We start from the raw sequence: 72,089 nt of genomic DNA on the forward strand, positions 1-72,089 counted from the left end.
CCGGCCCTGGATAAGTCAACAACTGAACTTCTCACACCTGACTACCACATGTGTTTGTTGGGTGGTGGTGCACACAGTGTCTGTCCTGGCACGTGCAATAATAAACAGCGCAACCTGGGATCACCAGTCCAACTAGCCATACCCCTGTTAGAACAGCCCTTCACAACGCGGCTCATCTGCTCTTCAGAGGATGGAGTCGAGACTCACAACAGACTGAGTCCATGAGAGTCCAGTTTGGAGCCTGTCCAACACAGCATGTGGCACAACAAGGCAGCACTCTAAAGCTCAGAAAGAAGCTACGTGAGTTAATTAATCAATAAGCGCACCAGGCAGAGGTGGCAGTGCTTAGCTGTGCTGCAACACTTGAAAGGCTGCTGAGAGTGGTTGTAAGTAGTGGCCACACCAATGGTTTCTCAAGTTAGGTAATTTTTAAATTAGAATTACCGAATCGGTATTTCCTATTGATTCCTATGGGCTGTGAAGCCCATAGGAATCAATGGGAAATACCGAATCGGTATTTACCGATTCGGTAAATACTGAATGTTGCAAGGGTGCAGGGGGTGTCACTTTGACACCCTCTAGCACCCGAAGTAAAGGCATGTGTGACATGTGGCACACATACATGCCCTAAGGGTATGTCTGTGTGTCACATTGCACAGTGTGCATGCACAGATGTGCATGCACACCTGGATTCGGTATTTTACCACACAATAGGATTGTGTGGTAAAATACCGACTCTTAAGGGCCTGTGACCCTCTCAGGAGTGTCACCTCCATTTGGATATACCGAATCGGTAAAATTACCGATTCGGTATTTTACAGAATCGGTAACCGATTCGGTAAATTTATCGATTCGGTAAAATAATGGCCAATACATCTGAAAACCCAAATACCGGTCGGTAACGGCCGAATTCGGCTGTTACCGACCGGTATTAGGGCTCCTACATCTGGCCCTTAGTCAGTTAGTCAGTTGGTAAGTGGCCAGTGGGATGAGGCTTTACTAATCCCTAGGTGATCTGTGGCAGAGGGCGGCTGGGCTGATGGTGTCAGACATCAGGACTGTGTAATGGCTTAGGGTGATTTTCCTAATTTTTATACTTACAGGGGGACTAGACTTCATTGCTTGATTTTGCTCACAAGAAGGTGTCACTCATAGTCGTTGAAATGTCACTCATAATTACACTGAAGTTATAAAAATGTCACACATAGCAATCTGAAACCTTGGCAGCTATGGGTACAGTGTGCTGGAACCTGTTTAAGGGAGGGCAGGAAGAATTCTTTCAGCATGCTCCAGATTTTCAGCACACCAAAGGATGCAAGAGCTGGATATTTTGCTAATGAAAAGCACACCACAAGATAGTCTGAATGGCAAAACCATGGGATATGTGTAGGCAGATAAAATAATAATAATAATAATACTAGTATTTATAAAGCGCGAACAGCTGCCTCAACTAGGAGGCGTCCCGGCGCTGTGAGGGCTTAACAAGAAAGTTAGCTGGGAGTCTGCAGCCTAGAGAGGCACCGAGAACAGCCACGACTTAAGCTGTCTCCTAAAACTTGTTTCTGATTGGGCCTTTCGCAGCTCAGGAGGTAGGGAATTCCAGAGACGGGTCACATTGGCTGAAAAGGTCCGGCCGCCCAGTCTAGCTCTTTTGACTCGTGGCACACTCAGTAGCACCTGATCATTTGAGCGAAGACAGCGGGACTGTGTATATCTAGGCAGACGGGCTCTCAAATAATTAGGACAGGTGCCGTAGAGGGACCTATAGGCCAGAGTAAGAGTTTTAAATTTTATTCTACTGGCAATCGGGAGCCAGTGTAAGGCCCGAAGATGGGGGGAGATGTGCTCCTTAAAAGGAATATGCTTAAGTAGCCTGGCTGCCGCGTTTTGCACCGTTTGCAGCCTTTGAACCAAGTATTTCGGGAGACCGCTATACAGGCCATTAGCATAATCCAATCTCGAAGTGATGGTGGCATGGATCACGGTTTTCCGGCAAGACTCAGGCAAAAGTTTCAGGACTGGGCGGAGATTCCTCATTTTGCTCAGGCAGCAACCTGTAACCTGATGGATCTGGGGCACAAAGGAGAGATTTTCATCCCACTTGACCCCCAGATTTTTTGCCCCCTGGGAGGGGGAAGGTGGAGTACCCATCTCAGTCGGCCACCAGAGCTCAGCTGGAGGGTGACTGCCTTTACCAAAGAAGATCACTTCCGTTTTTCCCGGATTCAGTTTCAGCTTATTAGTATTCATCCAGGAAGCCACATCCTGAAGGCACCCCTTAAAGTTTGCAAATGCCGCCTCTGTAACCTCAGAGTAGGGAAAAACCAACTGGGTGTCATCAGCATAAGATATTGCGGTGACTCCCCAGTTGGCAATGAGGGAAAAAAGAGGGGCAAGATAAACGTTAAACAAAAGGGGGCTAAGGGCAGATCCTTGCGGGACCCCACATCGCAGCAGCTTACGCTTTGAGGCACAAGTGCCTAAGGTGACCCTCTGCGTTCGGTTTGACAAGTAGGACTGCATCCAACCGAATGCCTGATCTTGTAGGCCAATGTCTGCCAGACGTTGGATCATCCTAGCATGATCCACCGTATCAAACGCGGCCGAGAGATCCAGGAGCATCAGCATAGCTGAGTCTCCTGAATCTAACGACCACCTCAGAGAATCAGCCACCTCAATCAGCGCCGTCTCCGTGCTGAAGCCGGGTCTAAACCCAGACTGAGTCTCATGAAGGGTGTTATTAGACTCGACATGAGCATTCAGCTGGTGATGGATTAGTTTTTCCATCATTTTCCCGGGAGCTGCCAGCAGAGAGATAGGACGGAGGTTAGTTAAATCCTCCGCATCCCCGTTTGGCTTCTTCTTCAGTGGAAGGAGCGTCGCATGCTTCCAACTCTCTGGAAATTCCCCAGTGTCTATGGAAGTATTCCAGATATGTTGGAGCATAGGTGCGATAGCGTCCGCTAAAGGTGCCCACAGTTTAGGTGGACAAGGGTCCTCTGGGGAGCCTGACTTACACCGGATTATCTCTTGCCTTGCCTCATCTAGCGAGATAAGTTGAAATTTCCTCAAGGGGACTGGGGACCGGCCCCCATTCTCTCTATCCTCCCTGGCCGTATGTTTATGCGGGCCAAAGGAGTCATAGACCATCTGTATTTTATTGTCAAAGTAGATAGAGATCTTATCACAGAGTGCTATGGATGGGGGGATATCCCTTTCAATGCAGTGAGGCTTCAAAAAGGATTTAACCAATTTAAACACTTCTTTGCTGGGATTCTCTGCCTGTTGAACAATGGAGGCATAGTAGCTCTTTTTTTCTTTCCTGATATGCTTATGAAACAGCTTGGTGGCCTCTCTAAATTGTATTTTTGCTAGGGGGCAGTAATTTAATCTCCATAGTCTTTCGAGTTTCTTACAGGCTCTTTTTTCCACTCTTAAATCATCAGAGAACCATGGGGCCGTGGGAGAAGTTCTCTGCGCTGTCACCCTTTTTGCTGGTGCTGTGAGTTCTGCTTGAAATTGCTCCCTACAACTCTTTTCTCTGCACAGGAGGAAGAGTATCCTGATGGGGTTTTTTTTATTGCAAATGCACCACGACTGAATTTTCCACAGGCCTCTCTTCACAGTGTCTGTGGAACAACGTTGTTTATGCTGGTGGGCTGATATGGTTCATTTTCAATCTTACCCAAGCACATTTCAAAAGACCCTGAAAGCAGACTAATCACTTATATTTGCTTATTATGCAACTATGTGAGCTTTCATCTTCCAGCTACACAGATTCACAACCGCAACATGTACAAAAAGCTCACACACTTTCTGTAATCCGAGAATTACTGAAAGTATACGTTTGAAGCACATTACTGCTATTATTTCTAGACCTATAGGTTGATGGCAGGAACAGACTGGAAAACAGAGACAAGGGGAGAAAGCAGGGATGAAACAGAACCTGCAAACTTAAAATTGAGGGACAGGGAACTTTTGCTGGTAGCTGACAAAAATGTCAGTCCCACGATCGGCAGTGCTGGTAACGAGATTTTGAGATTTTTTTTTAGCCCCGGCACTTATTATTTTACAAATTAAGCACTGCCTATTTGAGTACACTGTGATGCTGTTTGGACTGTGTAACGCTCCCGCAGCGTTACAGTTTTTTATGAACAAAGTCCTACAAGAATTCCTAGACATCTGTGTCATCTGTTACATAGATGATATTCTGATTTATTCCACCTCCACTGATGAGCATATTGGTCATGTGAGAGCTGTGTTACAACGTTTAAGAGAACATCAGCTGTTTGTCAAGTTAGACAAATGTGTGTTTCATGCCACTACTGTTGAGTTGTTGGGTTATGTTCTTTCCCCACATGGCATAGCTATGGACCAGTCTAAAGTGCAGGCCATATTATGTTGGGATACCCCAGGGTCAATCAAATACATTCAAAGATTTTTGGGGTTTGCCAATTTTTATCGGCGCTTCATCCCAAATTTCTCTACTATAGTGGCTCCTATTACACACCTACTAAAGAAAGGAGCCCGATTTCATTGGTCTACTGAAGCAGAAAAAGCTTTTCAACATCTCAAATGTGCTTTCACTGAAGCACCAATCTTGCACCACCGTGATCCGACACAACCATTTTATGTTGAGGCAGACGCTTCCTTGGTGGCTGTAGGAGCTATTCTGTCCCAAAGAGATCCTGGCTGTGGTCACCTACATCCTGTGGCATATTTTTCTAAAAGTCTGTTACCTGCAGAGCAGAACTACACGGTGGCAGAACGTGAGTTGCTCGCCATCAAGTTGGCTTTTCAAGAATGGCATCACCACTTGTTGGGGGCTCGTCACACTGTAACCATTTATTCAGACTATCGCAACTTGCAGTTCTACCAAAGTGTGAAAGCCCTGACACCACGCCAACTTTGTTGGCTTCTGTTTTTCAATGAGTATGATTTTATTACCACCTATAGACCAGGCAAGGAACAACAGAAAGCAGACACATTGTCCCGTCTGAGTTATCATAGTCCAGAAGTGGATATCGAACAGCTAAAACCCGTAATCCCAGGGAATAACGTTGTACACAAGAGTTTTTGACACACATACAAGAAGCACTAGACAAGGCCTTAGTATTACCTGAGTTAGTTGAGAAGGGGAATTTATTGTATCATAATGATCGTTTATATGTGCCAACCCAAGAATTACAACAGACGGTTTTATCTTGGACTCATGACTCGGTTTTTGCGGGTCATCCTGATATAAAAAAGAATTTTGAATTATGTCAAAGACAGTTTTGGTGGCCTACACTCCTTGATGATGTTAAAAAATACGCGCAAACCTGCCCCATTTGTGCACAATCAAAAACCCCTCATCTTGCTCCAGCTGGTTATCTTCAACCAATGCCTATACCACCTGCACCATGGCATACTTTAAGCATGATTTTGTCACTGATCTCCCTGTTTCCAACAGTTACCATATCATTTGGGTGATTATTGATTATTTGACTAAGATGGCTTATTTTGTTCCACATAAACACTTGCCTTCTGCAAAGCAACTCACGGAACTTTTCGTCCAACATATTGTCAGGTTACATGGACTACCGACTACTATCATTTCCAATCGTGATCCTCAATTTGTTTCTAGTTTGTGGTGTAGCTTTTGTTCATCAATGAGTGTAGATGTATGTCTGTCCTCCGCTTATCACCCACAAACAGATGGGCAGACGGAATGCCTTAATCAGACTATGGAACAACTCCTGCGTTGCTTCTCTTCTATGGAGTCCACGAAATGGGATAAATCCCTGCCCCTAGTCAAATTTGTTTATAATAACTCCGTTCACTCGGCTACTTGTGGTTCCCCTTTTTACTGTTTGTTGGGTTATAATCCACGCATGTTACCGATACCACAGACTGCACTTCTTGAAGCAATTCCAGCTGTTTCTTCCCATCATTCACAACTCTATAGAATACAAGACCAAGTACGTTCCCATCTACAACACTACCAACAGCAGGTCAAAAAACAAGCAGATAAGCAACGAAGACCCACTCCTCAATATGCTATAGGAGACAGGGTCTGGTTGTCATCTAAAAATGTACGGTTAGATGGGTCAAGAAAACTTCATCCCAGGTTTTTACATCCATTTCCCATTAAGAAAGTCATCAATCCAGTCACAATGGAATTATCCTTGCCCAGTGATTATCAGATTCACCCAGTATTCCATGTTTCTCTGTTACAACCCTATGTGCTACATACTCGAGCAGGCCCACCTCCTCCTCCAGTAAAGATAAATGGTCATTGGGAATATGAGGTAGCTAAGGTATTGGATTCAAAAAGAGACCATGGTGTATTGTATTACTTGTTAGGATGGAAAGGTTATGGAGTGGAAGAAAACTCTTGGGAACCGGCAACCTCAGTCCATGCTCCTCGTTTGATAAGACAATTCCACCAGCAACATCCCCTAAAGCCACGTCCAGTATCAGGGGTTTTGCGAGGGAGGACTGGCAGGAATCAGCGCACAGCAGCTAGTATTACTTCCTGTTTGGTTTGTTTGTATGCTCAAAACAAATACATTAATCATGTCCACATCCCTAACATGTCTATTTAAAAATGCATTGTAAAGTGTCTATTGAAAGCTGTATTGTAATCCTTTTTATTTGGAAATTCCATGTTTAACTTGCCCTTTAAATTCCAAGTGTTAGTGTCATGTTGGTTTTCACGCACTGACAGGAGCGCGTCATGTTTGTTTTTCACGCGCTGGCAGAAGCGCGATCAAAGGCTTCCCCTGGTTGCCAGCAAACCTACCAGCTGGCAGCTAAACACGTGTTGTTGACACGCGCTTGGTTATGCGGTCGACAACGCCCTAATTCAGGCTATAAATCGCCACGAGCTAAGAATTTCTCGCTTGACTTCGTTTCTTCTTTCTGAGAATCAGATCGGGTCATCTTCTGGCATCGGACAGTGTAGAGGCTTCCTGATCTCCCTGAGCCGGCTCCAACGCGGGACAAGAGACATTTGCAGAGATAAGTCCTGAACTTTAATGACAATGCTTGATGCTATTTAAAGGTGGAAGACTTGTATTTTCTGGCCACTTGGGTATTTCTTTATTTTGGAATATGTTGAACTTGGATACTGGTGCGGAAAGAGTTCTTGTTGGTTCATCAGAATATTAGTCAAGTTGAGCTTGACATCTGTTGCGCTTTTTTTTTAGTCTCATCTCTGATATTCATTTTTAAACTGCTTATAATTATTTCACTTTTGGAAAAAGAAAGTGTTTGTTTCATTAAGATTAAGAAATCGGGAACACTAAATGTTATAAAGACTGTGAATATTGTGTATTCTCAATTTCTACTTTCATGCGCTCACTATGCATATCCAAGAGTTCAACCTTGAAGGAAAAACAAAGTTGGCACGGCACAAGTAACATTTAGGGGAGAGACAAATCACTCATAATGTAATAAGAATTCAGGTGGACATGATCATTGGTGTTTCACAACATATATTTTCTACCTTTGTCTTTCCTAGTTTGATTCTAGAATGATGTTATATTACATCTAAAGGAACAAGAAGTTCAACATAGCGCACGTACGACTCTCGTACTTAACACAGGTGATAACCATAATTAATATAGTTGATTCCTTCTTAATCCCAGATATATATTTCCAAGTACATTGATGTGTTGTTTTATGTTGAACAGATAGAAGTAGATGACTCCGCGTTTAAGAATCCGGCTGGTCCAGGAAGCAGAGTTTGCTGCATCTTTTCTCTCTGTGTTTGTTTCTCTTCCCAAAGCCCTTCCCTCTTGGAATATTGATCAGAATCACTGTTTCTTAAATCAGTGAGGCTGGGCCATATTCTGGGCGGGGTAGGGACTGATCATCACCCCCCGTTGACAGCCTGGTTTACAGGTGAGTGGTAAGACCACCATAACACATGTTGCTACTGCATGGAGGAAAAGTATTGGAACGCTGCAGCTGTGATTTCACATTTTTCAAGAGTATTCTCCCTTCAAATAGAAATAGTTTATCTACTAAGAGGCCAAGACAGCCGGTCTGATAAATAACAGTTAGGGTCGTTGAAAACTCAGTTGAGAAGTGGTGAGTAAAGAACCGCAGCAAATCATATTTTAGATGTGCAGCTGTCACATGCACACGCTACATGCCAAGTTTGTCAGAGATTGACCCATTAGTGTAAAACAGCATGAATATGCATAAAGCGTGATGCAAAAATAAACACGCGGCGCCTTGTCTCCTTTTGGGACGGCTCATCTGGACTGGATCTCACGGCTCACTTATATAACATGCCTCCTTGAGATAAGAAACTGCTTCACGACAGCCGTGAAGCAGGCGATCCAGTCCGGATGGGCCGGACCAAAAGGCGAAAGAGAGGCAACGCAAACAGCTCATTTCAAAGGCAGGCCACGTTTAGAAAACGGTGACGCCAGCCAATGGAAATGGGGGCGGGGCTTAAATCCCTTTTCTGAAATCCCTCTCTCACAAAATTTCTCGCCAACGAGCATCTTATGCGCTGCAACGCAGGCAAGACCTAAAAACTGAATGACTCAAAAGATCGAAAAAAAATAAAATAAAAGAGAGGGGTAAAGAAGAAGCCTGTAGATGTAGGATTACACCATTATTTTTCCTGATTTTTTTTTATGTTCATAGGTTTAGATAGATTTTTATTTGTTATAGAAAACAAATTGGCTAAAGCAGAAGTGACTGAACATCCAACACCTAGTCTAAAACGTAGATGTATTAAAGCTTGCTTATGTAGCGTCTTGTTGTTAACATTTATGTGGATATTACTAACTGTCCTTGTACCTATTCTGATGGTAACTAATCATGGAAACAATACTAATGATGTAACAAGAGAAAGAATGAGTGATGTCACTAATGAAACACTTAATACTAAACTAGAAACATTGGATGGAAGTACTCTCCATCATGATAAATCAATTAGTGATTTTTTGTTAAATGTGTTTACTAAATTGTTGTTTTAATATATAGAAACCATGAATGTGAGTGATTGTTATGTGTGCATGCAATTATCTTCGTCTGTCTCAGAGGGGGTGACCTATCACCACCTACCTTTAACCAATGGTGTGTCTTGCAGTATACTAACCATTCTGTTTTATGTGACTGAGAAACTCGAATATCACTACTCCAATATACCTGTTATTAAGGAACTAAATAAGGATTTAAGTAGTAAAAATGTACGTTATATGGGAGAGTTCGTCCATATCACTGAAACTTTAGATGTAGAATATGCCTATAGAAATAACCTGACTTGTAGTTTGTGGGTAGAGGAAAAGATTTTCATAGAAATGGTAGAAGGTAGAAGAGAAAGTTTCCAAAGAAAGGCTGCTGAACAGAAGTTACGGATACCTCTTTAGAGAAGGAGATTATGAGAAAGGCAAGACATACGCTGCAATGTCCCTGGACTGGGCTCAGAAAGGGAAAATTTGTTTGCTTAGAACAAAAACTAACTATAACAATGACTTTATTGGTAGTAGTCAATGTAAATCCATTCCTGCTGCATGACGGGGAGCATGACGGCCGGAAGCTAACGGCCGTGACGGAGCTCCTCCCATTCTGTGTGGGGCGTTTCACTCCGCCAGCTCGTTTGCTTGCTTGTGGGTCAGCGGGGCCTGGCGTTTTATTTGTCTTGCAGCAGAGATCTTTCATCGGCTTTCATCGGCTCCATCGGCTGCATAATCACCGGGAATCTGGAACTGAATATATGGAGATATTAGCTAGGAACGGGTAATTTCTCCTCTTTGATGTCGACCGGCGCCTCGAGGTCGGAAGCACATTTACGGCATCAGAGGTGGTTCATCAACCCTCCACTCGAGGGGCTCGGCTTTGGGGCGTGCATCTGCCCGAGACACTTGGACAATTTTTTAAAAGGTATGCTTGGCACCCGAGGAGGGAGGGGCGTAAGCGGGGGCTTGTTTTTTCTCCTTTTTTTTTTTTCTGGACCCTGATTGCCTTATAGTTCGCTAACAGCCTCTAGCTGGGCGGTTCATATCGACTGGTAGTGTTTAGTGTTTAGCTCCACAGTCAGGGGCCCGGGGAAGTGTTGTGTCTCCAGCATATCCTAGGCATCTTATTTACGGGCAGAGGGGCCGTGGAAGGTTGAGCACATTGACATTCGCCATTGAAAATAGTAGAGGCGGATGGTGATGAGAGGGGGCAGTACGCCCTCAGAACCTGCCTGGTTCCGGGAGCTGGGTGCTGCTAATTCCTGGAGGAGCAATCCTGGGAGGCCGATTAAAAAAATAGGCCGAAAGATAACGTATTCATTAGGCACAGTAAGCCCGATTCCTGGTAATACACATGTAACTGGGTGCCTCCTAAGAAGCGGGGGCTGCTGAAATGACTCTGTTACCTTCATTTTAGAGATCTCGGCGCTGCTTAGTGGGGTGACTCTTGGCCAGAAGGGTGGAGTAGGAGTCGTTTGTGGTGGATATCGCATCCTACACCCCTACGGTGTTAACCTATCACTCAGCAACCTCCAACAGCGGTCAGGTGTGGGAGCATTGTATGGAGACAAATAACCAGGATACCGCTTGTCCTTACCCTGGCTTCCCCCCAGATAATCCAGATAAGCCAGGGCCCTTGGTATCTGAGTCTTTATCCCCGGTTAGTAGGTACACTCTCCGTAACCGGGCTTCCAATATAGTGCCAGGTCTCTCAAAACCCTCAATTTCCCCACCGGTGACCCTTATTAGAGCTATAACACAGAAAAAGAAAGCGAAGGGGAGGGGAGACCATAGTGGATCAGACACCCCGTCGGGAAAAGGAAAGGGCAAGAAAAAGACAAAAGGTGGGCCACCAGCCGTATTAAGAGTCACTCCATCACTGAAATCTTACTACAAAGTTCTCTCTGCCAGTGGCTTAAGTAAGAGAAAAGAGATGGCTGTGGCGAGGGCCACAACGAGTCCAATAATCGAAGCTGCAGAAGCTGTCTGGGATGGGGCTCCTACAGAGGAGTCAGTGAATGTTAATTCTTCATCTACACCAACTCAGTCTTGCCCATCTCCGCAGTCGTCTCCACCCCTTACAATCAATATGCCCGAAATGGTGCATCCGACAGTGGAACTTTTTAATTGTGTCTCGGCTTTGGATATACAAGATACTGAGCAGGTGGAGGAACTTGCCAGACATAAAGAGGCAGCCCCTATTAGTGCCTCCCTGGACACTACAATATTCACATCTACATCGTCTACCCCTGCAACCCTGGCAGATATTCTGTTGGGACTAAGGGATGACATAGGGAGACGGTTCACCACATCAGAGGCTAATCAGACGGCCATTCAGGCCTCCTGTGAGGCACTGGCCCGAAAAGTAGAAGAAGTCTCATTAAGGACGGATGCCCTAGAAGTGGAAATGCCTAAGATCAAAGAAGCCCTTACTACATCCGCAGTTAACATCGATAAGCTGGTCCAGAAGAACCGGGAGATGAGAGACGACCTTGAAAGACTCGAAAATCATTAGAGGAAAAACAACTTAAAATTCTTCGATGTCCCTGAGGACCTTGAAGGGAATGACATTAAGGCATTTATTGTCGCAGTGCTTAAAACGACAATTTTAAAGGACTCGCCGGATACAGACCAAGATCTACTAGCCGATCTTCAGAGAGTCCATCGTGATCCTTATAGGCGGAACTTGGCGAAAGAACGTCCAAGGAAAATCTTGGTCAACTTTCTCACCTATGCCATTAAGGAAAGGATCCTGTCGCTGGCACTAAAAGCAGGCTCTATAAAATCAGTGTCCTTTTCCACGTCATTTTCCTTTACAATCCGTTCTGATGTCTCACATATCACAGCATCAAAGCAATGGGAAATGGGCAAGAGACTGGCAATCTTTAATACCCTGGGGGCACGTGCTCAGCTGAAATTTCCTGCTTCACTCTGGGTAATGTGGAACAACCACATGTATAACATTCGGCAGGTGGAGGAAGCAGATAGTTTGATTGAAAAAATAAGAGCAGGCAATAAAGGGGCTAGTGGAGAAGGGATGCAAGCAGCTGGGGCCGCAGGGAAGGCCTGAGCGACATAGCTATATAATCATTTGGAGAATTCAGTAGGGTAACTAACAGTTAGATACAGAGCGTGCTATACACTGGCTCTAGGCAACAACCGCTGCAGACAGTTGACATAAATGTTTTGCTTTTTTTTTCGTTCACATATTATTTTATAATCACACAAGGTATGGGGGGATCCGTCTAAGAGCGTAATGCTCAGGAAAGAAGGAGGGTTCCCCGGGAGGCGGAGAGGGTTTGGGGTAGCAAAGGGGGGGGGGGAAGGGTGCAGGGGGAAAAAAAGAAAAAAAATATGTTCTCATCTTACAGGCACTCACAAGAACCCCAAATTAAACAATGTTGTGTAGAAGGTCGTATGGACACCGGGGCAAGAAGGAGGGGCTGGAAAATTCTGTATGACCCACAATAGTTTGGATTTTATATCCTGGAATGTCAATGGCCTCCGATGTATTAGGAGACGTAGGTTGATCTTTAAATATTTAGAGCAATCTGCCGCTAAAGTAATTTTACTCCAGGAAACCCACTTGAGCTTCTGCGAGAGCAAGGAGGTTTTCGGGAAGCTTAGTTGGATCGGAGCCTTCTGCTGCTCTGAGCAGTCAGCGGCAAATAAGGGAGTTGCAGTTTTAATCAAGGCAGGTATTGGTGGTTCTATAAGGTCATCTACAACAGATCAGTCAGGAAGATGGGTTCAAGTACAGTCCGATTTCAGTGGAATCGTCATGACTGTCGCGTCTTATTATGGGCAAATATAGACGACCCAGCCTCCCTGCAGAAGCTGCAGTCTAACCTGGCCGAAGCGTGCTCACTGATGATTATCGGTGGAGATTTTAATATACTTCTTGATCCCCGGCAAGACCGTTCTAACTATCGCCAGGTAATTACCGCTCCAAGATCTTGTCGTGCCATGGTGAATATGATACATGATCTCGGTCTAATTAACTCCTTTTGAACTAGGAACGGATCAGCGCCAGGTTTTACGTATTTTAGCAAAAAACACGGACATGCCTCAAGATTGGATTACATCTTGATGGACAGAGTCTGTTTAGAGGCTCTGTTGGATAATAAAATCTTGCCTAGTATTTTGTCCGACCATGCCCCCATTTTTTTTTCAATCAACACAGGAAGGGCTAAGACCACAATAACCCGCAGAGGGACCTTAAAAAGGGCAGTCTTGAACGATCAGGCCATTGTCACAGCGGCTGGCATATCCTCCACTAATTTTTTTTCTGATAATATAGGATCAGCCCCGCTTGAATTTGTTTGGGACGCCTATAAGACCCATATCCGAGGTCAGTTCCTTAGCTTAAGATGATAGAAGATAAAATCTCATCCTTGGAAGCACTGAGAGTAAGTGCTCAAGTGGATGATATGTCACAGGTCTTGGCTGAAATAGAACGCTTACGCCTAGAATATCGAGGTCTACTCGACCAGAAAGTTAAGGCTCAGTGGGCTGCATACTCTATGGAAAACTATGAGTATGGCGAGAGGGCTGGGGCAGTATTGGCGGGTAAGATTAGAGCTGATCGGGTTAGGAACAATGTTAATAGGCTAATCATCGATGAGCAGAGAACTATATCTTGCCATCAGGAGGTTATGGAAAAATGCTTTTTTTCCCTCTTCTCGGAACTATATCAAGAAGAGCCCTCTCCAGGTTCCGTCAACACTCTGCGGTGGCTGGAAAGTAAGGCTCTCCCAGGCCTGACAGAGGATGGTCGCAATATGCTTAATAGTCGCTTCACAGAGGAAGAAATTAAACTATATATAAAAAAAATCAAAAATAATAAAGCAGCAGGCCCTGAAGCTCTCCCAGGCAAAGTCTATAAAGCGCTCCAGGATCTCATGGTACCAAGACTCTGTGAACTATTTAACTATATCTATAGTCCTCAAGGCAGAATCCCGCCATCTTGAAAAGAGTCTACTATTGTGTTAATTTTAAAACCAGGGAAGGATCCCCTCAAGGCAGACTCTTATAGACCAATCTCCCTGCTAAACGCAGACTATAAGATCTTTACCAGTGTTTTGGCAGGGAGATTGGCCAAGCTGGTCCCGCTTTTGATCAATACGGGCCAGAAGGGCTTCATCCCCGGGAGACATATTCATGAGCTAACTTTACAGCTGATCGGTAGTATCGATCTTGCGGTGGCGCGGTCGGAACCATTAGCGGTGGCAGCATATGACGCCGCAAAGGCTTTCGACCGTGTCAACTGGGGATTTCTGTGAGATGTTCTTACACTATGGGGTTTGGAGCAACTTTTATCCAAACCTTGAGGGGATGCTATGAGGGCGCTTCGGCCGCGATTCTCCTGAATGGCTTTCTGTCACCACGCTTTAATATCGGGAGGGGAACAAGGCAGGGGTGTCCTATTTCGCCCCTCTTGTTCGATCTCTATATTGAGCCTCTGGCCCAAGCATTGAGGTTGGATGATCAAATTACACCCTTCAGAATAAAGGACTATTGTTGTCAGCTGGCTTTATATGCAGACGAACTATTGGTTTATACCAGCAACCCGGTAGAGGTCTTCCCCAGAGTTGAGGAGATCATGGTAGACTACGGTCAATACTCTGGCTATCTGATAAACAGCACAAAAACAGAAATAATGTGCTGGGGAGTCAACCATTGGGAGGGAGCCCAAAGTAGCCAGTTTAGATACTTAGGCATATTAATTACATCTGACCTTAATAACATAGTGAAGGTTAATTTGAAAAAGGTGACTAAAGACATTGATCATTTATTTTCGAGATGGCAAAATCTCCCGTTGACAATATATGGCCGTGTCATCTTGGTCAAAATGGTCATCTTGCCCAAGCTGACCTACTTATTTAACACGATACCCTTAACCTTCCATAATAAAATCTTGGGAAAGATTCAGGGGAAGATAGGCAGTTTTATCTGGGCAAATAAGAACGCCCGGATATCTTAGAAAAAACTGAAAAGAAGATTATTAAAGGGGGGTCTGGCGCTTCCAGATGTTCTGTGGTATGTTTTTGCCTTTCAGCTAAAAAATATCCGAATCCTTCTAATTAGCCCGGATAACTCTCACTGGGGGCAGATTTTAAATACGATGCTAGATCAGGAGGGGGGTGGCCCTGGATTTTTGTATAAATTTGGTGCACCAAGATTTTACAAAAAGGTCCGCCTAAAGGTATTAAAATCTGCCTTGATACTTTGGAATAGAGTTAAGGGATGTTGGGGTATAAAATATTATTCGGATTTTGCCCCTATATGGGATTCCCCTGGCACACCGTTGTGCCTCTAGGACAGTATGTCTCTTTCAGTTAGGAGAGCGGGAATAGCAATCTGGTCAGACCTAGTGTCATCTGAGGGGGTACTTCCTTGGGAGATCCTGCGGACTAGGATTGGGGATTGCTTCTCAAGATTTAAATCTGTTCAACTTTGTTCATGGTATTCTGCTGAGAAAGACAACATCGGTGGGAACTGGGACATTGAGGTGGCGCTCCAGTCCCCGAGTCACAGGAAGAAGGAAGTGGGACTCTGGTATAGGGAACTGATTGAGGCGGATGAAATTCTAGCCCCCCCCCCGCTACATCTTGTTTGGAGACTCTCTGTCCTGACCTATACAATATATCTCTTCAATATCTGTATAGGTTTGTCAAGTCTGCCTCTCTTAAGAAGAACCACTACTACGTCATAAATAGGCTCTATTACACTCCCAAAAAAATCGCAAAATGTATTAGTCCACCTCCTTTGTGCCCCAGGTGTGATATGCCAGAGGCGGACGATATCCACGTTTTTTACGACTGCCCTATGATTGGCACCTTCTGGGTCAATGTGGAGAGGACATTGGAGAGTGTTTTTAAGATGAAGCTTAGTTTGAATGTTGTAAGGGTTTTTTTTGGTCTGGACACTGATCTTATTGGTGGGCTAAGGGGGACACAGGTGGCTTTATTTTTCACCTTAATTCTTATTGCACGAAGAGAAATATGTAAGGTATGGAAGGATGCTACCCCTCCCTTGCATGAAAATTGGCTTCAATCTGTTCTGAGAACCACGCGCTTTGAAACTGGTGCACCACATAATAGGAATAGTATGGTATGGCGACCTTTGATGGAGTGGGCTATTGAAATGAGGCTGGTAACAAATCCCGAATTTGTCCAATGATTACACCTGGCCCCAGAATAAAGGGGTAGCCGGGTCGGCTCCGGGTACAGCAAGAACTTCAACCCTGGGCGCCCAGGACGGAATGGGGTTGCGATTGTTCATTTGTACATGCCAAGGTGAGATGAGGACAAAAAAAAAAGGTAGTAGTCAATGTGAGCATATTTTTCAAATCACTGGTGGTTGGGGAGTGATAGGTGGAACTGGTCCTGTCTTTCCAGGAGTCTATTATGTGTGTGGTAAAAAGGCCTATTTGAGATTTCCGGCACACTGGTATGGAAGTTGTTATTTTGCAATTGTTTTCCCAAAGGTCTATCCCATGGACCGAAGTAGTAATCAACTACATGAGGTAAAGCAAGGACTAACACACAATAGAAGAGCAAGTTTCTCAGAAATAGTAGGTGATATTTTTGGTGCACTGATATCCTCAGTTGGAGTCGTCCTGAATTCGCACAAAATTCGAAGGTTGTCCACAGTGGTTGATCGCTTATCAACGGATACTGCTGGTTGGTTTTTGATGATTGACACCGAAATGGTTGCAATCAGATCAATGGTTTTGCAAAATCAACTTGCTCTTGATATCTTACTGGCAAAGGAGAGTGGAGTCTGTGGCACGTTGAAAATCCAACACTGCTGTACCTATATTCCTGATAAAAGTAAAGGAATTGAGGGATATATCAAAACATTCCGAAATTACAGGAGGTCTTGACCCAACTGGAGGTTGATGGTGTTTGGGAGAAACTTGGTAAGGGTTTCTCCTCTGTGAGTAAATGGTTATCTACCTTTGGAAGTAGCTTATTAGGGAAAATAATAATGCCAATAATTTCTATAGCCATAGTAGCATTCATGATAATAACAGCATATAAATGTTGTAAGTGTAAAAGTGGGAAAAGAGAAGTGACAGAATCAAAGAATGAACGAATATCAAGAAAAAGATAAAGAGAAGAGATAGAATTAGAAGACATGAAAGGGAAATACTATGATATGATGAAAGATTTAGATGAGGGTGCCATAAAAAGAGAGAAGAGTACGGAGTTTTAGATAAAATGAAGATGGCACTCTGCATGGTAGGTATTTTATGATGGCTCCTGTAAGCCATCAGAGGGGGGATTGATGGAGCAGGGGTTCGAGAAAAGAAACCTGCTCAAATTAATACCCCCATAATACGTACTAACAGTAAGTAGTAAAAAATTAATTAAAAAACCTAACATGCACCTTACACAAAAACGTGGGAAGTAGCTTTGCGCATGTATGCACTAATATGAAATAATATATGAAAGAACTAAAACGTATTTGCAGTATGCTCTGGAGAAAATGAAAAATATATGCATGACTAGGCTGCATGTGCATTTTGTAGTTGCATGTTGCATTTTGCTTTAAAACAAAGAATAATGCTTAAAGCTTATGCTAGGTAACTCTAATAAGGAATAGTGCAAGGAGGGGGGTACATAGAGAAAATGATTTTATCACATCATTAATAAAAGATATAGTGTGCTGAATGAAATTCCATCTTGTCTCAAATTGTCCAAAGAGGGAGGGGTAAACTGAGGAGTGGATCTGAACTGTCAGCGGCGAGGCAGACGCGCGGTGCACAGCAGAAATGATGTACGAGATGAAGGTCAAAGTGACGATTGTCTGTCAAATGGAAAAATCAACCGCGGGACCAGAGTTTTATCCCGCGGACGTTGACAATTTTATGAATAAAAGTTTTCAAATGTATCTAATGAAAGAAAATGTGAGCATGTGTTAAAACCCTAACTGTGAGAAAGGATGCTGAACAATAATGTGACTAAATTGTACGTGAAGTCACCATGGTGTGACAGAGCCACCCCCAAAGCCCACCAATCATTTGCTTAGATTTTAATAATGTTTCAATTTATGTGGGACGGACATGAAGATTTTAGGATATAATTAGGGTGCCTTTAGGGGTGTGGTTTAGACTTGCGGGGGGAAGAGAAGACAGGTGAAGGCGTCGCTGTTTGTCCATTTGCAGAGAGGCCTAGCTGTGTTCTTGTCCCTGTCCTACCTTTGGGTCCAGTAATCTCTGTTCCCTGGTCCTATTTCAGGGAACCCCCATCATCTCCTAGACCGAGGGGGTGGTTTTCTCACAGACCCTTAGGTTTGTATTTTGTGTCTGACTCACATGCAGATGTCTTTGCAAATGTATTTTGTTTCTGAAACTTTTGTCTCTTCACCTATCCACTTCGTTATAGATACATTGAACTTATTATTTTAGATGATACCATTGTCTCTTCATCTATCCCCTCCGTTCGGTGTATTATGTTTCGCATATATTTTTGCTGAAACTTTTGTCTCTTAATCTATCCACTCCTTCATGCATAATGTCATTGTTTAAGAGATGATCTTGCATTCATTTAAAAGTTGCTGATGTATATCTCCCTTTGTGAGTTTCATTATTTATATTTGTGACGGTATGCAATGAGCATTCGCGTAAAATATTTAAGATAAAGCTTCATAAACTTTACCGAGTGTTTGTGGTTATTTAGCTAACTGAAGGATTAAGTTAGATAGTATAATCATTATCATCAACTATTCAACTAATTGGTCCATCAACCAAGTGGAAGGAAAGTTGATTAATTAACTAAGTAGGCATTCTAATGACATTATACATGGTTCACAGAAAGCAAAGTATTGAACAGAAATAAATTTACCCCAGTGCATCAGGGATTTTGGGTGAATGTGTATAGGCCATTGTAATTGTATGAATTGAGTATTGATCCCTGATCAGGTATTGACCTCGCACTGGTTCACTCGTATAAATAGCATTCGTACTTTAAAGGTGAGCTAGCCTTGCAATGTTAGAAGCGAAACCACAGGTCCCAAAATGAAACTTTAGAAAGAAAGCGTGGACAGTTTTACGGGGATACGCGATATACTTCACAAGAGGTCACTTGACACGTATGCAGATGTGCCTGACGAAAGAACATATGTAAAACACTTCCCACTTGAGGAGATCTGAAGAATTCCTGTTGCAGGCGTGGGTAGCGCATCGAGTTAGGATCTTTCTTCTTTACTTTCTTTTACGTAATCAAGTTTGCCATTGCCTGGCTGAGATGTGAGAACTACATTGCAAAGGAAGAAGACGCAGTTTGGCGGTGAGTAGCGCTTCACAAGCACGCGGGTCAAATGAATTATCTGCTCAGACCTGACCTGCGGCAATTAATGATATATTTTGGAGAAAAACACCAACAATATATTTGGAATTTGAGCGGGTGATGAGCAGTAAGGTATGCTACATCTGGGGTGACAGACATGGTTTTCTGGTAGACAGCAGCACACCTGGACATGCAGCCATTCCTAGCGCTGTAGCTCAACAATTTGTATTCTGGGACTGGTAGTCGTGAATTTGTAATGGCAAACTAAAACTAAGTATTCAAGAGCGAAGTGTCTCAACATCACTCACCTGACAAGAATCGTAATGAGGGCCCCAAAGATAGCGGGGCAGTAGACTTAGCAATGGGCTGTGGTTCACCCCCTTGGCCATCACCTACCCAGCGGATATAGGACAGACTTTCCTTCGTCCCTCCACCGTGTCGCCTTCCTCCCCCGCCTCCCACGAATCAGCCGGCTTGTTTTAAATTTAACTTTGTCTTTTTGATTCTCCTGAATTACTTTCTGCCTTGTCGATCTTTTCCTGACCTGATCTTCATTCCAACCCCATTTTTTTATTCATTTAATGCGATTTTATATAGCGCGAACATTACCCGAAGGTGTCAGAGTGCTTTACAAAACAACCAGTTGCGTTTCATAAGGAATTTGGATTACATGAGTTACATAAGAGATACAAACAAGAAAAATTTGCAAATGTGCAAGTTGTAAAGTCACACAACGAAGAGATACACACAGAAAAAAAATGTGCAAATGTACAAGTTGTAAAGTCACTCAAGGAAGAGATACAAACGGATAAACTCTAAACTCAGGAATGGTAGTAAGTAAAAAGGTCTACCTAGTGCATACATGCCAACCCTCCCGATTCAGGCGTGAGACTACCGATTTGATGGCTAGTCTCCCGCCTCCCGATTCTTGTATTTAAAAACCCGATTCCATGCGGATTGCCGAATGATCGGCTCGAGATAACTTAAGAGCTAAATTCAGTTCGGAAATAACCTCTGCTCTCTGCCCTTTCTCCCCCGCCACCTGAAGTTGCCAATACATTATGACCGGAGCCCGTCCTAAAGCTATTGGCAGAAATGTGACCTTGGGCAGGCCCAGGGGTGATGACTCCGAAAGTAATTTTGCCTGGCTACGTCCAGCATAAAAGTATTCCTCGGTGGGCTTCAGCAGGCCCTAGAGATTCGTTTCCTGTGACTCGAAGTAGGCACTGTCAGAAACCTGCTCCTGCAATATTGTCACACTCCCAATTTGCCAGCCATAGTGTTTTTCTGTGCTCCTGACACACGTGAAGATAAGAAAAAATTCAAAACAAGTGAAACCCATGAATTGCCCCTGGGAGAAAAAAATATGTTTCAACCAAGGTTATTAACCCTGTGTTTCTTTGAACTTTGTAAAACGATGAAAATTAAAATGTTGATGCCAATCTCATTCACACTAGTCTCCCTCTCCAAAAATTACCTCTTACATTAAAGCTTAACTCTTTGTCCTCAAATTTTTTGGGGGGGGAAGTAACTTTTTTTTGAGTCCGTTTCACATAGTGCTTACAAAAACATAGTTTAGAACTCAGTTTTTGTTAGCGCCAACAATGAAATGCTCATTCTCCCTATACTCCAGATGTGGTGTTAGGGCCAGAGTTGCATTCTTTGGAACTGGGGAACCAGTTTCAAGTCCCAGCATTGGCTCAACATCCTGTGATTCTGGGCAAATCACTTAATCTCCCCATGCCTATAAACAATAAATGGCGACATTGTGTAATACAGCTGGTGCTTATGTAAGGCGCTCTAGTACCTTTGGGTCAGTTCATGCTACATGAAAAATGAACAAAGGTTAAAACCAAAGCATTAGCATAAGTAAAGACAAATAAATACCTATTTAGTGGCTGATTTGTAAATTGTGGTTTCGCCGTTTAAATTGTCTGATCTGAGGCAAATACTTTATTTCACCAAAACTAATTTTTCTTCAAGATCGCATATGATAGCATTTTCAAATATGTGAGTTCAGAATATAAATTAATCTGGGCAGTTGACAGGTTTTACATGACACATGACTTGCCTCTTATTTCACTAATGGTTTGTGCCTCAAAACTATCACTTGTAAGTATTTCTTTAGTACAGTGCTGTAATATGACGTTTTAATGTTAAAGCTTCTACATGTTAGAGAAATTCACTTTTTTGAATTTTGAAGAGATTTTGTCATATTTTACATGATGTTTGTTGTATGATGTACATAGCAAACATTCTCACTGCTCAGCTCGTGCACAAGCCCTAAAAGCCAAGCCACACTCTTGGCTCAGCTCTCCCTGTTCATTTTCTGGTTCTCCCCTCTAAGAAAGCAATATCCTTTAATATCAGAGGCAGGTACTCATCTACTGGCTGGCTGAACTGCACGGCATGCAACTAGCAAATCAGGGATCATTGCTTTCTCCTTAATTCTTGGAGGTGGAGATTATAGTCTGGGACATATATCAACATGTTATTTTTGGCAGTTTTACACAGCACAAACCAAAAATAGGAGTTTGGGACTGATTTTGTTGCACTAGCACTATCTATTGTGCAGCTGCTAAAAATAAAATGCCGATTGCCTGTTGCACAGGCTCTAATCTCCCCTTCCAAGAATTAAGGACAAAGCATTAACCTTTGATGTTAAAGATAGTACCCATCTGGTAGCTGAATTGCACAGTGTGAACCTCGAAAAGTTATAGATTAATCCCAACTTCTCTGCTCGACCAAAATGTCAGAGCCATCGCTAGTGCGTGGAATAAAAAGCATGTCCCTTTATTAGTGGCCCTGCCATCTTCCTGTATAGCTTCAGTGATTCATCTGAGCAGATACACCGCAAAGAGGGTGTGGGGTATGCTGACAGGCTTTTTAGTGGAAATCTTAATTCTATACTGAATATTTTGTTTGTCTTCCTACATTTTTAAATTGAAGCATAATTCTTCGAACTTGCCATCTCACCTGGAACGCGAACACTTTGTCTGGCCATTTTGTGCTGACACGCCTGAAGATTAGCGCTCTAGTTTATTGGTCTTAGAGCAGCGCTCTAGTTGTTTGGCCCTCCCTCCCTCGGCATAAATACCCGGATGCAGCCACCGCGCCAGCAATAACCAAGCAGATACACCGCAAAGAGGGTGTGGGTATTCTGACAGGCTTTTTAGTGGAAATCTTAATTCTATACTGAATATTTTGTTTGTCTTCCTGCATTTTTAAATTGAAGCATAATTCTTCGAACTTGCCATCTCACCTGGAATGCTAACGCGTTGTCTGGCCATTTTGTGCTGACACGCCTGAAGATTAGCGCTCTAGTTTATTGGTGTTGTCTGGCCATTTTGTGCTGACACGCCTGAAGATTAGCGCTCTAGTGTATTGGTCATAGAGCAGCGCTCTAGTTGTTTGGCCCTCCCTCCCTCCCTCCCTCGACATAAATACCCGGATGCAGCGACTACTCAGCGGGCGCGCCAGCGTCGCACGGAAGGCGTGCCAAAGGCAAGCCCGTCTGTGCCCAAAATCTGCCCGGTGTCAGGACCCCTGCCCGTTTCGCACGGGATCAACTATTGCAGCTTAACCCTGGTACGTGTTCTTTTCATGAGGTTCTGCTTAGTTCCATCCCTCCTTTGTCTCTGTGATGCAATCGATGCGGCCGGAGGGCTGAGGAGTCGACCTCCAATAGGAAAGACGTTGAAATAACCACCACAAGTAACAGTAACAACAACCGTCTTGAAAGGACTGGTAAGCCTAGAGTTTATGTAGAAAGAGCTTTCTCTACCTCAAATAGATCTATGGTGAAACATAAACCCTATCTAGAATGTCTCATCCAAGTAGAGGACCCTGATATTGTCTTTCTTACCGAAACCTGGGCCAATGAAAGCAGTGATCCTGACTGGCAACTCGCGGTACCTACTGGTTATGTTATTGCCAACGTTGACAGGAAAGGGGGGGAATAGCGATTATTTATCGCACCCTCTTCTCAGTTATGATCACTGCGGAGTCCTTAGTGGGCGCGGAGGCAATGTCATTCCTATTAAAATCTAATAATTTGTAAACCTTTGCTGGTCTATAGGCCCCCTGACCTCAGATCCCCGTTTTTCCTCTCCCTCCAGACTTACCTAGAATCCTGCTCGGATACGGATAGTTTCACCATCCTCGGAGACTTCAATCTCCACTTGGAGGGTAACAATAATGCAGACACTGTTCATTTTTTAGATATCCTCGCTAGCTTTGGACTAAAACAATTCATATGCGATCCTACGCATACAGCAGGTCACACGCTGGAAGGACTTTACGATAGAAATGTTTCTGACGCTAGGCCCTGCTGTCACGCAGCGTATATATTGCTCAGACGTACGTGGCACTGGCAGGGCCTAGCTTCAGAAACATTTCTATCTACATGTTGTTATATGACATCCCTTTATTAATGTATAATGCACTTTCACAATTGCTTTATTAACCTTCTTGTTTCTCAAATGTGCTTGAAAATGCACCATTTACCCACTCTCTTTTCCAAATTTTCTCAGGGGGGTGAACAACCCGAACCGTCCTTAAGGTGTTCAGGCTTGCAAGCTGTCCTTGCTCGCCGCAGTGCACTCCCACAGATGTTTACACCTCACAACTTTCAAATGTCACCAGCCACCACTGCCTGCAATCTATTTTGTGTTACGCCTGACCCGTTTCGTGTTACGCGTTATTCAGGTCTTTCCACCCGCGAATATTTCTCCCTCTTATCGAAGTTGAAATGTTGGCATGTATGCTAGTGTGTGTATGTTAAGCTATGCTCTAATAACTCATGTTACTGTGTAACACTGTTTCTTTTTCTCTATATTATACTAACTGTAACAGACATCATTTTGTAACTCGCTAATCCTTAAGTAAAGCGCTCTGATACCTCCGGGTCTAGCCAGCGCTATATAAAACTGCAAATAAAAATAAATACATAAATATTCAAAAGCACTGTGTTCATGGGAGAATAGCGACTGGTGTGTCAAAAATGAATGTGTTGGCATTTTATCTTTTCATTGGAACTCTGTGGTATTGACAAATCAGAAAGAAAATTTGTCCGTCGTCAGTCACAGAACTGGAAGGACTTAATCACGCTTGTGTACATTTAGCCTGCAGCATGCTCCAATGAAGTGCCATATCTCAATTCAGAAACAACAGCATTTAACTTTTAAAGAACTTTTTCATAGCGTTATTACTGTATTAACTGATATCTTACCATATCGTTAGCGGTAAATTGCATTTATTACGAGAAAAAGCGTGACACCTGAAATAGTTGCTCGTCATGTTGGTATATGCTGGATCCATGTAGCGATCCTATTCAGCTCATTTTGCGTACTTTTGCAGGTTTTCTTATTGTGCCTTCATATATTTACGCATTACTTACAAATGGCCGCCTTGAGTATTTCAAATTAGGGTCTCGTGCCAGGACGTTTTTGGTTTTTAATGGGTTTGAACCGCTCGTAATAGTTCCAGAGATGTTATTCATCCTCCAACCGCTAGGTGTAGCTGCAGGTAGCTTTGCTCTCGCGAGAATATCTCTTCCTAATGTTCCTTTGCTCAGGCTCCTAAAGTCTCGCGCGATTACCCTTTTCCTCCTCTTTCGTTCCTAAGCTCCAACATGGCAGTCGGAAAGAACAAGCGGCTGACCAAAGGAGGCAAGAAAGGCGCTAAAAAGAAGATGTAAGCTCCCTCCTTTCATGGCGTGTTGTGTGACCGTCTTTTTTCTGCCACCCACCGTGGCTGAGCCAGCACGTGAGAAGGGCGGATGGGCGGGATGCGAGTTGGATGGAGTTTGAAGCTCTCACTCCTGCGGCAGTATGGCGTTTGGCGTGCGGAACAGAAGTCGGTGCAGCTTTACTGTGGGCAAGGACTCTCATTGAACTGTCCCGACCAGCGCGTAGTGTTGAATTCTATTGCGTTGTTGTTCGTTTCTAATGTGGCCAGGCCCTAAGCAGTCATGGTTTGCTTGCACCTGAAAAGCGCTTGAGTTTTGAGTGGTTTTAAAAAGATGCAGAGCATGCTTCTCTTTACGGGTGCAGGGCTAATGCAAAAGAGACATTTATCATTTATTTGGAGTGACTGATTCTCTTCTGGGCAGAGTGCCGCTGGAGGCGATTTGGGAATTGTTTTTGGTCAGCTGTCGTTTGCTAAGCGGCACGAACTTTGCTCATTTGCGATATGTTTACTTCGTGGCATTGATGCTATTGGCTTAACAAAACCACAGCCTTGTAAGACATTACATGTAACACCATTTTGATGTCGCTGTTATTATTCACCTTTGCCATTAACACATTTGTTTCCTGCTTTGAGGATCTTTTTTTTTTCTCTGGTGGTTTGCTTTATTTGCGTGTCAGGTGCTATAAGTACTTACTACTTAATCTCTTGCATGTTGGTTTTAGTAAGGTTTTCTGTGGTAAATGTTAACATACTCAGATTGTCTATGCTTTGGTATTCGGCATTTTGTCTTGGAAGTAATTGGTCTGACTCAGGGTGCTCTTATTGCTACTGTGGTGATATGCGTTGATGTATATGGGATAAAGTACTCCATGTCCTACATTATAAGGATATTGCATTTTACAGAGTAATTGCATGACATAGAGGAGTGAGGCCGAAGGCAGAGTTCCTTTATAAGATCATGGAACTACAGTAGTCCTACATTACCCATCCCAAAAGCCACTTAAATCCTTGGTATGATACTTCATGGCTAATAACATAAAAAGCAGAATCTATTCTATGAAATTAAACGCACCAGTAAACTGACTTTATCGAAAGGTTTTAGTTTAATGTGCATCACATATAGGATAGGAAAATGTAAACGTGCTGATGTAAGTCCCTTTTGGTTCTTTTTTTAGGTCGAAGCCTACTCTGGCTTGCTAATATCTTGGGGACATTCTGAAAATTTCCCTGGGAATCCATTCTACTCCACACTAACGTACTGTAAACCACTATACTCTACAACACATTCCACCACAGCTCTGTGCCACTCTACTCTGTACCATTCTATGCCACTACACTCTACTGTGCCCCACTTCGTACCATGCCATTCTGCCAGTTCACTCTACGTCAATACGCACTGCACCACTTTACTCAAAACCAATAACACTCTACGACACTGCGCTCTTCCACGAACTGTATGCCACTCCTCTCCAATGCACTGCACACCACTACGCTCTATGCTATTCTGCATCGTGCCATTCTATGCTAATCCACCCAAAGTCACTCTGCCCCGCTCCACTGTACTATGTAACAATCTAGTGTACGCTACTGCACTTTACTCCACTTTGTGCGATTGCACTCTACGGCATTCTACACTACACTGTACACCTCTATACTCTACAACACTGTCACTCTACACTGCGCTTTATGGCAGGCATTGCACTCCGCACCATTCTACTCAGTCATTCTACTCCAATGCCTGCTATGCCAATGCACTCTACTCTGCACCACTCACTGTATACCAGCGCACTCCACCCCAATCTACTATGCCCCGCTGCACTCTATACCACTCCAGTCAGGCAACTTTAAGCTACTGTGCCCCACTGCTTTCTGACATTGTACTCTATGCCATTTTACTCTACACCACTCTGTTAATGATCCTTATGCCACTACACTCTACCCTGCACCACTCCACTCTATGGCAATGCACTCTACTATGTGCCACTGCAATCTAACCTGTCAGTCCACTCTACGCCAAGGCGCTCTACACTTTACTGCAAACCAATGCTCTACTCCATTAAACTTCTCTCTGACAGCCTACTTCACTGTATTTCACTCCACAACACTACGCAGCTCTACACAGCTCCCTCTGCCATTTTACTCCACTTTATTATGCGACACACTACGCCACCACACTCTGCCACTCAATTCCACACCACTCAACTCTTTGCCATTCCATAACGCTCCACGCCGCTCTGCTTAACCCCACAAACTTGTAGCCATGCTGAACAGCAGCCACACTGGTGTACAACATAGCTAAAACATATCGCCAAAGTCAATAGTATTTGCATAGGCGCGACCTGTTGGTTTTGCCAATGCTTGTTTGAGCTGTGGCTATAATTATGCTCCTTGGCCTGCTTTTCATGCTGGTAAGGGAGCATTGTGATATCCGAACTCCACTAATAACTTCGTACCGTTTAGCATTTAGGTTTTTTTGTTACAAGCAACTAGATGCATCACAAATCTCCTCCAATAAGGAAATAAGTGACGGCTTTTATATATAGATTGCTGGTTCCCATGTATAATATACTCTTGCTAAAGAGTTTAATCTAAAACATTAATGAAAATAAGTGTAACAATTGCTTTGGTAATCAATCAGATTAACTGTACTAGACCTTGAGAAAATCTCAAACTGTGGGACTGGACCAAATTCAACTTTTAAAGAGGCAGTACTAAAAACATGAATTAGAAAAGTCAATACTTTGCTCTAAAAGGCTGTATATTGGCTTTGCTAATGCTTTTTGTCAAGGGTATGCAAACGCAAGTTTCAAGACACCTGCAGTGACGCGTGGCAACCTTCTTTAATTTACCTTTTTAACATACTTCCATATATGAGCCATGTCCGAAAAAGGTTGCAAACTCCTCAGCAGCCCTTTGTGGCTCCCAGGTTGTCTTTTAAAAATTAATATTTGAAAAAAATCTCTGCTATGTAGAGCACAATATGTAATAATCCAAGTAGTATGCAGTGGACTGATACAACCCATCCATTCAGAACACGGAGACTGAAATTCTCCTGTGCAAGCCATACACAAGAATAGGAGGAAAGTCGGAGCACACAACTGAGATGGACAATAAAGCCATCAAATATTCAGTCCAGTGCTGACACAAAGCTTATTAGAATATGTTGCTTTGGTAACAGTAGCCTGCCGCACAGCTAAATCTGCCTGTGGCAGTCTTAACCAATGTCCAAGGGTGCGTCAAATAAATCACATAGGTGAGCAGTTGCTGGTAGAGTTAAGTACCACAAATAAACATGGAACAGCGAGTGGGCTGCTTAACACCTTCGCTGCTGCGGCTATTCCGCCGCAGCGCTAAGTGGGCAGGGGGGGGCACGCGGCACGTCCATGCTGGTGACGGAACCGCTCCGTTACCAGCCTCGGTTGAGCTGTGCTCATGACGGAGCGGTTCCGTCATGGCCCCGCCCGCTCAATAGAACGTGCCGCGCAGGCGCGTCGAGCGGGCCATGACTGAACCGCTCCATCAGCACAGCAGTACTGCGGCTGATGACAGAGCGGTTATGTCATCAGTGTCGAAGGGGTTATGGTTTGAGAGAGTCTACTCCATCTTTTGCTGTTTTCCCGTTGTTTATTGTTACACCCTTGATTACCTGATACTGTATTGCTTGACCCCGGTTTTACATGTTGGGTTCAATAATGCAACTGACCAGGTTTCTGTGGGGCTCTTCAGTGCAGCTGTGCACACTTTTGGATGTAGGAGTTTCTAAGCTGGGTTTTAATCTTTTTCCCTTGTACACAGTTTTGATGGCATGACACACATGGGGAGGTTTTTACTTCTTTTCAATGTGCTTGTTTCTGTGAATTGATCTTAATAGTGAAACCTGTTTCACTGGTCTACCAGAGTTATCACTGCATCTGTTGTTTAATACAGAGCTTGTATCACTGCTACTCTAGATGGACCCTTGAGCAATTTTAATCCACATATGCATGGCCTGACTCTGCATATTTGTGCATATAAGAAGAGCATATGTTTTAGGAACTTGTGGGGTGTGGTACATAGAAGTAGTAGTAGTTATATAGTAGGCACTAGCCTACACTATTTCCTAGTAACCTTATAATGAACAGAAGTAGATTGATGCTGGTTGAAAAAAGTGATCTTGTCTGAATTTGTTTAATTGATAAACTTTCCATGTTTTTTCCCCCCAGTGTTGACCCCTTCTCCAAAAAAGACTGGTATGATGTCAAAGCACCAGCAATGTTCAATATCCGCAACATTGGGAAGACTCTAGTCACGCGAACCCAGGGAACCAGTAAGTACTGGAAAAATGCTGTGCATTCCTATGAATTGAAATCTGCCACAGTTGTGAAACAAATAATGGTTGTCAACATTTCGCTTGTCCGCATAACGTTTTCTCTACTTTTGACTTGGTACTCCAGTTGATTTCATCACATTTGCTTCATACACTTTACATATCTACTACAGTGTATTCTTAACCAGTGTGTATTTGGTTCCAGAGAAAGTGAGTTTTGTTTTTTTTAAACTTTGTTGAATTCAGCTCTTAGTTGCAAGTGTCTGTACAGGGTTATTGAATTTGGTTTTAAGACGTTCCTGAAGACCGATTAACTTTGGCACCAATAATTCAGAGAATTATTTTGCAGTCATGCCTCGCCAAGATCGTTTAATATGGACGGCTTCCTGTTAATTGGCACCAGATTTTTACGTCCACCATAGCCATTCTACTTTTCTTTACTTCACTGTCAGAATGGAGGCGTATCTAGAGATGCTGGGATGGTGCAGAGTGTAGATTATTAAATTAATGTGGCTGCAGATGCCAACACACACACTTAAAGTTCAGTGGCTTGCTTTTTTTTATGTACTTCACCAGTTAAGGGAAATATCACTGCTTTTTCACACATGGAATTGTGCCAGTGATCTCTGCTGGCACTGTTGTACTCGTATACTGAAAAATGTACAAGTTTATAGCCTTTCAAAATGCTAAATGGCTCCTGTCGTGCTATATGTATCAAAAAGAACTACTTGTGACTTGTATATGGAACTCTGAAAAGTCATGTCCAGTGGCACCCGTTGGGTGTCTTCATGAAGCCCTCGCCCACCAACCTAGTTGGTGGCATGCTTCATCGGGCCCACCCAGTGACACCTAATGTGTCCCGGGTGTGCTTCGACTCCTGATTACAGCGGAGCAGGTTTCTTACTGAGAGTGCAGTGTAGTGAGACTGGTGAAGTGAGATTAAAACGGCTTGGCAGGAGTCCCAGTGCCCGAGGGCTAAATTAAATTTTAATAAATGGGCTCCTGTCAGCGGTTAAAAACAAGGCCGGGTGGATGCGATGGTGACAAATTACGACCTCCTACATCCGGTGTTGGTTGACATGTTTCAGCCAGTGTCTTCTTTTAATTTTGGCTTTCCTCAGGACCGCTTATAAGTGTTGGTGCAAGTTTAAAATTACATAGTTAAGTGAGTGTAGCAGACTATGTGCACTCACTAAGGTGCTATAGGTGTTTAAGGGGGGTATTCCCTCCTCAAGCATACGCTGGCGATTGGCCTGCGGTACTTCCAGGAGTGGTTCGGCAAGGGGAATGACCCACAGTCTCGGTCACGACCTGCGGGATACCTGTGTGCCGTCCTCGTACTCCAATAGTCGTGGTGTCTGAACACACTAGTTACATAAATAACAGTGAACCATTGTGAATGAATGTAATACCGAATGCAAGCGAAATGTCCTTGAGAAATGATACTATAGACTAGTCTTTTTTTAGAACGGTGTCATTCAGAAACAAGCCAATCCCCATCTTGATTGACTATGTACATCAGAACCATAAAGCATGAAGCTGTAACATCCATTTTGGACACCAAGACATTGAGGCGTAATTAGCATAGGCTTCATATCAATATGCACATAAATTCAAGTGTAGGTAGGTTGCTCTGCACGCTATTAATAATATACATTCTAAATTAGACACATGCGTCATCAGTGCCATAATATACTGTTGCAAATATATCCATAATGGAGATGCCGCAAGTTTGGGCGGGATGAAAAAGCCATCTAATCTAAGGCCCCCTAAACCCCCCCCCCGACTTTAAAATGCTTTGCAGTCTCCTTTCTCTCTTCATCCACAGAGCCAAAGCAGAAGGATTCACACTCCTTAGTCTTGGCGTGGCCGGAACTACCGTGTCGAAATGCAGTCAACTTCCTTCCAACAAGCATTGACATACCCAATAGGTCCCACCTTTAGAGCCTTTTTATGTCTCGCCCGGCGTTGCAGCGCGGAAGCCCTGTCGCCAGCGAGACTTATTGTCAGCGTGATCCCTCTCAAGGGAGACAGACTGGGGCACGCGCAGCTTGTGGTCTGTGGGCGCGCTTGCTACAAAGTGTGTACAGCTGGCGCGCGTCAAGTAGGGTTGAGAACAAGTGTGAACGCGCTCCGGAAGACGTGCTAGCATTCAGCAGCATGTGAGGCGCTTGGCGGCATGCAGTGATTATTGCTTTCTGTTTTCCGTCTTTGTTGTGAGGGCATGAGCGGCCGTCTCACTGGCGCCATAACCTGGTCGACTTAATTGCAGCAGTTGTCAAAATGAGTTACAAGCTGTGAATTACATAACATGAACTAATAACAGTGGTCATATCTAGTCATTTAAAAAGTATTTCCGAAGTACCAGCTATTTCACCCATGTGTCACAAATCAAAGGGTTTGAGCTGGTTGGTGCACATTTGGCTGAGCTGTCTCTTGAGCAAGAGACATCTTAGTCAGGCATAACGATCTAACAGCCTGTTTCTGAGGCGGTGTTAGGAAGGCGGGGATAAACATAAGAATGGGTTGTTTTTAGAGTGAGAAGGTGGAAGTATGTCGTGGGCGGAGTTAGAAACAGCTTTTCAATTCGTGAGAAAGCAGGGCATAGGGAGGGTCAGAGTGCGGCATCTTTAGGGTATGACACATTAGGGAAGAGACTCCTGTTCCTCACACGCTGCATATTGCCGGGGCTCCATCCCCTCCTGTTGGCCCAACTCCCTTCCCAGGCCTTAGATCCCTTGTCCCCGGCGATGTCGGACACGGTGTCAGTGCTTGCGGACCCCCAGCATGCAGTGAAGCTGCTGCGATTCCTCAGCTCCTTCCGCGGGGACGCCTTGTCCTGCGACGCTTGCCTAGTTCTGGAGGGACAGGAGATTCCAGTGCCCAAGAGCATTTTGGCGGCTGCCAGTCCATACATAAGGTGAGAGCATCCCACTGGTCTAACTTTACAAGCAGCACTTCTCACCTCCCACGCTATTTTTATTATTTAAAAAAATACATAAGGTCTCACCGCTCTCTAAACACTTCCTTCAGTGCTCGCCTCCCCTCTGGTGCCCGCAGCGGCTCGTTCTGCGTGTCTGGAGCAGTGATGGGTGCTCGAGGAGCCGCGCATGCCTCCTCCCTCCCCGGGACCGTCAGCGATCAGGTTTGAAATAGGCAGCGACTACAGGGAATCCGAGGGAGCAGTGGGGCCCGGTCGCGCGCCCGGAGTGAAACTGCGCGCATCCCCGGGTCTCCTGTTGGCCAGCACGCTCCTTACATCTCGTGTGCTGCTCTTGGCCCACGAGCAGAGTGCGCGCAACTTATGAGATGCGTCCTCTGTGGAGTGGCATAAAAACCGTGCAATGCGCGCGCTACAAACTTCCGTAACTTATTTTTGTTCTGTAATGAAGCAAAAAAACTCTTCGGGTCAAGTATTTAGCGAAATGCCACGTCGTCACTTCATGTTAATGTGCATTGGAAATGGAATAAAGTATTCTCAGCTGAAAACGTTATTGATCGGTCCTATTCTGGAAACTTCAGTCCGTTTCGTTACAGGGCACTACAGAGACGACTGCTTGAAATGGAAAACTGCAGGTACTCATTCTTCGTGACTTCCTCATTCCCTCGTATGACCCTGGTGCCTTGTCCCATGGACTCTCGTCACAGTTCTGGCTCAAACAGCATTCTGAATTAGCTGCCTGGGTAGCGTTTCTTGACAATGTCCATGTCTTCTACTTGTAGTTCAGACAGTTTTGCCAGCTTCTTGCATAGCTGCGAAGGTTTCCGATTGCCATGTGACATTTTCATAATTTCAGTGTAATTATGGGTGATTTCAACACCTATGAGTGACACTTTCCTGTGAGCAAAATCAAAAAATGAAGACCGGGAAACATATTAATATTCGAAACTACACTCATTTGAGTAACCTGAAACTTAAAGATCTTAAAATTGCTGCAAATCACCAAAAATGGGAAGGCACTACACTAAGCAGGGCCTGCTTTAGCGCTGGTGGCGCCCTTTGCAACACTGTTTGTTGGTGCCCACCAATGACCACCTCCACCAGGGATTCTTACACCACAATCCTTTAACAGTGCCCCTCAAGTCTCCATAACCACTCTCTCTCAGATGCATTTAATTAGTTATATATCGCACCACTCATACCAGTGTAGGGTGTCAGAGCACTTTTCATCACACATGCATTACAGAGAGACTATACAATCATAAGTTTATGACTCGGTGTGTAGGAAATGTTGCATAATCCAGAGGGCTACAAGGTGTAGGAGTGACATGTCATCCATACTCGTAAGCAGTATCGTTTAAGAGTGCTTCTTCTAGAGAAGCACAAAGTCAGAATTTAACAAGCATTTGCAATACAATAGGTCTCGCATTTGCGCAAGTTTGAGCTATTGGCAATGTAAATGACAATGCATTTTATTTGTTTTGCGTTTTAAAACCTAAATAAAAGGCATTGTCATTTATAATACTAATAGCTCAGTCACGTAAATGCGAGACCTATTGCATTGCAAATGCTTGTTATGTGTTTAGCTATGCATCACATTATCCTGGGGGCTGTGCCGACAGGGATTGAATGCTATACAATTACACATTATCATGCAGTTTGATTAAGGAATACATGCTCGCCTGACTGGAGTGTATCAAAGTGCACAGATTAAAACATTTTGCAAATGGCACCTTGCTGCCCCTGAGCCTTGCAGAGAGGCCTCTGGTGGGTCAGAGTTCAACTCCTGTATGCAGTGCATTTTAAGGTTGCTTGACAGACAACAGATTTTTACATATCGACACCTTTCAAAAACACCAGTGTGAAAGTATGCTATCAAACCTTACAAAACATCTGAGTGTTATTTAATGTAGTACTTTTACTTGGCGCTAGACTACATTAACTCTGCAAGTGACTTTCCTACCATCACCACAGAAGAAAAATACATTAAATGAAGCCATGCTTACGGTCTATGCACATGCATCAACCTCACACGAGGTCAGGTACTGCTACTGCATTGTTTTCATTGTCACTTAGCAGTATCTATTAAAGGATAAGTTGGGTTAACCTTGCTTAGATCTACTGCCCTGTGACCCATATTCTAACATGGCTGCCAGCCTCACATGCTTTAGCGGTGGGTCTTGTACCTTTTCTATGTTCACTGGCAAATACATATGTTAACCCTATTTCTAAGCCTTTAGTAGATTACTTTCTTGGTAAGGGGTGGGCTTTAACCGCAGCCACCAAGAACATGCATAGATTGATGGAACGGGTAGCAAATATTCAGCCTCTCCTTTCTTGCACTCTGCCCTGCCATCGTTCGCAAAGGGAAACAAGTTTGCTTACCAAGTTAGCAATTTGGCATAACATACAGAGCTGCCAATTCTGTGCCTGAGGGACGGGGTTAGTCTCTGCGTCTGCTCTACAGTTAACATGCCGATCTTAATAAATGAAATAAAACTTATAACAAATTTAAACAATGGCGAATCAAAACCAAATAGAAATGGCAAACTCTGCAGGAGCAAATCAAAGAAAAATACTAGCCAGCCATGAAGTAAACAAAACAAACCCTTAACACAGCCGAGGCAGCTCAGCAAAAAAGAGTGCTCTCTAAGTATCCTAAATAACATCAATCAATCTGGGGTTTATAAAGCGCTGCTACTCACCCATGAGGGTCTCTAGTTGCTGGGGGAGGCTTCTGATCTGCCTCTGCACTGTGGTTCAATTGAAGAGCCAGGTCTTGAGACCCTTCCTGAATTGGGTCAGTGGCAGTGATTTCCCGAGGTAGAGAGGCAGGGTATTCCTGGTCTTAGTGGTGAGGTGGAACAAGGATCTTCCTCGGGCTCTAATCTTGTGGGACGGTGGGCAGGGCCAGTTGGGCAGAGTGGTGGTGTCTACAGGTACGTTGAATAAGAGGCTGTGGTTTAGATATGCTGGTCCAGCTTGTATGCATGTGTGAGAAGCTTGAAAGTGATTCTTTTGTTGGCTGGGAGCCAGTGGAGTTCTCAAAGGTGTTTGTTGATGTGGCGGGGATGTTGAGGACTGCAACATTTTGAATGTTCTATCGTGACCTGAGGAGTTTCTGGGTGACAACTTCGTAGAGTGCGTTGCCGTAGTGGTTGGCTGTTGATGAGTGCGTGGGTGACAGTCTTTCTGGATTAGGTGGGGTCCATCTTCATGTCTTTCAAAGCAGATGGAACGGGTAGATGCATAGTGAGGATACATCGTTTATCTTGCGGTTCACTGTGAGTGAGGAGTCCAGTATGATTCTGAGGTCTCGTGCGTGGTCCGTGGGGGGTTCCCAATGTGGCGGACCAGCAGGAGTGGTCCCAAGAGGAGTACTTTGGTCTAATTTAAGTTTGAGGCAACGGTCTTTCATCCAGGTCACAACGGTCTTCATTCTGCAGTAGAAGTTCATTCTGGCGGCGCTGGTTACATTGGTGAGGGAGAGGATCAGCTGCGTGTCATCTGCGTAGGATATTGTTGAGTCAGTGGTTCCGGACGATCGCTGCAGGGGGTATGTAGATGTTAAAGGGGGTGTGAGTCTGGGAGGAGCCCTAGGGGACCTCTGCAGCTGATCTCTATGGGTTCCGAGAGGAACAGAGATTGTCCGACTCCTGTGTTTGACCAGTGATACAAGAGTGGATCCAGTCCAGGGCCTAATCATGAATGACTGTTGAGGGGTCTCGTTGTTAGGGTGTGGTGGGAGACTGTATTGAAGGCAGCCGAGAGTCCCAGAAGGATGAGGGCTGCGGATTCGCCCTGGGGGGACGGGGGGGAGGGGGGGAATGTGACTTCTTCAACAGGGGGTTGATCTGTGTGTTTCTAGTCGGGGAGCGGTTGATGGTGCGTAGAAGCTCGGGGGCAATGGAGGTGTCTGCTCTATGGAAGATGCAGTGCAGGCAAGGGACCGAGGGGGCTCTGTAGTTAATGCTTTTCATGGTCTTGAGGTTGTCCTCTGTGGTTAGTGGGTCCAGTTGAGCAGGGTCTGTTGGAGAGCGTCGTGGTTGGGCGCAGTAATATCTGGCACATCGAAACTGTCAAAGATCTGCTTGATCTTGTGGTGGAAGAAGTTGCTGAGTTTGTTGCAGAGGTCTTGGAAGGGTGGGATGTCTGGTCTCGCTGTTGTACCTGGTAAACTCCTTGACGATGGTGAAAACTTCTTTGCTGTTGTGTGTTGGCGTTGATTCTGTCGTGGAGGGCCATGAAGAGTAAGAGCACATTTTTTTTTATAAAATATTTTTATTGTTGCATATTGAAAAACTCGGTCACATGTATACACTTTCTTAAGAGTGGCTTCAACATTCAGCCACGTTACTTCGACATTGCAACTTTTTATTGTATTACAGTAACAAGTAACTGAGAATAAAAATGCTTGGATATACGGCAGTGACCATCATATGCATCCTCCCTAAAAGTATTGGCTACCCTCCAGTATAAAGGCATCACACTGCGGCCCATTCGATCTGCGGTCATTTCCATAGCTCCCTCCAGTGTACCGCCGACTCATATCAAGTTCCAGCTCTCTCGACTTCCCCCCCCTCATTCTAGGTCCTCGTCCTCGCTATCTAGGTCTTCACCTTCCGGCAAAGGCTCACAAATATCCCCCCTATGTGTTCCATGGGAGCCAAATTCCATTCCATTTACGTGGGTTACACCTTTGTTGATACACCGCTCTCTCCGTTACCATCGCCAAATCCATATTTCTACACCATTGCGTTAGGGTAGGTGTTTCCCGTGCCCCCCATTTCTGCGCAATATCTCTCTTCGCCAGCATCATGCCTACTATTACCCATTGCTTCCCATATGTCGTGAGGTCGGTCGGGCCCCATATATTTAACAGGCAAATTTTGGGGTCAGGTGTGATGGGGACCTGTGATACCTGTGCCATTGTGCGTGTTATTCTCCGCCAATAAACCATGATTTCAGGGCATTCCCACAAAGTGTGAAACAGTGTACCCAGTGTTCCGCATTGTCTCAGACAGTGTGGGTGATCAGCTCTATGAATCTTATGTAGCAAGACACGTGTATAATAGACTCGGTGCAGTATTTTAAACTGCACCAACCGAAATCTTGTCGACATGCCCGCCTCCCTGGGTGACGCTGACGCGGCATTCCACTCCTCCTCATTCAGTTCGCCCAGCTCCTCCTCCCAGGTTACTTTTAATTTTTGCAACGGGTCTGGCATATTATTGATTAATTTACGATAAGTGAGGGAGGTGGCCTTACTTTCCATAAAGTCTGTCAGAAGCCGATCCTCTAACGGTGTCGACTCCGGGACCGTCCTCCCAGGCTCCAGCGCCGTCAGCAATGCGTGTCGGATCTGTATGTAACGGTACGTCTCCGTAATTCTCATTTCGTATTGTACCCTGAGGGTCTCAAATGGTATCACTCCCTCCCTTGTCCACAAGTCCCCAACCGTGGAAATTCCTATGACGTCCCACTGGTCAAAGCCCTTGCAACTCCTCAGATTGCCAAAGACTTTGGAGTCCCATAAAGGCGTCATACGCGTAACCACCCCTCCCCATTTCATGCGCGTTTGGGCTCTATGCCATATTGCTACGGCATGCTTGGTGGGGCCCCTCAGTTTCCTAATCATCCCCTTGTTATAAAGCGGAGCTAAAAGGGTGGCAGCGCCTAATTGCTGCCTATCTGCCAGGAATGCCGGGTCATCAATCGGTCCATGTATCCATTGGTTGATCACCTTCAGGTGTGCCGCCCAGTAGTACAGTTCCAGATTGGGGAGAGCTATCCCCCCGCTATACCAATCCCTGACCAATTTTAGCTGTGCTACTCTCGCCGGTTTGTCTCCCCATATGAGGCTTGACAGCAGTGCCGAGACTCGCCTGAAAAACGGTGGCGGAACCGCCGCCGGGGTGTTTTCTAGGACGTAAAGAAAGCGGGGCAGCGCCATCATTTTAAACAACGCCGCCCTGCCTAGCAAGGTCAGGGGGAGAGTCTTCCAGTGCCCCACGTCTGTTCTTAGTCTCCTGAGCAACGGCTGTAAGTTCAGTTCTAAAAAGGTATCGTGGCTTCGCGTAATATGGATCCCCAGATACTTGAAGGAAACATCGCTCACCAACAATGGACAGTCAAAGGGTAGCGCCGGTGGCGCGCCGTGTATCATATAGAGCACTGATTTCGCCCAGTTTATTTTGTAACCCGAGGCCAGCCCGTGTCTCTCACACACCGCCAGCAACGCAGGTATCCCCGTTGGTAGATCCATCAGGTAAATTAACATGTCATCTGCGTATAAGGAGACTCTGTCTTCCCATTCTTCCCCCCACCGCACACCCCTCAACAGCCGAGTAGTCCTAATGACAGTGGCTAAGGGCTCCAGGACCAAAGCGAACAACAGCGGCGAGAGAGGGCATCCCTGCCTCGTACCCCTCCCCAACAATATCTCTCTGGAGATACGGCCATTTGCCGTCACTCGTGCCGTCGGGAGTTGGTATAATAACTTAATCCATGCTATGAATTTCGGGCCGAAACCCATATGTTCCAAGACTGCGAAAAGGTACTGCCACTCCACCAGGTCAAATGCCATTTTGGCGTCCAGTGAGAGGATCGCCGCCTGTTCCGTCAACAGTGGAGCCCGTGCCATCACCCCATGCAGTCGCCGGAGGTTCAGTGCCGTGCTCCTATGTGGCATAAAGCCTGACTGGTCCGGGTGTATTAAATGCACCAAATGCGGCCGTAACCTATTCGCCAGTAGTTTAGCTAAGATTTTGTTCTCGGCGTTGAGGAGGGAGATTGGGCGGTAGGAGCCGCACTCTTCCGGCGGCTTGCCGGGTTTTGGGATTGTCACTATAGTCGCCGCACGCTGGTCGGGCGGCAGCTGACCCCGTTCCTGGCTATCCAGAAACATGTTACACAAGGGCGTGGAGAGCTGTTCCGACATTACCTTGTACCATTCTATCGGAATACCGTTAGGCCCTGCAGCCTTCCCTGGGTGTAATGCTGTTATAGCTATTTGAATCTCATCAGCAGTTATGTCCCCTTCTAGGTCGTCGACGCTGGCCTGTGGCAAGACGCGAGTGGGTACGTCCACCAGGGACGTCACAGCCATCTCACGAGTCACCTCAGTATCGGGGGTGTATACCGCCTGAAAATGGTCCGCTAGTAGCTCAACTATCTGAAGGGTGGGACCGCAACACACCCGTATGGTCTTTCAGATGTAAAATGGCCCTCTGTCCCTCCCTCTTCCTATCTAACCAGGCTAGGAGTCTACCTGCCTTATCGCCCACATCATACAATCTTTGTTGCGTGGACGCGATTGCGTGCACCACCCCTCTTCGCACATGATTACAGTGACTCCGCTGGCATAGTTGGAGTGCATGTCGAGTAGTCGACGTCTGATTATTCTCATGATCCCTAGTGGCCACGTCCAATTTATTTTCGAGGTCTAAAAGTTCCTGTTTTTGCGTGCGTTTGTCGTGTAATCGCTGAAATAGCTAGCCCTTGAAGGACCGTTTTGTACGCCTCCCATAGAATTGAAGGAGACTCAACCGTCCCCTCGTTTTCGCTAAAGTATGACCTAGTCCCTTCCTTCAGTGCTTTGGAGATCTGTGGTACCTGAAGGTAGCCCGGGTATATCGGGAAGATACGTCTCCTCGTCCTTTCAGGATTGGAGAGAGTCAGTGTCAGTGGAGAGTGGTCCGAAATACCCCTGGCTCTAATTTGTACGTCTTCAATAGTGAGGAGGCCGTGTCCTAGAGTCAAAAAGTAATCAATCCGTGACAGACTGTCATGGACCGCCGAGTGATAGGTGTATTGCCTGTCCTCTGGGTGTAAGTGTCTCCATAGGTCCACCAAACCCTGTGCCTCCAGGAAACCATGTAGGCGTGAGGGCCCAGGTGGTTGAGTACGTATCGGAAATCTATCATGTGTGCTGTGTGCCACAGTGTTGAAGTCCCCCCCCCCCCCCCCCCCCCCCCCTCCCAGAACAAGATCTCCCTCCGGCAAATCCAACAGAAACCGCCCCAAGTCAGGAGGGAGGGCCACTGCATGCAGCGCCGGTGGAACATAGACCGAGACCATGTTCAGCGGCCTCCCTTCCCACTGACCATGCGCAGCTGCAAAACGTCCCTGTGTGTCTGTTTTTGTGGATCGGACAATGAACCCTGAGGAGCGGTGCATGAGGATGCCTGTGCCACGGGACCCCTTCGTGAATTCAGAATGGGCGATCATACTGTATCCCTTCCTATCCAAGGCTCGCGTAGTTGTGCCCGTTAAGTGTGTCTCTTGCAATAGGACCAAGGCCGCATTAAACCTCCTAATACTTTGCAAAACCAGTCCCTGCTTGATCCTGTCCCCTAAGCCCCGCACATTCCAGGTCATAACGCCCAATGGCGCTACCCGCTTCATTTCCTGACCCCCCCCCCCCCATCTCAGACCGTGTTGTGTGTGCCATCGGTGCTGTGCGTGGATGTAGTATTGTGTAGCCATGCCTGAGCTCGATTGTTGTACCTAAATCCTGCTATGTGGTGCAAACTAGCCATATACCTCTTATCCATACCAACATTGCAATACTCAAACGCAAAACCCCCCCTCTCCCAACGCCCCCCCTCCCTGCCCCCCTGCTTAGCGGACTCCGAACTGCCCGCCCCCCCAACTCAGCAGAGTGCCTGAACCCTCCCCAAAACATATTACTTGCGCGCTGGGGTGAAGGACCCTCCGTAGTCAGCGGCCTCTCCCCTCATTCACGGAGGCCCTCCGCCCAGTGTCCATGGCGGCACGCCCGGGCAGCGGTACAAGTGATTCCTAATTTCAGTTGGTTGAGATCATTCTTCTACCTCATCGTCCGCTTCCTGAATTCCGTGCAAAGGTGAGCGTTGACTTGTTTCTTCTCCTGACGTTTGGGAGCTTCGGTGAGCCTCTCCGTTTTTGTGTCCGGTCGGCCGGTTGGATCGACGCGGCCTCGCCGCTGTTCTCCATCCCTCCAGCCAATCCTGTGCCGATTCCGGAGTTTCGAAAAACCACGTTTTACTGTCCGCCACCACCCTGAGCTTGGCTGGAAAGAGCATTGAGTAAGGTAGGTCTCTGGCCCAGAGTTCTTTTTTCACCTCAAAAAAGGTCCTTCTCCTCCGTGCCACCTCCGCCGTATAGTCCGGAAAAAATGCCAGTGTGGAGTTGTGGATGCGAACCGGTGGAGACTTCCGCGCCGCCTGTAAGATCGCATCCCTGTCTCTAAAATTGAAGAGGCGCGCTATGACCGGCCGTGGGTTCGCTCCTTGCTTCGGGCGGCCTCCCGGTACCCTGTGCGCCCTCTCCACAGAGAAAAAGTCCGAGACCTTTCGGTCGCAGTTGTTGTTTAATCAGCTCCTCGACGTAGAGGTCCATGGCTCCCGTTCCCTCCGACTCCGGAACCCCAATAATACGGATGTTGTTCCGTCTGGAGCGTCCCTCCTGATCGTCCAGCTTATCACGTAGGTCCTTGTTCTCTTTCGCGATCCGCTCCATGTTGATTTGCAGCTCTGAAACATCTTCCACCAAAGATTTAGTGACAACTTCCATCGATTGCACTTTTTCAGATATTTTATGGAGATCCGCCCGCAGTAGTGTGATATCGGTCGATATCGTTCCCACCGTCATCTGCACCTGCGCCAGGGCCTTCATGACGTCGTCTATGGTCGCCTTCTTGCCCCCCGCCGATTCTACCGTCTTGCCCTGCAACGATTTCGCATCAGGCGAAGAGGAGGGGGCTCTGTCATAGGCATACCTTTCCAACCGGGCCTGTGCGGCTGCACCTTTCGACCCCTTCCCGGCCATCTCTGTAGTGACCTCCGGCCTGGTGGTCTGGGAACGGTCTTGGCGGACAGAATCCCCGCAGGCGTGCAGGCGAAAGGGAGATCACCCCCACGTAGATGACTCTGGGGTGGTGTGTGTCGTCCCAGCACAGTTACATTTCCGTCGAGCCAATGGTGGGTGATGCCGCCTCTAGAACAGGGCGACAAGAAACGGTGAGCCCTCCGGGGTATGCAGGTCAATTCACCCCCATCACTCAGAATCCACAACGCTGGGGGTAGACTCCGCAGGTCTAAGTGTGCCTCCGCATGTAGCGCTGCGACGCCACCATGTGCACTCACGCTATGCTGGGGGGTGCACCACAGCCCATGTAATGCCAAGCGCAGTGAGTCCTGAGAGCCAGTATAAAGGCACAGCTGCGCTCCCTCGGACCTAACGAGCCGCGGGGCCCCAGTATACCAGGTCCTGGTCCGAAGGGCAGCGCGCTGCGTTCATGCGTCAGAATTGTTCGGGCAGCAGCGCGAGTCGTTCCTCCCACGCGCCCCCACCCGGCAAGCCGTCTCTCCTCTGCCCCTCCTCTCTCCGGCGGGTCCACGTTCCGGTGTGCAGCCCTCGCGGGCCAGAGCAGTGTCCGGTCCACACCGCGGCTCGCTCTGCCCTCAGGTCCTCCGGGTCCCCGGGTCTCACCACCAACCTCCGGCAAGATGGCGCCCGCGACCCTCGCGGCGACCAGGACACCTCCGCCGTCACGATTCAGCCGGGTGGGCCAGGCGATCCCCTCAAGTGATCTCTTCTCGTCCGGCTGTGTCTCCGGCGGCAGCCCCGACTGGGAATACCTTGACTGTACGAGTCCTCGGACTCGAGCGGATACTTCCGGTGCAGCCTCTCCCGGATCGCCGCACTTCCTGTCCGCCCGCCGCCCCAGTCAACACCCCGGCTCTCGATCTCCGCAGCGGCCCAGCCGGTCGGTGCACCAACTTCACTTCTCGCCGTCGGATCAGGAATCCGCCGATCCCCGATTGTGCCGCCCGGTCCCGGGCTTCAGTACCTGTCCGTCTGTGACAGAACTGAGACGGATTAATAGCCGGATTATCAAAGAGGCCGCTTCAACTACGGAGCTTGCCCACTAAGCTGCCGCCATCGTCGGCTGCTGGCCACGCCCCCCAGTAAGAGCACATTTAACTGGGGCAGTCCTCCTGGGAGGATACAAAAGTCCAAAAGGAGGGATCACTAATCTAATTCACCAAACAAAAGCTGGCATTTTCAAAGGACCATAAAAGGAAACCAAGATTGGTAGAATAATGAAATGTTAGATGAGAGAACAAAACAAAGACTAATAATTTCTCCATTATTGACACTTGTAGCATTTATCACTTAGAAGTAATCTGTTTGGTTATTCAAGTGCATCCAGGATAGTTTGCCTATCTATATAAAAATGTTTACTTTTATTTACAGAAATTGCATCAGATGGTCTTAAAGGTCGTGTTTTTGAGGTGAGTCTCGCTGATCTCCAGAATGATGAAGTGGCCTTCCGGAAATTTAAACTAATCACAGAAGATGTCCAAGGCAAGAACTGCCTCACCAACTTCCACGGAATGGACCTCACCCGAGACAAAATGTGCTCCATGGTTAAAAAATGGCAGGTCAGTAAATGTCCTGCCAAGGTTGATTTTGATGCTAGGCTATTTTTTTAATACTTTGAGTTTGTTATAGGTGGCTTAGCATAAAAAAGCCTCCATGTGTATAGAGTCATAGTTGACATTAGTGCAATGTGGCTTGTTGAACATGTTTCTGGTCTGATGCAGGTGTATGTTTTGAACCTTTTCTTCTATAAAGCGGGAATCTGTTACTGTTTGATTTTTAAAGGAATGAATGTATGAGATTGAGTTGGGAAAGCATAATAGTTCATAGTCTGTCTCACAGTATAAAATAAATGTCCAGTTTGTATGGTATTGTTGAAGACCAAATGTGGTCGTGTGTCTTTTGTAGTGAAGGTCAGTCTTTGAGCCACATTTTGATATTCTTGGTTCCGATCTGTTGATAGTCAGTTCTTCACTCAAGAGGTCACTTTGGCTCTAAAGCAAGTGTAAATGTCCCAATTGCTTGTTTACAATGTCAACCGTGATAGGACAAGCCTTATGCTGTCATTTTGACTACAGTTCAATAAATGTTCTTTCGCATGCGTAAGATTAAGGTCCAGTTTCAGCCCCATAACTCCTTTACAAATTATCTCCTGCCTGCACTGAAATGAAATTGTCTCCTGTAAGCATTGTGAATAACTAATAATTTGCATTAATATGTTGCTATATATCTTGGATATAATGCATTCATTTTAAGATGACCTACATTTTTTGGATGTCACCTGGATGGTCAAATGGTGGTGTGAACACATTTACACAAAATTGTATGTGTCTTAAGAGCATACACCTCCTCCCCCCCCCCCCCCCCCCCATTTTTTTGTGATCAATCCTTGTTTTGATATGATATACAAGTTCTTCTCTTGCCCATTTCAGCCTATTAGTGAATTTATCATGCTGGAATAAATAAGACTATCTGCCAGTGTTAACCTACAAGCTGCCCTCTGAGTTGGGCAAGACACTGAGAATCATGACCTCTGGCAGATATCTAGTTGCTAACTATTGAACTTAATTTGCAACATCCCCATTTCAGTTGAAATTCAGCATGCCAGTGTTGTAAGGGAAGCTATTGTGGGTAACAACTGGGCAGTAAGGACAGATGAATTTGAATAGGTGAACACTAGATATATTCTGTTTTCTTGCAAGTTGGTAGCATCTGCTCCAACAGCTGTAAACCTATTTAACATATCAGCGTCCCTTGCTTGGTTAAAAAATACATATCTGCTGTAATGGGTTATTTGAAAAGCCCTTTCATTTGCCTGTATGCGCTAATCTCTAACTTATTAACTACTCAATAGTTACTGTGTTGAGTTTGTTATGCATGGTATTTATGTGTAATAGGGTTTTGTGACTCCCAAGTGTTGAGCAGAAAGTAAGCAACTTTTTTTTTATATAGACTATGATTGAGGCTCATATTGATGTGAAGACCACTGATGGCTACCTGCTCCGGCTCTTCTGTGTTGGTTTCACCAAGAAGCGTAATAATCAGATCCGCAAGACCTCTTATGCCCAGCATCAGCAGGTCCGTCAGATTCGAAAGAAAATGATGGAAATTATGACCCGTGAGGTGCAAACAAATGACCTGAAAGAAGTGGTCAACAAGCTGTAAGTCTTTAATTTTGTGTATTTTGCCTTTGGGCAGGATCTTTTGAACTGCTGTTTGATGTTTTTCAGTATTCTCGTGGGTTGATTCCTGGCCCATTAACCTTTTCCTTTTGTAACTTTTGCTAGTGGATAGGTTGATCATTCTAAGCAAAACAAATGATTGATTCAAGCCAAGGTCTTTTATTAGTATTGAGCTGAGGTTTTTGTCTAAAGGTTCCAGCACCATCTCATTTTCCTTGCTAGAGGGCTTGTGGCTTCCTTTTTAGGTCACGCCTAGTGTTGCTTTGCACGTGCGCAGCTCGCTCGGTGAGATTTATTGCAGATGAGGAGTTTTAGAAAAGGACTTAAAGCTATGCCCCTTATTTCCATTGGCTTGCGTCACCGTTTATGTTAAACGGTGACCTGCCATTGGAAATAAGGTTTCTAGGGTGCCTCTTTTTGGCTTTTTTGTCCGGCCCGTTTGGACTGGATCGCCTGCTTCACTGCTGTTATGAAGCAGTTTCTTATCGCAGAGGCATGTTATGTCAACAAGCCCTGCGATCCAGTCCGGATGGGCCAGACAAAAAAGGAGACATGGAGCCGCTTGTTGTTTTTGCATTGCGCTTTCACTTTAAAGTGAAAGCGCGATGCAAAAATAAACAGCGGCTGCCAGGCGAATACTTGTTTTGCCTGCTGCTGCTTGTGTCCATGCTGCTGCTTGTGTCCATCTTGCAAGCTTCAGGCACGTAGACTGGAAGAGGAGGTGGCTCCTGGTTTGGACAATGGCTTCTATGCCCAGACCGAACCAGTACAGCAGCAATGTCTCAGGAAGAGGTGCAGGGGACTCTCAGTGCCACCCGCAGTGCCAAGATTTCTCGGCCTAGAAATGCAGGCTCCACCACGATTTACACACCACCAGAGTATGTCTCCCTGTTTTTCACCCCACAGGCTCAGCTCCCTTCAGTCGCAGCATTCATTCTTGTGGGTGCTTTCCTTTAAAAATAGAGATTCTGATAATGGCAGTTTTTGCTCGTCAACACCACCGACAGAAAATAGGGGGAAAAAGTGAAGTGCATCTGAACTTGATCAGAGGTTTTTACTTGAATAAATATACTTGTGTATTACGCTGGTAAAATTGAATTCCCTGAACGTGGCTTGGAAAAAAGTAAACTGCCACCTCTTCCTAGCCAGGAGTGCAACTAGAATCCTTCATGGCCTCAAGCAGTTGGAAATTTACTCTGAAAATAGAAGCAAAATAATTCCGACTCATTTCCCTATAGCGTATCCTATTTCGCCCTAGTCCCGTCTCTCTTGTCCAGCCTGGGGCTGTTATGATGCAGCTGAAAGGCGTGTCGAGTATAATAAAACCTCTGACCCTTGCTTTGTGGTGTGGCTGCTCGCAGCTTATGTTGATCGCCGATATCGTCCCTGTGCTGCACTTCTGGGAGGGGGAGGGGGGGCGAGAGTCTTTGATATGTCCAAATATAGAAGCCGTGGCATTTTGGTGCTATTGTGAGCGTTCCCAAAGTGGCTCCTGCCATGAATGGCCGTCTGGGCCGGGACACCCTGTGTGTCACGAGGATGACTCTTGCAGTACACACCAGATGTGGCAGCATCTCTGGCACTCACCCCTGGACGCTGTAAATCTTCCAGCTGCGCCCTTTGTCCTCGCGGAGAGTCCAGGGTGGTACTTCCGCTACTTTCACTATCGGATGACAAGGGCTGACCTCAAGGGTGGTGTAAATGCTGCAGGTGCTGGTAAAGCAAGCAATAGAAATGAACATCCCAAAAACAAATGTTTTAGTGTTCTACCTCGTGCCAAAGGAAAACCAGGCAGACCCATTAAACTGTTGTGCGGAGTTCGACCCAAGGATCCCCTTCGACATTCCTCCATTCGACCCGTTACATGGGGATGTGTGCAGTTTTCTATCTTCCTATCACTGTCTGTTAGTCTGACTTAATCAGTCATAGGCCCGGTTGCCTGTCACCCATGAAATACTGTACAGAAACGTCTCCGATGTGCGTGCTGGTGGGGTGATTGGTGGCTATTTTGTCAACATGATACCTGCTCTGTGAATCTGGGTTTGAATGTCCCCTAGAAGTTCATAGCAGTAACAGCAAAAACAAGCATTGAAAATGCAATAGGGCTCGCCTTTTATTAAGTTGAGGTATTGTATAGCAAAGCAAATGGCTTTAATTTAATTGCATTTTTAATGCTTGTTGTTTTTCTGAAGTCTTGAAGGGGTTGTTTGGTGCTGAAGAGGTGATAGAAGGCACAATGGCTGTAATTTGGAGGCTGCTCATGGCAAATTAGGTGCCACTACCAGGCTAATGCTAGTTGATTTCTAGATTTTGGGATGGTATTGCGTGATGTGGTGGTTTTGAAGTCTTAATAATCACAACTTTTTAATAAAAGCATGCAAAGTGTTCTGTTGGTTAGGAAAAATTAAGTGTCTGGGAAATTGTATCCTATTCTTGTGGCAAACCACTTACTCTGCTGACCTCATTGCAACTTGCTTTTAACCTACCTGATACCTAGTCTAAGAATTTCATCTATTTGAAGACCTCGTGCTCCCACCCCAAAATGTTCTCATCCTGTGACTACCTTCCAGTAGTTCTTTCTACAAATGCTGTACACTTGCGCACCTTTAAAAAAAAAAAAAAAAAAAAAAAAAAAAAATCTTTGGAATTTTTGACATTTATTTCTTCCGATGCTCAGCGGCTGTTTATCATTCCATCGCAGCTTGTTTTGTGTAAACACATTTCCATGGTTTAATTCCTTTTATTGATTTTGAAAAGACAAGCATTACATTAGGTGCCACCTACATCCACTGGCTGGTGGGGAACATTAGTTTAAACTAGAGATAGTGAAAGAAAGAGAAGGGAGATCAGAGGGGTCAATCCTGATAATCTGTGCGTGGGATCATGGCGGGCTCACCTAGATCTAGCAAAGTCTATCTAGTGTTCTCCTTGGGGAGGGAGGGGTTAGTAAGGCGCAGCAGTCTAAGGTACTTCAGGCAGGTAAGCTCAGTAAACTCATTGGACAATAAATCTATAGTAGTACCCCATGTTTTATCAAATTTAGAAAGGGATTGGTTGAGACCCGCTGTAATCTTTTCCATTCCGATATCCTGTAAAGCCAATCCAGACGAGTGGGAATCTCCGCCGTCCCCCATCTACCCAAAATCGCCTGTTTGGCCGCCCCCAGTGCCAACGTAATGCTCTACCCCGGTTAGATTTTAGGGGTTACGACCGGTCATTCGGGAGTCCCAAGATAGTGTACGGGGAGAGTTTAGGCAGATCGATGTGATATATCATCTATATCCCCCAGAATAGTATATAATTCTGTATTTTCTTGCATGACCACAGGATATGATGGTGAGCGTGCCTTGTAGTCCACACTGCCTCCAACATTGCCCATTCCCGCCCTGCTTCCACTTTAGAATTCTCACCTGGGTGTTGTACCAATAATGTGCAAATTTTAAACACCTTTGTCTGCTATGCTGCACGATGAAACCCTGGCCCTGTGTATGATATTCTGCCACTCCTTGGTGGAGAACTCTTATTCCAATTCGGATTCCCACCTGCTCTGCACCTGGGATTTATTAGCCTGTTTGGTGTTTTTAAAAAGGCACTAATGTCAGACAACTGTTTATTTGACGTTCTGGTGACATACCACTATTCAAATTTTGTTAAAAAGTGGTCTGCGGGGGGTTGCATCTGTGGTTGGGTGACCCAGCTGCAAAGGGACAGATATTCCCAATATGCTGAGCGAGGAATCCCATATCCTTCTATGAGGCCTATGAAATGTTACCCCGTGTTCGTCAAGTCCCAATACGTTTACAGTTGGCCTCTTGCCAGTGGAGGTACCCCTCCACTGTGTAAGCTGTGGGGAGTTGGGGTTGCCAATCCAAGAAGTCAAAGGAGACACCTGGGGTAGAGAGGCCGTGAGGAACTTGTACCCGATCCCACACACCCAGGGTGGCTCTTAAAACTGGTGACACGCATGCCCACTGGGCTGGTGTTTCCTGGCAAGCCTGGGCACCTTCCAAATGTACATGCCTGCTATCAAACAATCCATAAAACACCAGTGCTTTTCCGACTCTTTAAGTTGTACCACTGTAGCATATATCTAAGTTGTGCAGCTTGGAAGTACTGCTCCAGGCATGGGACCCACAAGCCTCCGTCACCTTGCTTCAAATTGGTAAAATTACAGGCTAATCTTTCTTATCCCCCCACCTTCCCCAGACAAAGTTAACAAGATGTTGCATCTACGACAGCACATTGTACGGAGGTCTGAGCGGCAACGTCTGCATCACATAAAGGATACGTAGAAGGGTTGTCATTTCAACTGCCGCCAGTCTGCCCAGCCAGGATAAGAGGTGGTGTTTCCAGGTGGAGAGTTCTTTCCTTACTCCAGCCAGGAGAGCAGAGTAATTCACTTGGGCAGTCTTAACCTGGGTAGGGAACATTTGTAAACCCAGATGCTGGATACCGTCTGTGGCCCACTGAAACAGAAATTGTGCCTTTAGAGCCTGTTCTGCATGAGGGAGGGTCAGTCTTATTGCTTGGCTCTGATGCACGTTGACCTTGAAGCCTGATGCCTAACTGCAGAGGTCTAGCTCCTTTATGAGAGGGGGAATCGAGGTTGCTGGATGAGTCCGGAATAATATTACATTATTTGCATACGTGACTTTATGCTCTGTATCTCCCAAGCAGATCCCAGATACTCCTGGGTTCTGGCGGATTTTCTCTGCAAATGGCTCCATATACAGAGCAAAGAGCAGGGCGACAGAGGGCAACCCTGCCGCGTGCCCCTTTGAATTCTGTACGGTTGCGATGTTAACCCGAATATGCACCTGGGGGGCCTTATACAAGGTGCCCACCCATTGCATGAAATGGTCTCCCGCACCACATTTGCAGGGTCTCTGTTGCAAATACTGCCAGTGGACCCGGTCAAATGCCTTCTCAGCATCCATCAAGAGGAGTACCATGGGTGTCGGAGAGTGACACGTGGCCAAGTGACACATTCTTCGGGTACCGTCACTACAATTTAGTTAAGGGGTGCAGCTCGACTGGGTGGGGTCTATCAACCCCTACATGTGGGGTGCCAGGCGGGCTGCCAGGATAGTCGTGAAAATCTTATGATGTACATTCAATAATGATATGGGGGGGGGGCGCACACCCTTGGGTCTTTTCCAGGCTCAGGGATCACTACTACTTTAGCCATAGTCATCATTTGGGTCACCCTTCCGGAACCACTGAAGGAGTTGAATAAACGAACCAAGACCGGGGCCAAGTCTCCCGCGAAGACCTTGTAAAAATCTGACTAAAAGCCATCCTCCCCTGGGGCCTTCCCTGTAGTAAGGCCCGCTATGGCCTTAAGGACCTTCTCTAATCTAATATCCTCATCTAAGTTTGCTGCCTCTGAGGGGGGAAGTGGCGTCCCTGGGACCTCTGTCACATATTGTTGGGCCGCTTCTAAGGCTAGGTTGTCTGCACTGTATAGATCTGTGCAGAAGGATTTAAAACTGGCGGCTATGTCTGTCAGATCGTAGGGTTCGCCCTGCGTGCATCTATGTTCCTCTATACTTCTGGCTGCCGTCTGGGCCCTAAGCAGAGACTCCAAGAATTTCCCTGCTTTATTGCCGCCCGTGTAATAACGCTGCTTGGTTTGCAGGAGCGAATATTCTGCCCTTCAGCTCCTGTCTAGCCTCAGTGATTTGCAGTCTGATCTGGGCGGTGCCTGTCCTCTTATGAACCCCTCTGATTCCTTCACTTGGGATTCGAGGTATTCCCTATTCTTTCCTCTCTTTTGACACCTGCTGCTATTGCTATACAGATACGACTTAATGGCATCTCAAATTTCTTTAATATTTGCTTCATATTCGAGTAACTTGTGGTTCAGCCTCCATTGTCTGTGACCCTGGGGGTCCCCCCAGAGGACCAGTTCAAGCCGTATTGGGGCTTGGTCGGAGATTGCCGTGGTTCCTATCTCAACCGTCCTTGTGGCACTAGTAAGTCTCGAATGTTAAGAACCAATCGATACGGGCACATGTCTGGTGTGCCACTGGGAAGAATGTGTACTCCCTGGAGGTGGGGTTTTGGCCCTCCATATGTCTGGAAGGCCAAAGTCTAACAGTCTCTGCTTCATTGTGTCAGAGTGTCCCAGTGTGTCAGTGTCTTTGAATAGAGCTGTCCAGTTGTTCATCCGGGGCTATATTAAAATCCAACCCCCACCCCCCAAAACCAGGTCCTAGTCTTGGTAATCTAGAATCGTATTTAAAGTGTTGAGGAATGACTCCTGCCGTTCATTCGGGCTGTAGATGGAGACTATGGTATGTGTTGCCACCTATCTCCACCCTCATAACTAAGGCCCTACCCGGTACTTCCGTGTGCACCCACAACCTTACCTGGGGAAATGTGTGGCAAACCAGACCGCAACCCCCGCCTCGGGTCTTTGCTGGCCACCATCGGAGTCCTCCGTTAACAAGTTGGCTCCCAGTATCTTCTTAGCATCTCTCAAGGAACGGACCATGCTCAGTTCATAAGATAAGGGGTTTAAACTGTGCGGCCTGAGTTGGTAGAGGTCCTGGTATAACTCCACCTGAAGACCTCAAAGGCGATGGTGGCCTTATCTTTGGTTGCCTTCATAATGTGTTACGTTTGTCTGTACGAGTGGAGACATGTGAGAATGTCCTGGGGTTGGCTCTGAGTTGAAGACTGATGCCCAGCTCTCTGCGTGCGGTCGAGGGGGATAACTTCAATAGGGTGTGTGCGCCTAATAAAGGGTAGTACCCAATCATCCAGGTTACCACCATCCCCCTGCAGAGGAACACCCTTAAGGCGTATGTTGGATCTCCGAGAACGGTTCTCCAGATCCTCTAGTCTGTAATGCAGGTCCTCATTGCGGTCTCTAAGCTCCAGAAGCTCCCTGGTCTGCTCCGTAAGCTCCTCATCCCTGCGGTCACCTGCTTGCTCAGTCCGCTCTGTCCTTGATCTCCTGAAAGTCCGCCTTCGGCTGCTTGACATCTGTGGCCATCGTCTGGCATAGTGCTGTGAAGTCATCCCTAAGGGCCTCAAAGAGCTGCTTCATGAAGCCCCTTGTAGTGATTTCCATCGCTGGGTCCTGTGTAGGCTCTGTATCAGTCACTGCTGTCTGCCTGTGGGCCATGTGGGAGTCCGCCTTCTTCAAGCCTGTCTTCTGCTGCTGGTCTTTAATAGCGGAGTCTTTCTTAGAGTGGAGAGATGACATAGCTAGCGCCCAGTCGCACGGTTGGTAAGATGTGGAGCCAGGGATTTGACCACCTCTTCCACAGGGTAGGCGTCAGCAGAAGCTCTGGCCCACCGCCTCAACCGCTCTCAGGTCACTCCAAGGGACTCCCGCCAGTCCAGAGGAGTCCTGCTCCTGTATCAACAGCTTGTTCCGGCAACTAAAATGCCGCCAAGAGGGGCCCACCATGACAGGTGCTTGGCTGTGGCGGGGCGCACCAGCATGTGTTCCTGGGCTCCCACCTCAAACTAAGCTCTTTAAGGACGTATTCCCACCTATGGCAATCCAGGATCCCACAGGCCTGGCACCTGTGCCACTGCACCGCCTTAATCGGCGTCGGGAGGGCTGTTTCTTCACGTCTGGGGGACGCTGCTCTTGTATTGATGCCTCAGCTGGTAGGCCTCACGCGCGCTGGCTAGCCGCCTTTACCTCTTCTTGGACATCGGGGATGTAGGGACGATTCTCTGCTCCTCGGTCTTTGGAGCACCCTGCCCGATAGGGGCAGTCTCCGCCTCGTTTGGTGCTCCAGTCCCAGCTGTAGTCCGGGAGGCCCAGTCACCAACTCCGCCACTCTGCAGGGCCCAGTGAGCCCTCCCCGGGAGGAGCACTGCTCCGATGATGACTCGGCAGCCCGCCAGTCGTGGTGGTGTCTAGCCGGTCCACGCCTCTGCGCTACTTTACACCCTCCCACGCCGTCAGCAGTCTCCTTGGAGTCGCTGGCCTGATCAGGCCTCAATGCTGGACCAGCGGAATCGTATTTGCGACGAGCATCCTCTGCCTCAGAGGGCACCAGGACAACTGCACCCCGCGACCAGCCTCCGGTGGCCCCACACGCAGCAGGAAGCTCTGTTTATCAGCCATGGCAAGCTGAGCGCCTGAAGCTCGATGCTGCTCCGCTGCCATCTTGGCCACACCCCGTAAACATTTTAGACTGTTCGTCACTCTTGCACCATGTGTTAAATTGGTTTTGCAGATAGAAATTATATTGACACACATACTATTGTCAATAGGTTGAGATCATACCTAAATGAAGGTACTTGATTGTTTATTTTGTTTGTCTTGTGTATTGACTTGATGCTGCTTGTGTTTTCATTCACTTTACCTCCAAACCGCACATATATATATTTTAATGACTTCTTGTTGGGATGCTTTTGCCTTAAAATATCTGATCTTGGTTCCGTTTTGGGGTTTATGGATCGCCCACTTTATTCTGTGTACTATTAATAGGAGGGCGGTGGCAGCCTTTTTACTTTTCAAAATTTGATGTGCTTAACTCCCTGGAGCAAAGCCCCAGTGCAGCATCATGCACAGACTTTTTTTTACTTGTGCATGGGGCCTCTTCTTCCCCTCTCCATTATGCCCAACAGCACCTTCCCGATGGGTACTGCAGTGTCGGTAAAGGGGACCAGTAGGCAGGCTAGAGACTGAAGGAGCGATGTAGGTGGAATGGACTTCCCCAGTCATTAATAGGTCACTGGACAGAAAAGTAATGTGTTCCAGTATTGAGTTATCTGGTCTTGCAGGGCCGCAGAGAGGGGGGGGGGGGTCTGATTAAGTCTAGGTGGTGAACTCCTTACTCCTGAGTTTGCTGGACTCTTCGTTACGTAAAACTCCACTCCGCTGGGTTTTTTTCCCTCTGGAAATCCACCACCCTGCGATATTTTTCGTCGTTCGCAGTCAGTTCGTGAGCGTAGAAAATCAACCTCCCGGGGAGGTTTCTCAAAGGCGGTGGTCAGATTTTTCATTCGGAGTGATCGCTATGCTCGCGACCACTCGCGTTGAGAAACTGTCTGCTCGCGTTTAGAAAGCTGCCACTCGAGTAAAAAATCTACTCGAGCGGCAGAAGAGCAGTGCCCGCTTGCGCTGTGCATGGTGCACAGCAAAACCAAACGGGATGATGGACGGAGTGTTGAACAATGCAAGCACTCACCCCAGTCAACTGATCTGGGTTTAATCCATCATTCTTTAGCTCACTCCGCCACCCCAGTTCAGACATGGCCATATGCAAATCAGTCTGACCCTGTGCCTCGTGGGAACAGTCCGCCTGAACTGCCAAGCCATGTCTTCCCTGGACTGGAAACAAGCATCCGGGTGCACAGTGCAAACAAGCACCTGGCACTGAAGATCACTGTGAACAGCATTAATCCAACTCGCTCCACTGCTTGCGTAGCGCAGCAGTTTTTTTGCACTTCGCCGAGAACTCTGAACTCCGCTCAGGCTTAGTTTCGAGTCTAGAGTGCTCCCAAAGTGTTTCTATGGCCCATAGTCATTACTCCAAATGATGAAGCGCTCTGGAAGTAGCTCTCCACGCTGTTACTGGACTAGAAAGCATATTTCTCAGCTGCTTGTAGTGTGCTAAAATGACTACTAAGAAGACTACATTTTATTTCAAGATTGTCTGCTAGTCCTTTAACCCCTTGGCTGCGGCGGCAATTCCGCTGCAGCGCTAGGGGGGGAGGGGGCTGCGCGGCGCTCATATGCTGGTGACGGAACCGCTCTGTCACGAGCCTCGGGTGGGCTGTGCTTGTGACGGAGCGGTTCTGTCACGGCCCTGCCCGCTCAATAGAACGCGACGCGCAGGCGCGCCGAGCGGGCTGCGACGGAACCGCTCAGTCACCAGCACAGCCCACCCGAGACTCGTGACTGAGTGGTTCCGTCACTAGCATGGGAGGGGTTAATTCATTTTGAGCAGACATCATGTACATGAAAGTGATAGTCTGTGTGAGTGGAGCCATCCCGGCATTCGGAGATCTCAATCCCCCACATGCAGTACACAGAAATGCCAAGCTACCACCACAAACTCCAATGCCCATCCTCACGTAGCTTTATCTTGAACCAGATTGTTCCACGCTATCGGGTTACCAGAATAGACCCTTACCTACCAGCTTGTCATTGGTCAAAACTACCTTCAGATGTTCCTAGGTTTAATCTTGGTTTTTTCTTCTCTCCAGTATTGGGTCATAGCTTGTTATATATCTCGTTGTGATTACTGCAGGTTATATGTATGTTATGGTAACACATGAAGTTATATTTCAGGATCCCAGACAGTGTTGGCAAAGACATTGAGAAGGCTTGTCAGTCCATCTACCCTCTCCATGATGTGTATGTACGCAAGGTCAAGATGCTGAAAAAGCCAAAGTTCGAATGTAAGTTTTAATATGTTCCAGGAAACTGAATATAAAAATCTGCTTGTGCCGTAAGTTCACTGCTGCACTCACTATTCTATTTTAGATGTGTAACCAAGTTTGCAATGTTTTGTAGCCCTGAATTCATAGCAGCATGTTTAATGTAGTCCTATCAAATAATGGTAAATTATTTTTCTGTTCTGTACTTTTTTTAGCTAGTCTAGTTTTCAACATAACCACAACGGGGTGCCAGCTTTACTACTTTTTTTAGGGCCCGATGTATCAATCCAAATCATAGGATTTACAGCAGCAGAACGGCTTTTAGATAAATACTAAGCCCATTGTGCAAGTACTAAAAAAAAGTGTTTAAAGGGTGACACTGCTGATTCCCTTTATGCAACCCAGGCTGCTTAATAGGTTTCTCGTTTGGGAATGCAAACACATGAATGGTGGGTGGTCTGCTGTTCCTTGAAGTCGGCCATACTTTTTCTTGTAAATAGTCCTAGGTTGTTGCAAATAGTGAGATGCCTAATTATTAATAATTCGAAAGATGGCTTTGTGAACACCACCCGTTGCAAAGCTGGAGAGTTTGCGCTGTACTCTGTATAGGCAGCAGTGTAAAATTAGACTGGTGGCAAAAGGGTTGGTGCACTATTTGTGGCAAGTCTTTACTTCAGGTCCTTGGTGCCTTTGTTGCGTTGTCAACTTTAAGATGGAATTTTTAATGCCTTCTGTTTATTACCGCTGTAAATAATATAAGAATATTACTCAATTAGTATGGAAGAGTCTACTTGGGGTTCAAACTTTAGGCCTTAAGATAACCATAGATGTCTGCATGAAGTCTTGAATCGGCTGTACGTTAAGCTTAGCGCTCTTAATGTTTTGGTTTGTTTTAGTAATCCATTTGTTGGAAGCAAAACGACCAAATAACTGTCCCCTTAGGTTAGCCTGCAGTAAACCTGCATGTGGATGTTTCTTTCCTGGGGAGAGTAGTGGGTGCATCTGTGATTCAGGAAAAAGTGTGTTTCTGATCTAGCTTGTTTCTTTGCATCACTGATCTCCATGATACTGCCCCTGTGTGTGTGCACCAGGAAGTTGTTGATGTAGTATTTGCAACGGATCTATATCCTTTTGGAAATGTAACACTCCTCTGCACCTAATTCTTCAAGGGAGATCTTACTAGTGATGTCATCCCATCATTTTCTGCGATCTACCTCTTGTATATCCTGACCTATATCTTACAATTACCAAGACGGTTTCGACATGTTTGGTCTCCCAAACTATTTTTGGTGACCTTTCAAGGCTTTACTTGTTCTATGCTGGAGAATCTTCTGTGCCCCGTGTTCTCTAAATTACAAATCTTCGAGCACTCTCATATCAACACACTGATCTTTGTAACCTCTGCGGATAAAGCTAAAGGGCATTGCAACTGCTGTACATTGTCACTAGCAACGCACTTTGGCACCCCTTTGCAATTAGAATGCCTTGGGATTGAGTGCATTACTCTGTATTGATTGTACCATATCTATGCTTCCCATCAATCCCCTTGTATAGAAAGAAAAGTATCAATCTCTGCTACACCTATATGTTATGTATATTAATATGCTGCTCAATTATCTTGACCTGTTTTCCTGATCACTCATTTTAAGATTTCCAATAAGTTGCTCTGGTAGGACCTTTTTCCCTTATGAAAGCAATGCTTTTTATCCTGAAATCATAATCTGCAAGCCACTGACAATTGTGTGTTTTACCGTCCCTGGCAGTCTGCTTCACTTTGTGTCAAGAAGCTTGGATAGTCATTACGATGTACATTAAATTAACTAAATTGAGTGCAGCTAAAAGTAGGCTAGTGGGGATAGGCAGAAAAACAGGGTTCGACGTGAACGACAAGCCACATTTTTTGGAGTTTGAGTCTTCATTTAGATGGTTAGTTTACAATCTGTAAAGATTAAGTGCTTTACCGCGCATCAGACAATGCAGTGGCTCATATTAGATATCATAGCCCAGTTTTATCTCGTTGCCTCCAGAGGTCTGTGCAGCAAGACCTCTATTCATGAGCTTTGCGTGCGTCTACTCATAATAAGCGCACTAACTTAAATGGGATGCCTCTAAGTTTCTCACTTAATGCTGACGATATGTGTATTCCCCAGTCCTATCTCGAAGATTTCGACTTTTTGATGTAAGATGCTTTGAAGTTCTGTTCAGACTTAAAGTGCTGAGGGCGATAGTGCTATAAACCTACAGGTAGCGTCGAACAGGTTCAGCTCTGCCTCATTATACATGAGCTACCACTCCATCCACTAGCCCTCTGCCCTGTAGCCTCCTAATAAAACTGGCAAATAAGCTTGAGTCTGTAAACGATTTCCAGGGCAGGGTATTAATGATTGTTTAAGGCTAGCATCATCAAAAGGAGTTGGTGGACTTATTGTGGAGGAGTGGTCTGTATGCTTGAGACATGGATGTTTAACATAAATGAATTTTAAGTAACCACAAGGGCTTTCCAATCCTAATGTTCACATGTATAGCTCACTGAAATAACCTCTTTGCTCGTGTCATCACAGAAAAGGATGGCCTTACTTAAAGGATGCTGGTTCTAGCAGGTTTCCCATTTTTCAGCTTGATTTTGAGCTAATGTCTCATTTCTACCTGTAGTTGATTGTGGTGTGTTTTTTCTTATTGTCGTAATGCATGGTTCTTCTTTACCCTTTTAGTGGGAAAATTGATGGAGCTGCATGGTGAAGGAGGTGCCACCGGGAAACCTGCTGGTGATGAAACTGGTGCAAAAGTGGAACGGGCTGATGGCTATGAGCCGCCAGTGCAAGAATCAGTCTAAAGATTTCAAATATCTGTAAAATAAATACAAAATTTATGTAAAAGTGTTGTCCAATCATTTTTAAATGTCAGGTTTCGTGTATGTAGTTTACTGTAAGCAATAAGGCAGTACTTTCTTATCTTGCAGTCGTCATTGCAAACATATTGCAGTAATTTGTTATGAAATTACTTTCATTTTAGTTAGTGAATGAAATGCTTTTATACATGATATCGCTTCTGTTCACATTTCCAATACTACAAAGTACTTTTCTAATTAATAAACTAACCAAAACTAGGTTCAGGATAATAGATCTTGCCTGCATGTCTAAGTCAGGTTTCATAGAATTCTACCATACACATGGGGAAGATGAGACCACCACATAACTACTCCCGATAAAACATATTCAAATTTGTCGTTAATAGATTTCATCCAGATGCACTCCATATAAATTGCCTCGATTGTTTATTCAAAGTTTTATATAGCGCGAACAAGATCTTTAGATATCAGAGCGCTTCACAGAAACATGAGGGTGACTAAACATATTATTGGGTACAGTATAGTAAACGATAGCATAATCGGATAGCAGTCATGTGCTGATAAGATACCAGTAAACAATCAGACAATAATATAAGGCGGTGCAGAGTCTTTGATCCAGCTACAATAGAGATCAGGAGATACCAATAAACACTCAAAATAGACCATAATATAAGACGGTGCAGAGTCTTTGATCCAACTCCAAAAGAGATCAGGAGAGCTCAGGCTATAAGGATATCTATATCACTTCCTTAGAGTTACAGAGAACAAGGGGTAGGGGCAGCAAGGGGGAGATTCAACAAACTACTGTGCACAGTGTAGTAATAGGTAGTGAGTGAGTAGCATAATAGGATCACAGTCATGTATGAATATGAAGTCATTGGACCATCAAGTAACCAAAGTTACAAAAGCGGTGCAAAGTCTCTGATCAACATCAATAAAGTTCAGGTGAACTTGGCCATGAGGATGGCTTTCACTTCTTTTTTTGAAGAATTCAGTGGAGGAGATAAGCCTTGTTTCAGGAGGGAGTGCATTCCAGATCCTGGGTGCCATTCCTGAGAAGGAGCGTTTGTAAGTTTTTTCCTTACGAAATCTGCGAGGTTTCTGGAGCAGACTTTGTACTTCTATTGGATCTCAAGCCTCCTGATATAGACAACTTTTGAGTGAGGTAGTTGGGTGCCTTGTGGTGTATGGCCGAGTGTGTCATAACTGCAATTTTCAGCTGTATTCTGGCTTCAAAGGGAAGCCATTTCAGGGATTTCAAGTCAGGGGTTATATGAGTGTTTTCTTGAGCCAGTAATGAGTCTCGCGGCAGCATTCAGGGAGGCTCTTAGGGGTGCGGTTGTTGCTAGAGGGAATCCGCTGAGGGCCACAATTCCATAGTCTATGCGGGGGATGACTAGGGCTTGTACAGTAGTTAGGAAATCTTTGACTGGGAGGAAGGGTTTAAGTTTCCTTTAAAGTGTTGATTTGGAAATTAGCTCCTTTCGTTGCTTTGCTAATGTGCTGTTGCATATTGAGCTTTGCGTCAAGTGTGATACCTAAGGATTTCGCAGAGTCCACGATGGTGGGTCGGACATTGAGTGCTGTTAGGTGATTGAGCCAGATTTGGGTGGTGGTAATTTTCGCAGGAGGTGATATCAGGAGGAACTCAGTTTTCAGAGCATTTAGTTTGAGGTGATTGTCGGCCAACCACGATTGGGTGTTTCTAAGTGTGTAGTTCAGAAGTTTGATATCTTCCGGGGATTGTACCTTTAGGTAAAGTTGAGTGTCATCGGCATACATATGGAAGTGTACATTGGATGCTTGGAGCAAGGTGGCGAGTGGTTCCATGACGAGGTTGAACAGCGTGGGTGAGAGGGAAGATCCTTGTGGGACGCCTAAATCTACTGGCACAGGTGAGGACCGCACATTGTTGATCTTGATCTTCTGAGACCGGTCGTGTAGGAAGGAAGTGAACCACTTGAGCACAGTCCCGGATAAACCCATTCTAGTATTTAGGAGCTCCAATAGGTTCTCATGTTTGACCGTGTCAAATGCTGAGGAGAGGTCCAGGAGGATGAGGAGGCAGGAATCATTGCGATCAAGGATTTGGAAGGCCTCATCAATTATGTTTGTCATGGCCGTTTCCGTGCTGTTTCGCTCGGAAGCCTGATTGATGAGGGTTGAGGAGGTCGAACTGGTCAATGTGTTTTGTTAGTTGGAGTTGCACAAATTTTTCCAGCAGTTTGGCCAGAGTGGGGATATTGGTGATAGGGCGGTAATTGTTTAAGTCCGCCGGGTCAGCTGTAGGTTTCTTGAGTATGGGCGTGACTTGCCCTACCTTGAGGGAGTCTGGGATGAGACCTTGTTGAAGGGAGCTGTTAATGATTTTAGTCCAGAGTGGGAGGAGTACGGAGGTGAAGTGTTTTACCGCATTAGCAGGTAGGGGGTCTGTGAGGTGCCGAGCAGTTTGTGTATTGCTTCTTCAGAGTAGGCGTCGAAGGACGTCCAAGATGCGTTATTTTTAGGTTGGGTGTTGGACATTTTGATGTGGCTAGGGTATCGGCTTACATCATTAAGGAGGTCACATCTTATGTTGTCGGTCTTTAGCTTAAAGAAAGCAGAAAAGTCTTCAGTGTTGGATGTAGTTTGTTGTGTCGTTTGATAGTAAGGGTTGCGTCTTGGTTTGAGTTTTGACTAGTTCGAACAGTTTTCTTGGTCTGTTTTTTGCTTGGTCCAGCTGGAGGCTGAAGAAGTCAGATTTCGCACGCTTTATTTTCCTAAAGTAGGCATTTCTCTTGTTCTGCGTTTTGCGGTGCAGTGATGAGGGGTCAGATCTCCATGTGCGCTCTGCCATTCGCATAGCACGCCTGTCTTCATTGAATTCATTCTTATTTGTTTTTACTGTATAGTGAAAAAATCAACTCTGCAGCCCAGTACGTGATGGCTGCCAGCATTTTAGCCACTGGGGATTTACAGTAAAAACCTGCATATGAAATTTAGCTATACTAGGTGCTCAAATGAATTTACCTTACCCTGTGAGTTGTAAAGTAATGAAGGGTACGTTATTTTGGATTCAGTTGGTTTCAGAGAGGCCTAGTCTAGATGTATTTTGAAAGATCCAATATATTCTGCTGAAGTAAGTTTAGACTTTTGAAAGTTTCCTTTGTACATTGGATTTTAAAGCATTGCACCTCTGTACTGGTTTCTACTGATCAGGTTAACCTGAATTTTCTCAGACGTGTCCATTCGCTCCTGACATTGGGGGAGCGGTGAATAAAGAATCACAAATGGGCAAGAACACTGCTAACCAAATCAGTTGCAATTATTTCTATTAGCTTTTGCAAGCGCAACATTTATTTTGCTAAAATGTACATTTTAGTATACTGTTTATTCAGTAGTGAGCATAGTTTGTCTTGGCGTTTCCACTGGAATCGGAGAAATCCTAAAGAACTATTGTTTCATGACCAGATATCCTTAATTTGCCATTCTGCAGAAATGCAACATAGTGTTTAGAGTTCTGCAGTTCTGGACTCCACCATGTATATCTTTATTTGCAAAAAAGGTTCAGTCCAATCCTTTAAAGAATGCTGATGCAATTTACAGTTAGATATATTCACAAAGCAGGGAACTATTCTCATTGAAGATATTTGGTATTAATTGACCTTTTTATTTCATCTACACGATTTGCGCTGAAAACCAATCTGCTTGGTGCATGTTTGGTGAAACAAGTTTGAGGGGTCTCTTTTTTCCTGTCCTTAAATGTTTCAGTTACGATTTCAGCATGGGGACCTGCGATAAAATTTACAGTATTTTTTTTAGCACCCCCCCTTGGCAGCATTCATTTTCTCTAAAGTTAATGTGTAAAACTTTCCAAGATGACAAACTTTCTCTGGAAAAGTATTCGAATTGATCATGTTACCAAACTTGACTACACTCGTCCCCAAATAATGTGCCTTACCTCACTCATTTTCCCAGACTCCAATAATTATCTGAAAGCAATTCATTGAAATTGCCCATCTGCTTTTATTCTTCTAAAAGCTAATATTGACACCAATTGTTTTTCTAACATTTTCAAGATACTTCAGATATGTATATTTGAACATAGTGTGCACTGGATCACCCCCTGTAACCTGAATTGCTTCCTTCTTCCTGTGAAACTTGTTGAAGGTAACTTATTTAAATAGTAAAGCACTGATGCTAGTGAGAATCCTTATCTCGTACCCATTATTCATCCAGTTTTCAGCATTGATCACGTTCGCTAATATCTTGTCCTGGGCTCAAATACAATATTAGTTTCTGAATTCTACTAATCCATACAAATGTATTTCATATCTCTTGAACACCTTAAATCTCTAATCCATATAAAGTGAAAACACCACTCCTGGTTCTATTCCACTTGCACTGAAACTCGCTAATGTGCTTACCATTAACTACTCCTTCAAGATAAAAAACACATTACTTTAAATGGAATACCTGTAATCATTTATTATACATTCATTTATTCCCTTGCTAGCTTCCAAACTGATGCAAATGTTAATTAACACACATTCTAACTATCTTTGACTGATTTTTTTTTTCTTCTTTTCTGGGTTATCTGAACTAATATTCTAGATCCAGAACATTATTGAAGACAGGCTACCTCTGCTTGACCCAGTTGATAAATATGCTAACTCCTTCAGGGTTGAGGGGGGTGTATGTAGGGTAGATGGGCACAGGGGTGGGGGGGCGGTGTGGGAGTTGGTGATAAATGTTTGAACTGTTATCCTGGATACCTTAGATCCAGTTTGTGGAGTTCAAGCAGTTATACTAAACCGAACGCTAATTACATTCTTCATTGCTAATGAGCTAGACATTAGACCCGAGATTTCTTCTGAAGATGACAAAACTCGTGGTGAAACCTAAGCAATATGCAACCTGAGACCTTTACCCAGTTGTCCTTAAAGTGACCTCCACTAGTTACTCGTGCTGATCTTTATCCAACTGGAATTCAAAATATCCAAGGTTCTGGATACTACCAACAGTCAGTTAATTTGAAAATGCGGCTGAAAACCAATCAATGGAACACTGCCATCCTAAACCTCAAGACCACAGTAGAAATACTGTGGATCTAAAACAAAATGTAGTCTTTCTGATGCATACTTCCAACCAGATTCTTCACCTTTAGAAAATCACCAGGTTTCATCTGCCAGGTTTAATACAGCATTGGTCCTGTGCACGACTGACTAGGTGGCACCCTACGGCTTAGCTTTGACTTTGTTACGCCCTTGAAGTGATGAAGGAACTGCATACAAGCCCCTCTCCAGCACATCAAGCTTGCTCCTACTTATCTCTCAACAGTTGAGTTTCTTCCTCACATTTCCATTTAGTTTCCAAAATAAAAGGCTGCAATGGAACGTGTCCCTTTCTGAAACTCTGGGTTTAATCCTGGTCAGGAATGTTGCCTGGTGTTAGGGTTGAGGGCTTGACTCCCCAGTTGTGTCAAGGATGTGTCCTGAATGTAAAATGAAGTTGTATGTTGCAAAACGCTTCAAGACATTGCATAAGTCCTGCAATTAAGTCTGAGGCATTACCTGCATTGTTTTCTTGGGACCTTTTTCACGACTGGTCCTTGTGGTTCAAGTCTTCTGGTATGTTCTAGCAGAAGTATAAGTATGTTATGTGGGACTTTTCATAGTCCTCACTCTCTGCCTGATAAGTGATAAGGACATCAGGGTGCCCTACACTTTGAAGACCTATGGATTTATTGGCTTGTGGGTTTGACACTTCCTCTGATACTTGGCTGGATCCCAACCCCAGCTCCCACCGGGCATCGGTAGAGCAGTGCTTCCTTTGCTATTAATTTGAGTCATTAAATTGACATCTTTATTAGCCCCCAAAGTGGAAATTCCTGCATTTCCTCTGATTAACTTTTGGTCCTGGTCTTATGAACTAAAGACATTTGAGACCGAAACAGCAACGCTGATCTTTTTCACAATCTTAAGATAGTCACCTGCTAAAGTCTCTCTTCAGTGGAGACTACCATTAAAATCTTAGAGTGGACTCCACATACATTGACATGTATCTATGATTGATTCTTCATTTCAGATTACTGAGCTAGCTGCCGGACATCAATGGGCATGCAAAGGTAACAGCACTATTCTGATTTTCTAGGGCTACTGTGGCATTCATGCACCCTGTGAACGAAAGATCTGCCAATAAAAGCTGATTAAGCACCAATCTGAAAAGGGTAACATCAGTGAACATCAATTTATTGCACTCATAAGGCCGCTAGTCGACTTCGAAATGAGACGTAGTGGCAAAGGCAACCTGTTGCCGAATGTTTTAATCTTCAAGCTTTGACTGCCTTGAGCCTCGGCCACTTCTAAAGCGGCTGTCTACATGAAAAGGTTAAAAGATGAAGCCCTCACCTTTCGCACCATTTTTTATATCAAAGAAATGACTTGCAGACTGTCAAAAGTTACGTTCCAGCACATCGTAAGGATGGTTTCTAAGTAGCAACTGCGGCGCATATACAACCAGCGTGGACACCCGTTGGAGACAAAAGTATTTTTAGCCACTACTACATCGATTACAATTGCCCGCAAGAGAATGTTCCTTTGTTTGATGAGGTTTATTTGGTTTTTGAGAACTATTGTAATGGCCACTGTTGGAAATGGGGGTTGCCCAAGTCTCAAAGGGGGTAGCATGGCATCAAGCGGGCAGGCCAAACTTGGAGGACATGTGAAGCACTCACGCAGTACCCTCAGTCAACACACCAGGCACACCACAAAAGAGGCAGGACACCAGTTTGAGTTGGAAAAAGATACGTCATTTAGTAGGGTTTCCAACCTGCAAGGCAAAAGATTGCAAAACAGTAGTGTCACACAGGACGCCAAATGGCGCCAGAGCCAAGTGAATAAAGGGGGGGGAATTATTTACATAGGAAGTAGTCCATGCTGAAATAAAGAACAATTGTGATTAAATAACAGTAGTCCTGGGGCCAATCTGGCGGGGCCAACTCAGGCTCTCATCCTTAGGGGATTGTAAATGCAGAATACCACATTAGCATAGGTATATATATCGTGCACAATCACGCCAACCCACCCCTGTAAGGGAAAAACAGAGCATTACAGCACATACTAGTCAGGAGCACCTGTAAGAAATCAGTATGGCAGGCTCATTAACAAGGGCATAAACAGGGACCTGGAATAACTCATCAGGCGGGGCCTACTCAGGCCTTCATCCTTGGGAGGTTGGCTGAAATTGTAAGTTGCATATTAGCATAACTACACCTCATGCGTGGCAACGCCAACCCAACCCCTGTAAGGGAAAAACATCATATAATACCAGTCAGGAACATGAATCCTCGGCCCCCCTTGCAACCTGCAACACAAACATTAAGCAGTGCATTGGTATCACAACATCTAAACCAGGCTTGAATCCCACTGCACCTGGGCATCACTTTAGTGTAGGCATAATATTAGCAAGATAAACAGCCTACAATTCAAACTAGGCACGGAAGCGCACCACACTTTAGTAGATCACATGGAACTGCTGCGTTACCTTAGGGCCACCAGTATCCTAATTAGGATTAAACATGGCAATTAACCATTGCAGGACCCAGGGATAAACAAGCCACTAACAATCAGGCTAAGTTACCCAGCCCTTCACTCTGCAGGGCCCAACACCTAGCTAGGGGTTACCTTGTCCCTGTACCAATCCTGGGGGGCCTCAGTAATGTCCCGGCCCAGTCTAGAAGTCTCAAAGGGGACCAAAAGGGCCAGCGAGGCTCAGAGCAGTTTCCAGGGGCGAGCCCTAGTCCTGGGGTGAGCACCGACCCTGTGCCCCGACTTCCACACGGGATAATCAAAACCCCACTCACCGGGCTCTCCTCGTTGGCTCCTGCGGGATTCAGTAGGTCCTGCGGGGCCTCCTCTGCAGGGGGGGGAAAACCAGGCACCGACAATGTGCCTCGAGTTGCAGGATTCCTTTCTAGAGGAGGGGGCAGGCACCGGCAATGTGCCTCGAGGCCCCTCCTCTCTGTAGCAACCCTCGTGCCCCTCCTCCTCTCGAGGGCCTGGGGGGCCGCTATATTCGCCTCACCCGGGCCTCCTTTCCTTACAGGGGCCCGGGGTTTTGATCCACCCTCAGGGAGGCGTCAGGGGACACACGCAGTGTCTCAGCACACGTGGGGGAAGCCTGCCTGGCTTTCCTCGCACGGCTCCCTTCTCTGGTCGGGAGGCGGGGCTGGCACCGACAGAGTGCCCCGGCCCCGCCTTCTTCACCGGCCCCTCGCGTGGGGCTCAGACCGGCGGGGTGGCCTCCCGCTCCGGTCGCTTCTCTCGGGGCTCCCACCTTGGCACGGGGGCCCCGCAACAAAGCTTCACCCGGGTCCCCCTCCTACCTCACGGGGACCCGGGGCTCCGATTCCGCTTCTTCTGGCCTTCCCGGCCTTCCACCAATCCCTGCGCGGCCTTCTCGGGGGCTCGGCCGCGCAGCCAATCCGTGCGCAGCGTTGGCGGGGGCGGGCCGATGATGCGGCCGGGCGCCCCCGTCACGTGACGCGAGTCCGCAGCCTCGGGGCCTAGCGCGGCCCACTTCACATCGGCGGCCCTCTCCTGGCACCGGGGGCCGCCGCGACGATGCACACCACCGCGGGGGGGCTCCCTGGCAGCTACCAGGCAGCGCCAACACTCCCCGGGCCGCGACGGTGATAAGGGGTAGGCTCCCTTTATTTAATTATTTATATGGCGGACAGCGCCAAAACGAGGGTAGGCTCCTCACACTCTATCCTCCTCACAGCGCCCTCAGGCCACAGCGCGATTCTCCTCAGCAGATGTCGCTATTTACAGCGCACTGCTCCTCCCTCTTAGCCCAACAGAATAGAGGCAGTTCAGGGCTTCTAGGGACACGCAGCTCCTCACAGTCCTTCTCTAGCACTTCCAAATTATAGCGCTTCCCAGGCAGGACAGTTCAGGTCAGGGCAGCAACAGTCTTGGAGTTTACAGCGCTTAGGTAGGCAAACCAGGGCTTCCAAGTAGGCTCCTCACGGAGGGGGGGGGCGAACAGTTCCACAGCCAGCCCCAGGGGCACACTCCTCACCTCCTGGGGGGTTCAAGCCCAAAGCATTCCTCCTCTTCTGGGTACCTTTTTCCCTCAGCGCTGGCGTAGTCCAAGGTCCCACAGCGTCAGGGACCTATGAAGAGTCCTCCCTTGTCAGGGGCCCATGGGGACAGCAGCGGGGGGGTTTATAGGGGTGCAGGGCCCAGCTCACAGGTCCATGTGGCGGTAGCACCTCACAGCAGGTCCCCCTCCCTTCCTTGTCCCAGCGCTGACTGACTCTCTGGTGACACTTCACCCTATTTATACCCTCCTCCCAGGCAGTGCCAGGACCTTCTAGAATGTTGGCACATCTAGCCTAAACTGGTTCTAGGGGAGGGGGTGAGCACCCTGGGTGCCAGGCTTTCCCTCCAAAACTAGGGGTAGCTGGGTAATATTATCTAGACCGCTGACCTATGTCAGTCCAGTGGCAAAACCCATTTTAAAAGCAATACATTTCAGTCAGGTACATTTCCAAAATGGGGGTGCAGTTTTAAAATGGGGGATTTTACAAGTGCTCACATTATGTCAGGTAATTACATTTTCACAAGGTGTCTCACACCACTCATGGCCTATACAGGTTTAATCCCATGGGGGAGACATTCAAGTTAGGGGGTCAAAAGCGAAAAATTTTGGGGGGAAAAGGCCAAGTCCAACAGCCACTTAAAGTGATAACTAGCATGTGCAAGAACAGATAATTACTGCATGCAAAGAAATGGGTACCCTACCAATAAAACCCACCTATGATCTTGCGTTTGCACTTGGGAAGGATGCAAAAGAATTAATAGTCCCAGAAGACAACTTTTTGGCAGCAACTTTAAAGGCTTTTTTCAATGTGGAGTGCACTGGGAATCTGTATTGAACCTAATTATTGTGCAGATCCTGCTCTTTTTGCCAGCACTCTGACAGCGCTTTCTGCTTTTAAAACACTTATGGCAATTGGGCTCTGGCAACCCCCACCTCTTTGAGTTGCACATACTTGAAGCGCTAGCCACTGTAGTTAGATGGAACAGTTGTGTGCTATTTGATTCCAAGTTGTGATGATCATAGCCCCCCCCCCCCCCCTTCCCTTTTTTTGTTCTTAAAATTTCCTGGATAGGACTTCAACTGAAACCATGAGCATTACCTGCTGAGCTATCTTACTAGCAAGGATTAGTGATTAGTTTTTTTAAACAAGTTTTATTAGCATTTTTTATACTGTATAACCCAATACTATCCATCACACATACAGGATGAGTCCCCCAACTCGTGGCTATAGCAATTACACATTCTTTTCTTTTGTGTTGCAAGGTAGGGTGCCATACCCCTTACACTAGTATTCACAACAGTACTATCTACACTGGTAGGTAGGTAAGGGTATGTTTTGACAAAGGGAAAAACGTCCAGGATATACATGGCAGTGTTCAATTATTAATGCGCACCTAATCGGGCTTGTACATGTCCTCATACAATGTCCTTGTCTGCATTAATAAAACAAAACTTCCCAACAAAAAATTCCCTCTCCCCACCCTCCAGTCCTTTGAGCATATGTAAATAACCTAGAAAAATGGTCGTCTGCACAGTCAACTGATGTATACAGTCTAATACCAACAGTAGCAGAAGCAATGGAAGATGCATATCCCTTGGTATGATTTTTAGCGTACGGATCTAGCAATGAAATAAAAACATACATAATTATCAGTAACATGTACTAGATGGGTTCATGGGTCCCGTGAGTGTCATTGTGAGTTGTTACGAGGTTTCACCACATCCAGCTCTTGTGTTTTTAAGGATTCTAGAATTGTATCCCACTCCAACGCTATCGGGGTTTTACGTAGGCCTCTGGCCTCCTCACGCCTTAATGCTGAACTCTGTGCACTTCCCCACCTGAGCACTTTGCCATGCCACAGGATTAGGGATCTTTGTGTGGACCACGAGTGGACAGGAGCCAAAGGAGAAAGGGTAATGGCTCATCAAGCTAAAAAACAATGTTTTGCCCGACGCTCCGACATTTCAGTGTTTGTCTTCATCTTCCTGTTTTAATTTAGAACATTGTACCCTCACTGGGTAGAATCTTCTTGCAGCTTTGCTGCCAAGGGCTATATCCAAGTTAAAGGCCCTCTCCCTCATTATAGGCCGTCGCATGTGTCTCAGGACTAAAACTCTGGTTCAGTGCCTTTCACAACTGGTATGGCCCTCCTCAGCGGGTTATAATAGAAACTGACAATTTAATAACTGAGTTCTAGATCAAAAAGTTCTGTAATAAGTCATTTTACCTTTACTTTTTGATCTGATAAAAATGCAGAATTTGCCATAAAGGCTCAGATACAGAATCTCAAATCCCAATTCGGGCAAGTAAATCTCTCTAGATTATAAGTGTCTAACCCCTAAAGAGTACTGACCGGGAGGAAAAAAGTCTCAATCGGACAGTCTCAGGACGAAAATAAGAAGTCGACCTCCGAAACACTGTCTTTTTAGACACCAAGTATGCACATGTATGATCAAACAACCACGTAAATATTAAAGTTTCTTAATGCGAACGTATTACTTGAGGTTAAAAATCTACTGCTTGCTTCCTCAGCAACTGCGTTCTGAAGATCTACAACATAATATGAAACCTTTCTCAAACAATAGTTCATTGAATTATGTTCTGCACACCTGTATGAGAACTTTCAGCGGAAATCCTTCAAAATTATACTTCAGGTACACGATGGAAAGTTTTATTCACAATACATGCTTTCTAATACAATCGCTCCACAGTGTCCTAAACTATGCTCCCCGGAATGCACAGGGTGAAAAGGCTTGCCGCAGATTAATGATTGGGAGGAAAGAATGACGGGAGCAAAATGAACTGAACACCAAAAACTGCATCTATTTTAAATAAATGGTGTCTCACACCAAAATGTGGCATAACTATACTACATTACTAATCCCACTTCTAAACAAAGAATCCTCTTGAAGTGCAGCATCATTAGTACATCAGTTACAACTGTATGCATCAACTTTTTTTGTTGCAAATAAGTGGTCACCCAAGATTGCACATGAAAAACTTCTACAACCTCTCTGATTATTTACATTATAGTCACTATAAGCTCCATTGATAAACTTAATCAGACATTAGTTCTTTGAAACCTTCATCTTTTTAGATATGTCTGCTTTAATTGTTTATACTCTATACCTGTATTCATTCCCATTAATCTTTCCTCTTTCTTGATTTATTATTGCACTTAATCCTATTATTTCTAATTGTATATATTACATTTCTTATATACGAAAATGTATGTGTAATTGCACAACTCATTATAATAGGTTTTAAAACTGATTGATGAACACCAATATTACCCAACTGTTCACCTCCTTACCTCCCTTATCCAAGATCCTGCAATCTGCCATTATCCTAGTTCCTCCAATAAACTTCTCATGAGTCAAATTATTTGTTTGTAATGAAAATCAATTTCTCCACTCTAATCTGGTATGCAAGTACAACACCTCTTAACTTTAATTGCCTTACAAACTCTGCCAATCTTTTGCCAAAAGTTTCAACGGCAAGACTGTTCTGCATGACCATTACTCTAATTGTTACCATTTCTACATTCACTAACTTAGAAGACCCTGATGTATCTTCAGCAAGTTTGTTTACTACTATTGTAGATAATTGTCATTCATTGCTACTCCCATTAGAGAAATAATAGCTTCTAAAATGTTTCACTGTCCTCAAACCTTTCTTCATTCAACTCCGCTACGTGATACATTGTAGGGAAAACACACCAAGTTTATCTGCAAGTTAAAATGAGCAGTATTTCCACAAACAATAGATTCCTCTCATAATGGGTTACCCTCCAGACAGAATATTTCCACTGACCTCCAGATTTGTCACATACACTTTCACCTTCAAACTCTACCTTCCCCTCTTCCATAGGACTATGCCTTAATATACACATTTCTTTTTCCTTTCTTGATCCATTTGTCTAGGATGTAAACCTGAAAACCAAAGTTATTCTTTCATTTCCTCCCAAGCAATCTGCAGCTCTTCTTAAAATTCTCCCTATTTTCACTCTTCTTTAATGATATGCTCTTCATTACTCAAGCACAAATCTCTATTCAGATTACCATGTTTTGTGCAATCCCTCACAAGTACCATATTTAAATCCTCTGTTCTCCTTATTAAATCTTCTCTTGAGACACATTAAACCAGTCCATCATGGAGAACCACATTCTTCATTAATAGAAAGTTGCACTTAAGACTTACACTAGTGAATATGAAATCTCGAAGTACATACGTAGCACTTACTCATTTTCATTATAAATGTCTGAACTTGTTTTAGTATACACATTACCCTTAAAACCATTAACTAACTGCTCTTTGTGCACCAATATTTGTTTAAATTCATAACGAGTCTTAACTTCAACATTACTATTTATATTATCTGAAACTTTTCCCACAAGAATAATTAATCACACCAGCAGGCCATCTCTCGTTTGAGGTCAAAATCTTTTTGTGGCAAAAATGAACCATCATATTCTTTAAAACTATTGTTAGAAGTGGGGGTCTCTAGTTGGCAGTGGCTGGCCACAGTCAAGTAGGGACCCTTCTTCCTAAGTCA

The 72,089-nt window shown here is 45.5% G+C and overlaps 1 protein-coding gene across 1 annotated transcript; it reads left to right on the forward strand.

The window, feature by feature from the left end:
* Positions 1 to 24,776: 24,776 nt before the first annotated feature.
* RPS3A (ribosomal protein S3A) lies at positions 24,777 to 58,474 on the forward strand. Its single transcript, XM_078676917.1, has 6 exons — positions 24,777 to 24,949; positions 29,149 to 29,252; positions 43,435 to 43,622; positions 45,013 to 45,221; positions 55,510 to 55,619; positions 58,310 to 58,474. Exons 1-6 carry the CDS (start codon positions 24,888 to 24,890, stop codon positions 58,429 to 58,431), a joined length of 795 nt encoding a protein of 264 aa, XP_078533043.1. The 5' UTR covers positions 24,777 to 24,887; the 3' UTR covers positions 58,432 to 58,474.
* Positions 58,475 to 72,089: the final 13,615 nt, after the last annotated feature.

Source organism: Lissotriton helveticus, chromosome 2_1 (genome assembly GCF_964261635.1).
Source record: "Lissotriton helveticus chromosome 2_1, aLisHel1.1, whole genome shotgun sequence".
Classification (NCBI taxonomy): Eukaryota; Metazoa; Chordata; class Amphibia; order Caudata; family Salamandridae; genus Lissotriton; species Lissotriton helveticus.

Coding starts and splice junctions, on each gene's coding strand:
- RPS3A (XM_078676917.1), top strand. CDS start 24,888: ATGGCAGTCGGAAAGAACAAGCGGCTGACCAAAGGAGGCAAGAAAGGC. Junction 24,950..29,148: donor AAAGGCGCTAAAAAGAAGAT/GTAAGCTCCCTC, acceptor TTTTCCCCCCAG/TGTTGACCCCTTCTCCAAAA. Junction 55,620..58,309: donor GAAAAAGCCAAAGTTCGAAT/GTAAGTTTTAAT, acceptor TTACCCTTTTAG/TGGGAAAATTGATGGAGCTG.